Source organism: Canis lupus, chromosome 36 (genome assembly GCF_011100685.1).
Source record: "Canis lupus familiaris isolate Mischka breed German Shepherd chromosome 36, alternate assembly UU_Cfam_GSD_1.0, whole genome shotgun sequence".
Taxonomy (NCBI): Eukaryota; Metazoa; Chordata; class Mammalia; order Carnivora; family Canidae; genus Canis; species Canis lupus.
The window spans coordinates 9494466-9566554 of NC_049257.1; positions in this window are offsets into that span (position 1 = coordinate 9494466).

Here is a 72089-nt window from a genome sequence, read left to right on the forward strand (position 1 = left end):
AAAATGTGGCACCCAGTTCTCCTGTAATGGTGTGGACATTGATGAATAAAGATAATTACATCATGTGATTAATACGAAATATTTCCTTAAATTCATTGTAAAGATTTGTTGTTGGATTAATTAAATTTGTGGTAAATGAAATGAATACTTTTAAAAATAAACTCAGTTTTCTTAGCTCTAAAATAAGGATGCTGAAGAAATAGTATATAAGATCCTTTCTAATTCTAAAATTTTTGGAGCCAATTTGCTAGCAATCACCTCTGTTGTCTATACACTTCCTAACCAAAATTTCTGCGTTTTCAACCTAAATGACAATAAAAATGTAGAACAAAATAAACCCGTATGTGGCAAATATTAGAGACTTTATTAGCGTGAAGCCAATTCGTTAGTAAATGATCTGAGATATAATCCAACCAACCACTGAAACACCTCTCATCCAATCCTCATGCTCCCTAAGTGCATTCATTTGGAGTCATCACAGTAACACTATAAAACAGACAATATTTTTCCACTTTAAAAGTTAGGAAACTGAAACAGAAATAGTTACTTTCTCAAATCATATGACCTGTAAAGTGTAAAAACAGAGTTAAAATCTGGGTCTGCAGCAATTGGACTACTGGGGATTTACCCCAAAGATGCAGATGCAGTGAAACGCCGGGACACCTGCACCCCCATGTTTATAGCAGCAATGGCCACGATAGCCAAACTGTGGAAGGAGCCTCGGTGTCCAACGAAAGATGAATGGATAAAGAAGCTGTGATCTATGTATACAATGGAATATTAATCAGCCATTAGAAACTACAAATACCCACCATTTGCTTCAACATGGATGGAACTGGAGGGTATTATGCTCAGTGAAGTATGTCAATCGGAGAAGGACAAACATTATATGGTTTTATTCATTCAGGGAATATAAAAAAATAGTGAAAGGGATTAAAGGAGAAAAGAGAGAAAATGAGTGGGAAATATCAGTGAGGGAGACAGAACATGAGAGACTCCTAACTCTGGGAAATGAACAAGGGGTAGTGGAAGGGGAGGTGGACGGGGGACTGGGTGATGGGCACTGAGGGGGACACTTGATGGGATGAGCACTGGGTGTTATACTATATGTTGGCAAACCGAACTCCAATAAAAATAAATAAATAAATAAAGTAAAATAAAATCTGGCTCTAGTATCACTACACAAAATTAAGATGTATTTTGTCTATGGCTTTCAAATTTAGTAACCCCAAATCAAAATCAAAATAATAAACTGAATCTTCTTTGATCTGTCTTGCTCTTAGGAATTTATTATAGCTTCTCCTTTTAAAGTCATTCCTCTGATTATCTATGATATATTATTTTTGCACTTTATACTATAGATTTTGTACTTTATACTATAGATGTGTGTATACTTGTCTAAATATCCTTACTGTAATGTATACCCCTCAAGGGCAGAGACTATATTTTAATTATCATGATGTCCATAAAAAGATCTAACTCAGCTTTTGCACAGACATTTCATAAATATTTCTTGAAATGAATTGAATTGAATTAAGATGAATTGAGCACCATTCACACATTTTACAGCCTTTAAGCTTTAAGTCTGAGTGATGCATTGAATTGTTAGAGGTGTCTTTAGGAGATTAAGCAGAAATTAACTTCTTAATTTTTGAGCATGGACAAAATACCTGTATCATAATAATTATAGGACATCGTTTGGAAATCACTGCAGTATGTAATTTTTCTAATTTATTTGTATAAACATGTGCTTATTAAGCATACATAATTTCTATTATTATTATTATTATTATTATATTTGCCATCTGTCTTTTAAGTTTCTGAGAATATTGATGGACAACTTAAGAGATCAACTTCTGAAAGCTTGAAACTATCTTTTTCCTTAATCTAGTTATGTTTTATAGATCAAGGGGGACTACTGGGCACTTTAGGATCCATTTTGCATTAATTTCATTAACACCACCAAAAACATTTATTGAGCATCCCATATATACCATGTACTGCACCACTAACTCGTGCAATGTACTGTAATGAGAATGAGTTCTTTCCCCCAAACAGCTGCTAGTTTAGTGGATGTTATGGACTGAATGTGTCCCCACCCCAAGTTCATATATTGAAATCCTAACCCACAATGTCATATTAGGATGTAGGGCCTATGGAGGTAAGTAGATCGATCATAAGGGTGGAACTGCCATGAATGGGATTTGTGTTTGTGTAAGAAGAGACATGAGAGTTTGCTCTGGCTCTCTTTGTTCTCCATGTAAGGATACAATAAAAAGTTGACAAGCTATAACTAGGAAGAGGGCTCTCACCAGACACCATATTAACCAGCACCTCAGTCTTAGACTTGTCAGCTTCCAGAACTATAAGAAATAAATTTTTCACTGATAGCTACTGAGCTTATTGTATTTTGTTATAGCAGCCTGAGTTAATTAAGACAATGGGGGAAACAGATGCAATAACGACTAAAAGTGCTTATTAGCCCTCAAAAAGTGCACCTCCACCAGCCTGGATGGATCTGGAAAATCTTTCTGAAGGATGACTTAGCTCTCCTAAAATTTGATGGGAGTTAGTCAAGTCAAGGTCATGTCAGAGAAGGGAACCTTTTGGGCAGAAAGAATAAGAGGAGCAAATACTTGGTGGAATAATAAAATGGAAAGAAAGTAAAAGCTGATGAAATGTCTGGGATGGGGTACTTGGAAAAGAGGCTGGAGAGGTGGGCAGAAGTCATACTAAAGGGAAACCTACACATCAGGTAGAAGAGCTTTGATGCTGTCATTGAGGGATGTCAAGGAAAAGTAGGCCATGTTTAAGTTTTCCCTGTAAAGGGTTGCTATCTTGCCCCAGTAAAGAGAAGATAAGGGCTTGAATTTAGATAGCTAAAGCAATGGTAGAGAGGATGGTACAGATTGAAAAAAAAAAAAAATTAACAAGACCTGGTGGGTAATTGGCAAGGGGGAATAGGGATATATAAAAGAATTAAGGTTTAAGCCGACAATAACTTTGAGTTCACTTTTCGTTATGCTGAAGGAATGAGTCTTGGCTGGGAACACTGGCCAGGAATCTCAGTACATAAGTAGTACTTAAAACCAGGAGCTTTAAGAGCTCACCTAGAGGGAGAGTGTACAGAGTAGATTCATCGGTGGGCTAAGAGTAGGATCTCAAGGAATATTATCAACTGAAGGACAGTGTCAAGAAGAGAAGTCCTAAAGAGGCAGAGAAAGAAATGTCAGGCCTATAAAAGAACATTGATCAGAATGTGATAGATGTTTCTAATTGTCCCCAGCTAGACTCTAAGACCTGACCTTTTCTGCTCACCTGCCTGTAGCCACCAACCTTTGCTCTACATTTTCCCTTAAGCTCTTCTTTCCAGCTTATCTCTTAACTCAGGCAAAAGATCCGAAGGGCATAATATCCTGTGATGAAAACCAAAACTACCCCTCAAGCAACAGTGACTGCTTGGACAGAGAACTGGAGACCCAGACCACCCAGACAAGTTCAAACTTAACCCCTGACCTCATGCCTGTGCAAATGGACCATAAAGTGACCCACAGAGTAACCCACGAGGAGCTCAAGCCTCCTTTATATAATATACAATGTATGTCTAGGCATGTTTCCTTAAGGCGCATGCGCCACCTTATGCCCGCCTCTCATTACAATGACAAAGTTCTCCTACCTATTCATTCTAATCCTAGATAAAAGGAGCCCACCCCCTTTTGCTCAGAAAGTCAGGGCTTTAGAAGGTATTCCCCTGTGATCTTATTTCCTGCAAGTAAAGTTACCTTTGTCCTACAACTCACCCCACGTAGTCTCTGACACACCAAGGAGCAAACTCATCTAAGTTTGGTTATAGAATGACTGAATGATCCAGAATATTGGATGCTTGTTCATTTTTCTTTTTAAAGACTTTATTCATTTATTTCAGAGAGAGAGTGAACATGAGCCGGGAGGAGGGGAAGCAGAGGGAGAGGGAGGAGCAGACTCCCAGCTGAGCAGGGAACCCGATGTGGGGCTCAATCCCAGGAGCCTGGGATCATGACCTGAGCCAAAGGCTTAACTGACTGAACCACCCAGGTGCCTACCCAGGTTTGTTCATGTTGTGTAGAAGAAGAAGAAGAATCAGAAGATAAGTAGGAGCAGGAGAAGGAAAAGAGGAGACAAAGGACAAATTACAATTCGTGTTAATAATTTTGATCTGTGCAGTCAATTCTGTGAAGTGCTTTATATGCATCATGTCATCCAGTCTTCCAAACAACTACATGAGACAATTACTTTTATAGTAAAATTCCACAGTACCACAAATTCTTAATAATATCACTGGCAGTTGCTTCTCAGACCTCAGGTATTCCCGGCCAGTTAGTGGCTTTGGCTCAGCAGCCACTTTATAAACTTTGTAAGAGGATATCCCTGAAGTATACACGACTGATTTTTTGGATCCCACTTACAGAATTATGACAGGGTTAGCTATGTTATCCCCATTTACCAATGAGAGGACTATGGTTGAAGGAGATTAGATGATTCATTTATTACAGTCATGAGAACACCAAGGGGACATTATTTTCATGAGATCCCACTATTATGGTTAATTTGATGTGTCAGCTTAACTAGGCCACAGGGCACCCAGATACTTGATTACACACTATTCTGAGTGTGTCTGTGAGGGTGTTTCTGGCTGTGATTAACCTTTCTATTGGTAGCCTAAGTAAAGCAGATTGTCCTCTCCAGTGTGGGTAGACCAAACCCTATCCACTACAGGCCTACACTGAGCAAAAAGGCTGAGGAAGGGAGAATTTACCCCCTGCCTGAGTGTCTTCAAGTTGAGACAATGGTCTGCTGCCTTTGGGCTCAGACTCAGACTGGAACTTCAACGATTACTCTCCCGTTTCTCAGGCCTTTTCAACCTGGTCTTGAACTATACCTTCAGCTCTCCTCAGTCTATAGCCTGTAGATCTTGGGACTGCCTGGCTTCTGTAATCACAAAAGCCAATTCTTTAGAATAAATCTCTCTCTCTACACACGCACAGATGTATATTGAATCTGTTTCTCTGGAGAACCCTGATTAATATACCCACCCACCTCCACTTACCAGCCAAACTCCAAATTAGCCTACTAAAAGGCACACTGCTTGCTATTTAAATGCAGCTTCAAAAGCCCTTCTGCACAAAAATTCTGGAGTTGTCACTGGTCACAAGAACTGTGTTAATTAGCGTATAACAGTATCATGAACTTGAGAATACTTTATATTCCTTAAATACAGAATTAATTATTCTTTAAATATCCTACTTAATCTGATTCTGCTTCTAGTGCTGTGTATTCCCTAAATGCAAAATGGGAAAGTTTCTCTTTTTGATTCCTCTTAGATATTGCACTGACAAATAGGGGAACTTCACAACATCAGCCTCAGAATTCCCCAGAAACTCTTTATCAGCTCATCTTTACTCAGAGGCAGAAAAAAGTGACCTATTTGTTAAGTCTATTGTTCATTTTCATACATGTAGCACTAATTAACATTAAAAAAGCTCCACCTCCCTCCTTATAACCTTGATAAAAAACTGGATATTAAATTAACATAGCTTGGCTCCAGCTTCAGGACAGAAATTATGCCATCAATGCTCAAGACATTTCGACAGGGAAGATATGCTAAAGTATCTGTAAGTCATCCATCATTTGAAGTTAACAGTATAATGTTGAGTTTTTATAAGGTAACTTATAAATAAGCACATTAAAAGGAGATATTCACAAACCAAATTGCCCTTCATGAGATCACATGTCGTGTCTTATATATTATATATCCCTCCATATGCCAAAAGACCTTGGTTGGAGATATCCTAACTAGAAGACTGATTTGGGGGGGCCATTTATCATATGATAATTTTTCCTTCACCAGGAAGAGATGAGGTAGATAAACTGATTGTGGGGCTTCTACAGTATAGTTCTTTGAGAACCTGATGATTCATTAAAAATGTACCAAAGGAAGGTATGCATATAAGGAGTGTTTTACAAAATGCACATATTTTAAATTTTAGCATGGAGAAATTATGCATGCAATATACTTGCTGGTAATTCTATTAGAAGATGAATGAAGCATGCTTCTTAGTCCTCTAAATAAGGGAAAAAGTTATAATTAGATGTCATCACTATCAATTTAATTAGGTTTTCAAAGAGGGGGTCAGTCCACCTTGCCTCTTGGAAGCAGACATCAGGTCATGCCATGGAACTTGGCCATGCCTGAACCTTTGATTGTGCATGTTCCTACCATAAAGGGAGATTTCAGCTGCCTAGTTGTTAAAAACAAAAGAAACTTCATCAAAGAGAAATCTGAAGAGTAATATCTGATTTTTATTTAAAAATTTTTTTCAGAAAAGATAAAAAGTTCTGTGTTGAAAACCTTCTGAATGATTTCTAACACTTGGATTTCTGAATTTTTCATTTCATAGCTTATAACTAAGGAATTCATAAATTTAGGTACAGAGAGTAAAAGGTAATATCTATTTGTTGATGGAGGTACCTGAAATACCATGATGATCAAACCAAGCTTTGCACAAAGTGACTTCTTCAGATTTGATGAACAAAACTTCCTCTTATGATGGAAAAACAAATTTTTTAATGAAAGTCAATGATGAGTGACCTTAATATCTACTGATATGTGGCTCAAGAAATAGGTGCTCATACCACCTAAATATAAATCAAGAAATAGTTTATTGCAGGGTGGGTGCAACTGTCTGGGTGGCTCAGTGATTGAGCATCTGCCTTTGGCTCAGGTCATGATCCCAGGGATCCCTGGGATCAAGTCCCACATTGGGCTCCCCAACGGGAGTCTGCTTTTCCCTCTGCTTATGTCTCTGTCTCTCTCTCTATGTCTCTCATTAATGAATAAAAATCTTTTTTTAAAAAAGAAGTAGTTCATTGCAAACTAATACTTAATAGGAATATAAATTAGAGAATCTGGGATTTTTCTACAACATGTCCAAGATTTCATTTGACATTTAATGTAACCATTAAATGGCTTTCAATACTATTAGGAAATTTCATCTATACCTGGAAGATTTCTCTTTGTTTTCAACCAGCAGTTATCCATTATTTTAGGATTAAGAACCTGCTATACGATAGTTCCCCCTTATTCATGGGAGTTGTGTTCCAAGATCTCCAGTGGATGCCTGACACCTCACAGAATACCAAACCCTCTATGTACTATGGTTTTCTATACTTACATGCCCATTATGAAGTTTATTTTGTAAATTAAACACAGTAAGAGATTAACGACAATAGTAATAAAATAGAATAGTTGTAACAATATACTGTAATACAAATTATGTGAATGTAGTCTTTCTCTCCCAAAATATCTTACCGTACTGTAATCATTCTTCTTTTGATGCTGTGAGAAAATACGTGATGAGATGAAGTGAGGTGAAGGGCAGAGGCATCGTGACCTAGCTTTAGGCTGCTATTGACCTTCTGATGGTACGGTAGAAGGAAGATCATTTGCTCTCATGGTAGACAACAGGTAACTGAAACATGGGAAGTTAAGACCACGGATCAGGGGTAAATACTGTATTCAAGAAATTCAGACTGAAGTGGATCATCGTCTTCATTTGGTTCACTTTGATTCAGCGAATGCTGACCGAACATCAGCTGTGCCATGGGATCTGTGTGGAAACAAGGGCATTGAGCTGTTGTCCAGGCTTTCCTCAGCTTAGTGCAAGAGAGATAAACCTATGTTCCGCCATCACGAATGTGCATTTAAGAAAAACACTCTGGGCACAAAGAAAGAACAAATGTCTCTGCTTCTGTCTGACCTGGATTTAAAATAATGAGTAGGATTTTACCAATTCTTCTCCCACAAGCCTTCTTCCTGCCCATTCTCTTCACAGTCAGGTTCCATTTTATGAGCACATATCAGATTATGCTTTTCCCTTCTTTACAGGCTGGCACTGACTAATGGCTTCCCACTGCACTTAGCATAAGGTCCAGGGTCTTCTTCATGGGAAGCGAGTCCCTCCATGATCTGGCTTTGGCCCCTCCAGCCTCATCTCCCTTCACTATTTGTCCACTTCAGCCAGGCTCGACTTTCTGCTCTTCATATTTGAAGCCCAAACCCACAGCAGACGCTGACATCTGCTGTTCCCACTAGATGGAAACCCTGCCTCCATATCTTTTAATAGATGAGCTCTTCTCATTCAGGTCACAGCATAAATGCCACCTGCTCAGACAGGCCCTTCTGGTCTTTGCTGTTTAAACTCTCTAAAGTACCACCCTGTTGTTTTATTTTTTTTTTTCATTCTAGCATTATCTGAAAATATTGTACTTATTTATTTTATGGTCGATCCTGCTTCAACCACTCCTTTGCCCATGAAATGTAACCTTCAGCAGAGAAGGAGCCCCATTTGTCATGTTTGCTACGTATTCCCATTTCTAGGACAGGGCCTCATATACCCCAGGAGCTCAAAAATCATTGTGGAACAAGTGAATTGCAATCACTACATTTTCAGATTCTTTCTCCATTTTAAATAGTAGGGAAGAATTCGGTAGAGTTTTCTCTTTGTACAAATAGATATGCCAATTTATATTTCGGTGCAATTTTACCAACTTAATGATCAGTTTTTAAAAGAAGGCCAAGTTTAACATAATAAAGAAAAGATATGGAAAGTGTTCATGACATCTATTCCTCAGAGTCCTTGGCCAGTGCTGTTAGCCTCTCATGACACTAAATTCACAAATGTAAGAAAAATTAAAAATAAATTACCTCCTCCTCTTTTTATGTTTTCAACAGTACCATTGTCTTTGAGTGTTCCCCAAAGGGGGTACATGGGGTCAGTTTGCACATAACTAGCAAGGTTGAAACACTATTTCAGTTTTGTTGCAATGTTCCCTTTATGGGAAGGCTAACATTCCAATATTATTAAAAATGCAAACCAATAAGACGTGAAATGGCTTGCTTATTGCTAACATTTATGCAAAACCACTTAAAATGTTAAAAATATTAATCTCCTACCCTATGTAGCAATTAATGCTACACAAATGACGACAATTGTTTTTTCCACTGGAAAATCACCAGCAATCCACATTCTCTTCTTCTACTTAATTAACACAACTATATATATCCTTCAAAGTCACAGGAAACTGGTGTAATTGCTTTTGTAAATTCAACTACTCTCCAATGAAGAACAGATTGCTAAATTAAATGCAAGTAATTTGAAGCTTTAAAAAAATCAGGAATAGAGACATTCTTGCCCCTGTATAGTATAAGGTAATATAAAGGTCAGGGACAAAAAAGAAAAAGTAAGAATTCTTAGATCGGTATTTGATTCTCTGTTGAGACATTAGGTGTATCTTAAAGACAATTTGACAAGCAAACATTATGTGATATATAGTAATTATACTTCATAATCAGCCTCAACACTATTAACATAGGTATGTGCTGAACTGATTTGGAATAAAAGATGTGTGTGTGTATGTGTGTGTGTGCAGAACAGCCCTGAAGTTTCTGAAAAGCTGAAGAAAATAAAGACTGGAGAAACAAAGTGGAAAATAATATTTGATTTTTTTCTACTTACTTGTTTTTATCTAGAGAAGATAAAAGAGAGGATAATGGGAAAATGGGAAAGGAGAAAGGCAGAAAAGTGGGAACTGAGATGGGGATACAATAACACACACACACCATCCTCATTATTTGTGGATTCTGCATTTGTGAATTCGCAAATCCAGTAACATTTATTTATACTTTAGGCACTTTCATGTTAATTCGTGGGCATGCACATGTGCAGAGCAGTGAAATGCTTACGTTACTAGACACTCACATTCCCAGATGAGGCTCAATAAGGTGAAGCTCTGCTTTCTTGCTTCAGCTCTCATTCTGTAAACAAGTGTCTTGTTTGTGATATATTTAGTGCTGTGTTTTTGCATCTTTGTGCTTTTTGTTGGAGACTCTTTATGATGGTCCCAAAGCATAATATTGAAATGCCCCAAGAGCATGAAGGCTATGATGTGCCTTACATAGAAAATATATGTATTAGATAAACTTCATCCAAGCATGAGTTATAATACTGTTGGTTGCTCGTTCAATGTTAATAAATCAACAATCTACATTAAATAAGGTGTCTTTAAGAGTAAAACTTATAAAACAAGGTTATGTATTGATCTCTTGGCAAAAATGTAACCAGAGGCTCACAGGAACCTAGCTCCATATTTCCCTTAGGAGCAATGATTCAGCAATGATTCAATTTGCTATTCAGTTTTGCAGTGGCTTTATAAACATGACTACTGAGAATGATCAGAATCATTGTGATTGTGTGGGCGCTCATACACTTGTGTATGTGTACAGTTGATTTTAATTATTTGCAGTAGCTGTGTTATATATGTATATAGAGAGAGACAAAGTGATGGGGAAAAGAGATAGAACAAGAACATTATCTTATGTCTTGACTGAATGTTGATTGCTTATCTGGAGGATGATTAAAGTGAATAGATAAGAATATGATCAGATAAATCAGATGAACAGGTAAAAGTTTATTTTTTTTAAAGATTTTATTTATTTTTTCATGAGAGACGGGGGGTGGGGAGGGTGGTCAGAGACATAGGCAGAAGGCGAAGCAGGCTCCATGCAGGAAGCCCCATATGGGACTCAATCCCAGGACTCTGGGATCACTTCCTGAGTCAAAGGCAGACACTCAACCACTGAGCCACCCAGGCACCCCAAACAGATAGTTTAATTCAGAATGAAAAAAGATTCTGAAGTAATCACAGAAGGGAAGAAGAAGAAGGAGAAGAAGAAGAAGGAGAAGAAGAAGAAGAAGAAGAAGAAGAAGAAGAAGAAGAAGAAGAAGAAGAAGAAGAAGAAGAAGAAGAAGAAGAAGAAGAAGAAGAAGAAGAAGAAGAAGAAGAAGAAGGAGGAGGAGGAGGAGGAGGAGGAGGAGGAGGAGGAGGAGGAGGAGGAGGAGGAGGAACTTCAAGAGTATGCCCATCTAATTTCTTCATTATGCAGATGTAGGGATGTGGGAATAGGCATAATGGTCAATGGTAAGTCTCTGAAGCCTAATTTAAGTCTTTGCTTTCTTTCTTTTTTTTAAAATAACTATTGTCATTTTATTTTATTTTATTTTTTAAAGATTTTACTAATTTATGCATGAAAGACACACACAGAGAGAGAGACAGAGAGGGGCAGAGACACAGGCAGAGGGAGAAGCGGGCTCCATGCAGGGAGCCCGATGTGGGACTCGATCCCGGGACTCCAGGATCACTCCCTGGGCCAAAGGCAGGCCCTAAACTGCTGAGCCACCCAGGGATTCCCCTCAGTCTTTGCTTTCACTCTCTTAACTTCTGTGGACCTCATTTTCTCATCCATAAGATGGGGATGATAATACATCTCACAGGCTTATAGTGAGAATTAAATAAGATAAGAAATAAAAAACTGTGGAACATATATGTCATATATTTAAGCATACAATTTATAATGTGATTAGGAATAAGTAGACCCTCAGGCATACATTTACTTAGAAACTTCCAGTGGAAACCAGTCTCTATGTCCTCCTATCCTGTTTAGTGTTTTTCCATTGCACCTTTCTAGGGCCATTGATGTACCAGTTGGGATGACTTACCTCTAGATGCTATAGTAATAGTTGGCATGGAGAGGTTTGTATTACCAAAATTCACTTTCATAGCATACAGAGTCAAAGGGAAAGAAATGTAAGCAGGTGGTTGAAAGAAAGAGTAACATCTGTCTCTGTTTTCTTCTAAAAGAACATCATTACTAAAGAACAGAAGAAAACATGCTAGTTCTTACCCAGCCATCACTCTATCCTCTGTATTCATAAAATGAAATAATCTTTGATTCCCACCAGGAGAATAAAGCAAACTAGTGTAAAAAGGAAGAGGTTTGTCTTTTTTTTTCTTTTTTAATTAAAAAAAGAGAAAGAAATAACTGTATCCTAAATCCTCAGTTTCTTCATATAAAGCGGGAATAATAATACCTTCTTTATCAAACAATGTTAAAAATCCCTAGAAACTGTTTATGATAGGGTATCCCATCAAAACGGAGATGGACGCCTATCTAAGGTAAAGTAAGTTAGGATTCAAGACAACTTATTTGGTCTCATTCTTCACTACTAAGGAAGCCATAGAATAAAATAAAATTGTAGTGCATTACCTTTTATATCATATGTACCTGCATCGAAATTCTGCTCAAGATGTTATTAATAATAATAAAAGAATCTATTACTTCATATGTCAGAGGGAACAATTCAGGATACAACTGCTATTTTAATATATTTATCCAATCCTTTTTATCAACATAAGAGACTGGTACAGAGCTGGTGAATGAAATCTACAGATTTTATAACTTTGCAGTTTGGATTAGACCAGATAACATTGAAGAGTACTTCAAAGAATGTTGCTTTCATTTTTTTCCCACTCTCTCTCAAAGGAATTCTGGCAAAAGTTCATATTTTCATCTAGAGAAACTTACCATTTTTAAAAAAAAATATTCTCTTTAAACCCGTTCAGTTATGTGCCCACATTGGTATTAAATATAAACTGTTTCATACGATTCTTGCTAGAAGCAAACGTGCCTGTAATATAACTCCCCATAAAGGATTCATTGAAAAAAAATGTAACTTATTGTATATTCTAAATCAAATAATGGTACATTTTAGCCATTTTTATTGCTTTTGACATCAGTATATTATCACAAGTAGGATATACTTATTCCTCAGAAGTTGACTAACAAATACCATTTGTTGGCGTTAATTTTTTAAAGTATTCCATCAAATAAAATAGCCTTGTTTTCCTTGTTGTTGCTATTGTTGCTGTTTTGTTTTTGTGTTTTAATTTCATAGTCCTGGAGACTGGGGCCCTGCGTGAAAGAGACAGGATTGCACCTCAGTCAGTTGCCCCACGTGCGTGCTATTATATATTTGAAGGTTCCATTGTAGCTAATGAACTCTGGGCCATAAAAATTCACCTCATTAAATTTCAAAAATATTACAAACAGGTAAAGAGATGCTAAATAAATCATCAGATTTACAAAATCTAAATGTTTATTTTTATCCATTTCTAGAGTAAGAGGAGGCATTCCTCACCATCAGAGTGTAGGGTTAATGTATGAGAAGACCATTAAACTCCCATCATTTAAACATGATAACTGCCTCATGTGACTACATAATGTTTCAAAGCTATTTTTAAGCCATTTAAGCTTTTCAATTTACACTAAACATCCACCAAGAGATTTTTCTATTAAATTTAGTGCAATATTTTAAATGATCGGCACAACTCAATTTTAAATAAATTCTAGAGTAAAAGTAATTTCTAAAGACATAACTTACATAATTTTCCTCAATGCACCACTGGTTCTGAATAGTGGCTTTCAACTTCAAATCATTAAAAATCCTCTAGGATCCCCAGGCAGTTACACTTTGTATAAATCTAATGTATATTTTAAGGAGTTCATTTGTGCTAAAATGACAAAATAAGTCCCGTACGCTTACATATTTCGGGCTGCCCAAAATAATTTAAAATAGCAAGTATTTCACAAAGTGTTATGTAAACAACATGGAAAGCACCAGGCCACTTTCAAGTGAGTGTTAAAAATATTTCTGGTTCCCGATAACATTTTTTGATCCACTAAGAATAATCTACCGGCCAGGTTATTATTATGTGAACTAGTCAGCATCCTGGGACTTGGGAGTCTGTGGCTGGGAACTGGGGAATTTCACCTGGAAAGAGGGATGACAATTGGGAATGATTGGCTGGCTCATCCTCCAAGACAGAAAACTGAGATAGATTACAATGAATCTATTGATAGCTTTTGTCTGTGGCAGACAGAAGCCTAAGGGAAGGGTGACTGCTCTCTCCTAGTGTCATGGGTGTCACATGATGGAAAGTTTTATGTTTGTTTCTGACATTAGGCAAACAAAAACCTTTTGAATGCTGAATTAGGCTCTTGTTTTGAGCCTGCAAGCTGCTACTCATTCCTATTGATGAGTACTGATCTGATTGCAGCCCTTTCATTTTTTCCGGTGTTAACTGTGTGGGGAATGTGGGTAGAAGGTCTGAGACAGGCCCACCGACCTTCTCCCCGCAGAGTTCACACAGCTTTTGGAGTTTCCTTTTTTGGTTGGGGGGTGGGGGGAGGAGGAGGGTACGGGGTGTCTCAGGAGCGTACCAATCTCTTTGCTTAAATGAACAATATGAGTTAGGCCTTCTGAAACCAGTTTAGCAAAAGACCCTTTTTTCTTTTCCCTCTGGAGAAGGATATAACACTATCACCACGATTCAGCTTTGCTTGTCTGGGTCTGTGCAAATTGTGAGGGAAAGAGAGCTTTGAGGGAGCCCTTCCTGTTCCCTTTGGTCCCTGTGATCTGTACTCACTTGAGGTTCTGAGGTTCAAAATTCGATGACTTGGCAGGAAAAGATAAATTCGTTTTTTTAAAGGCCTGGTGAGGATTGTCTTGTTGAGGGAGTCATAGATTGGGAAAAACCGAAGCCATTTTTAAAGCCCTTGATTATGGGAGACTTTTAAATGTATACATTCACTTTGAATTAAAAGAATCCAGAGAAATGAGAATAATTTCTGCTTTCTGTGGCCGGACTTTGAAGTGGAGAAATGTAGAACTAAAAGCAAATAGCATAACCTGTTTTAATCAAAAGGAGTCTAGCAAGAAACAATCAATTAAAGAACAGTCTGATTCTCTGCGACATCAATGTATGAAAATCTGTTAGACGCCAGATTGTGTCTCAAGACACATATGATGAACTGAACAAAATGACCTGCTAATAGCTTTTACGGGTAATAAATGCATCATGTTATTGGTAATTCTGCAGATGGTAAATCAAGCTAATATCGAAGCTGAAACAAGCTACTTGTTAAATATAGTTCAAAATGATCTTCTCAAAAACTGTTATTCAAAAACTGTATTGCACAGAAAAGAGAGATGATTACTTCTTATATTTCTAAGCATCTTAAATGGATAAACATCCCCATTCTGCCATGGAGGCATTTTAATTTTTAAATCCTTTGGAGAGAGCATGCCTGAAATATATTTAAGCTGAGAAACGCTATGTTTATTTAGATTATGAGCAGGAACTAAAATGTTAAAACCTGTGCTGAAATTGAAGTGTGACTTTACTGCATACAATGCACATTAGATGCTAGTTCCAGTCAGCATTTGGAACACTGACCTGCAAATCTGAACATTTGAGCACAATGCATATTAACAGATTATGGAGGGATGGACATGCCATTCCTATTATTGACTATCTCAAATAGTTTCATTAGCCTAAAGAACACTTCAGCTTCAATGTTGTTGTTGTTGTTGTTGTTGTTGTTGTTGTTGTTGTTACAAGATCTAAAGTAGACAGCAGCACAATTCTAGGAAAAGAGGAGACAGGACAGTGGTCCAAGGAATCACTCTTCTAAGAGAAAAAAAAAGAAAAAGAAAAAAGACCGTGACTGCCCATGATCTACAAAGGGAAACTCAGTCAAATGAAAGGGAAAGTTGACCTCGTGGATGGTCAGGTCAGATCACAGAATCCCCAAATGGGTCCTACCTACCGTTAAACAGGTTACAGATAACCTAAAATCATTTCATTTGCCTATGTCATGGAAGTAAACTCACCTATTTTTATTCACTTGGGATAAGATCAGTTTTAAATATGTATTTATTTGAAAGAAATGTCATTTCAGATATATAGATAGAAAATTTATAATAAGGTTTATTTTTAAATAAATGTAATTTAAGATATATTGGTGTTTTTTTCAGACATGTTTTCATATATATATGTTTGCATGTATAAAAATATACATGTATACATTTTATCAATTTATGTTGTATTTTAGTTCTAGATTTACCTCTTACCTGGAACATCTTAAGGAAAAGTGATTAATGCATTAAATTTCCAACTTTTTAACAGTAGCAAAATGTTAGCTAGTTATTAATTCTCTATGATATGACTTTGAGGACAGTGACAGTGACAACAATCCTATCTTTTAACAGTGAAAAAAAAAGACAAAATATCACCTTGTTGGAGGAACAGATGTTTGCAATCCATTAACGTCCATTTATTCACTGCAGAATCAGAAATTTATAATAAGACTAATCCTAGGCCAAATTGTGAAGCTGGGACCATTACAATCAGCAGTCTCCTGAATTCCCCGAACTAGTCCTCTTTGCAAAGATTCCTAATGTCTTCCCTGGCTCCCCACCTCTGCATCCCCGTTTATTTAATTTACTCAAGCACTGTAATAAAGGCATGAATGAGATAATATTTCTGCATTTTTCTAGAATGTTTCCAGTGTAAAGTAACAGCAAATACAACTGAATGTAGCCTAACCCATAAAGACATGTATTATTTCCTGTAACAAAATGTTCAAATGTAGGTCACCTCTGAGATTCATTGGTCATAGGAACACTAGAAAGCCAGGATCTGTCTTGTGCTGTTCACCAAAACAATGCTAATGTGACAGATTATAAAATATATTTATTTATACATATTTTTATCTTTCTATACAGTTAAGAAATAATATTTCACTTATTTATCTTTTCATGACTAAACAGAATTTATTCCAGGAATATGCCTTTTTTCAATTTATTTTTAATTTTTATTATTGAAATATAGTTGACATAAAATGTTCTATTCATTTCAGGTGTACAACATCGTGATTAGACAATTCATATATTACTTAGTGCTCACCATGGTATGTGTAGTTACTATCTGTTGCCATACAATGTTGTTACAATATTATTGAGTATATTCCCTGTTCTGTACTTGTCATCTCATGACTTACTTATTTTACAACTGGAGGACTGTACCTCTCAATCTCGTTCACCTATTTCACCCATCCTCCTAACTCCCACAGTTTGTGCTCTGTATTTATGAACCTGTTTTTGTTTTTTAGATTCCACAAATAAGTGAAATCATGTGATATTTTTCCTTCTGTGTCTAACTTACTTTACTTAGTATAATCCCTTACAGGTCCATCCATGTTGTCACTAACAGCAAGATCTCATCCTTTTTTGTGGCTAAGTGTGTGTGTGTGTGTGTGTGAGAGAGAGGGGGGTGTGCATACACAAGTGCTTACATATGTGTGCACTACATCTTATCCATTCATCCATCTATCAGTAGATGCCTGGGCCACTTCCATATCCTAGTTATTGTAAATAATGCTACAGACAATATAGGGGTGCATATATCTTTTCCAATTTAGCGTTTTCATTTTTGGGGGTAAATACCCAGTAGTGGAATTACTAGATTGTACAATAAAAGAAACCCTATATTAGTCAAATGTACAAGGATGTAATTCTTTCTCACCTTTCTTAGGTCTAAGTGCTTTTCACCGTCTGGAAATATTCTAAGATAGAAGATCTGAGGCCACATATTTAATACATGTTAGTCTTTGGCTCTGTAATGCTAAATAGTTACCCTACTTTATTTCTGCTGTGTTGAGGCAGAGTAGAGGTGCTGACAGAGTTGAGAAATTGTGGAATGGGAGGCAACACCCAAAACTGTAGGAACTCCGACATTTCTTCCTACACAGTATATCTAGTAAAGAGTATTTTGAGAGGATCGCTCTGCAGTCAACTCTAACAAGAAAGAGTAAACCAAGAAGCAGTGAGAGCATGGTCATCACATGGGGTTCTTATTTCTTAGGAAGGTTGGGTACCTGTAAATATTTGGCAGTCTTGGTTAGAAAAATACATTAAAAATGTCATGCAATTTATGTTGGACTCCTCACATGAACAACTGACTTTCTGGGATCATGAAGCATAATTAAATACTCCAGAGTATAAAATGCATACAGCATCAAAAAAGACTTCCAATAGCCAATGCAATCTTAAGAAAAAAATGACATAGTTGGAGGGATCATATTTCCGACGTTGAAACTATATTACAAAGCTATCATAAATGAAACAGTATGGTACTGGCATAAAAACAGACACATGGATCAATGGGACAAAATAGAAAGTAAGAAATAAACCCATGCTTACACGGTCAAATTGTTTTCTACAGAGGAATCAAGAATATACAATAGAATTGTCTCTTCAAAAAATAATGTTGAGAAAACTGGATATTCACATGCAAAAGAATAAAACTAGACCCCCATCTTATACCATATACAGAAATCAAATCAAAATGGATTAAAGACTCAATGTAAGACCTAAACTGTGAACTCTTAGAAGAAAACATAAGGAAAAAACTCCGTAACATTGACCTTGGCAATGAGTTTTTGGTTCTGATATGAAAAGTAAAGGCACAAAGAGGAAAAAATAAACAAGAGGTACCACAGCAAACTAAAAGTTTCTGTTTAACAAAGGAAACTATCAAAAAAAAAAAAAAAAGAAAGAAAAGAAAAGACAACTTACAGAATGGGAGAAAATATTTACAAACCTCATATCTGATAAGGGGTTAATATTCAAAATATACAAGGAAGTCCTATAACTCAATAGTGAAAAACCAAGTAACTCAGTTGAAAATAGGCAAATGACCTAAATAGATATTTTTCCAAAGAAAACATACCAATGGCCAGCAGAGATTTGGGTAATGGTGCAGCTGGGGAGACCCTGGCCAGGCCAAGGCTTAGGACACTGGATCCTATTGTCCTTCCAGTCTTTTGACCCCTCCCCCCAAGGCCATTAATAAAATGGTCTGATCTTATCCAAATGAACAAACAGACAACCCACACATTGACTGAAAAGTACATGGCAAGGTTCTCAACCTCACTATCATCAGTGAAATGCAAATCAAAACTATAAAATAGTACCTCATACCTGTTAGGATGTCTAGAATCAAAAAGACAAGAGCTAACAAATGCTGATAAGGAGGTGGAGAAAAAGGAGCCCTTGTGTACTTTTATGGGAGTGTAGATTGGTGCAGCCACTATAGAAAACAGTGTGGAAAGGCTCCTCAAGAAATTAAAAATAGAACTTTCATGTGATCCAGCAATCCACTTATGGGCATATAACTAAAGGAAATGAAATCTGCACTCCCATATTCATTGCAGCATTATTTACAATAGCCAAGGTATGGAAACTATCTAAGGGTTCATTGACAATTAGATAGATAAAGAAAGTAAGAAATGGACACACACACATACATATTTACACACACAATAGAATATGATTCAGCCTCAAAAAAAAAAAAAAAAAAAGGAAATCCTGCCACTTGTGATAACATGGATGAAGCTAGTGGGCATTATGTTAAGTAAAATAAGCCAGGCGGAGAAAGACAGACATACTTCATGCTATCATTTATATGAAGAATCTGAAAAGCAAGCAAGGAAGCAAGCAAAAGGCAAACTCATAGAAACAAAAAAATAGAATTAAATTTGCCAGGGGCAGGTGGGGTGGAGGAAATGGGGAAGCTGGTAAAAGGGTACAAACTTTCAGTTATAAGATGACTAAGGTCTGGGGATCTAATGTATAACATAATGATTATTATTGATAACACTGTCTTATGTAACTGAAATTTGATGAGAGAAGAATTTAAATGTTTTCACTAAAAAGAAAAAGATAAATATGGGAGGTGATAGATGTGTTAATTAACCTGACATGGGAATCTTTCACATGTCTACACATATCAAACCATCACATTGTACATTTTAAATATATTACATTTGTCAATTTTACCTTGATATAAAGCTGTAGAAAGCATAGTCCAAACCAAGCTTGATCTATCTTGACAAGCTCTGTCAAAAAATGTAGGTGTCTCACTAATTATTCTCTGGTTGATAAAATAATAGAAATATTTCTTTTTATTTGTGTTTCTAATAGTCAGCTCTTTACTTTGGTGTACCAGTTATATAGTTCTATCTGCTTGAGGTTAGTCATTCCTTTACCAGACACAAAAAGATATTCTGTATTGAAAAATTATATCATCAGCTAAAAGCACTTCTTTTGGACACATTGGGAAGATTTAAAAGATGAGTTGAAAAACAGTAGTAAACTTTAAAGACAATAACTTAATGTTCTGAATCCATTGATAAACCATTGGAATGTGTGTGAAGTCAACAGGTGGAGAAAAGTAAATACGATGAACAAAGAAAGAAAGGTTTGCTGTAGAGAATTTGGGGAGCATGCTCTCCTTTTAAGACTTCTGTAAGGCTTAGTGGCCTTGACCTACAATACTTTGGCTCCTCTTTCCTATCATTCCTTTCTCAGATCTGTGCACAATCCATGCTTTTTTCTCCTATTTACATTTTCTAGTGCTATGGCATGGAAAGGAATACTATCCAAGGGCCAAAGACTGCAGTAGTTCACAGTTCTGCTTCCAGTTCTTCTATTCGTCCTGGAGATATTATTCCAATTATGATTCAGATTTCTGTTAAAAATGCAATGGAATTTTTATAATGTTTTTACAATCACCCTTCCATGTAAATTCAAGCACCACAGGGCTGTTGATGTTTTTGGTAACAGCGCTAATACTTGTACAGGGGTGCTGCTGTATTTGGTGACATCATTTTATGAGGTGGTTTGCTCAAAGTCAGAATTCAGCCTGAGATATGTGCAGGGCTTTACTTTTTTCAGTAAGGTTTTATTACTGTCACAGAGAAGGCCTTCATTATAAACCACTCTCATTTATAAGATAAACTCACATCGGAGTCCGAGGGCTGTATTACAGGGGAGGCCTCATATTTTTAGTAAATCACTCATCACTAGAGTAAAAGTAATTATGAGACATCTTACTAATCCTTCCAACGTTTATGAGATATTGTTTATGAGTCATTAGTAACGAACAATGAATAAATGAGCTCTTGACAAATAACATGAAAAATTTTCCAACTTTTGTCTCTTTCTTCTAACATCTTGAGATTTTTCTGTCACTGACTGATGTGGAGGTAACCTATTTACACTGAATCAAACTTGTTGACATTTAAGTGTTAAAAAAAATCCCACTATCTAAGCAGTAAAAGGAATATAGGAATGACATTCACGGATATTTCCAGCTGTCAACAAGTCAGGTTTCTTACTAACTGTGAGCCCTTGAAGTATTGTGTTCTTTGGATAGAGTGAGAAATACTGTTACCCCAGGTTTTTTTTTAATCCATATACTTGTCTGTACTAATTAGCAAAATATCGTGAGTCTCTCTACTCCTCCCAACTCTAATGTGCATGATTCTTCCTTTAAACAATAGCAGAAACATTTTTCATGCATTTGCCAGACAGATAGAATAGGTGATCACTCACACAAAACCAAGGACACCACCATCCCATAAGAAAGAATTTAATTAAAGACCTATTTTTAGTAACTAGGTAAGTAGTAGCACAAACTGTAAAATATTCCTAAATATACTCGTAGGAAAAAGATTAAACAGGAACCATCCATTCCTCCCTGAAGAAAATATAACTCCTCATGTGGCTACTGAATGAAGAAACCGTCACTGATGCCTCAGTAGGGCATCTACCCCTACAAGCGACCACTCTGTTACTGAGGAGAATGGGATGAGCTCCATCTGCTTGCTAAAATGATATAAAGGGGTGGTGGAAGGGGGAGGTGGGTGGGGGGTGGGGGTGACTGGGTGACGGGCACTGAGGTGGGCACTTGACGGGATGAGCACTGGGTGTTATTCTATATGTTGGCAAATTGAACACCAATAAAAAATAAATTTATAAAAAAATAATAAAATGATATAAAGGCAGAAATGGCAAAAGTGCAGCAAAGTTAATACCACACCCCTCCTCCTTCTAGGTATTAATCTCCCTGAGAGAGGAGTTCTCACTTATTTCATGGCATTCTAGAAAAGGATGCAAATCCTTACTAAAAAGAAAATTGCATAATAGTAATGACACATGTTAAGCCAGTCAGCCTCATCTCTGGTCTTAGCTCCACCACTTACTAATTGTATAATCTTGGCAAATTACTTGTGTGTGTGTGTGTGTGTGTGTGTGTGTGCTTCAGTTTTCTCATCTGTAAAATGAGGATTGTAATAGCACCTACTCTATGGTTGTTGTGGGGCTTACGTGCATTAGTATGTACAGCACTTGAAACAATGTCTGGCACATACTAATCACTATTTTGCTTACTCCCCCTGCCCTTCTCTGTCTTACTTTTTCAAATAATTTTATAAAATAGCAACTTCCAAATTTTTGAAGATGTTAATCAGTTGTGCGGATCAGGTCACCCTGGAAACCTGAAAGAGATTGGTTTAAGACCAGTGGTATGATATATTGTTTTATGGTTTTTGTAGGATTTAGCACTTTGAGTGTATATGTAATCTCAGATTACATATTTTTTTACAATCAGAATATGAGGTACCTATGTGCTTACTAATACGTGCATTGTACAATAAATTGCTCTAAAACTTAGTGACTTACAACAGCAACTTTTTTTTTTTTTTTTGCCATGTATGAGGACATAGCTTAGCCTTGTGCTTCTGACCCAAGCTCTCTGATGAATCTGTAGTCTGTTAGCTAAGCCTGTGATCTGAGCACAGGACCAGGGAGGGATCTGCTTCCTAATTCAATTACATGGCTAACTACAACTTCTCAAGGCAGTCTGGTGGGGAGGCCCATTTGGTAAGCACCCAAGACTTCCTCACAACCACATTCACTTTATAGGTCATTTTGCCACCAAGAACGTTGTTCCTCACTTTGTTAAACCAAACCTTTTTTTTATTTTCCACAAAGTCACACCCAAAGGGTATTCATGTGACATCGGACTTTACTAATGTTGTGGGGAGAATAAGAAATGTTTACATCACAGAAAGTAAAGAACTTGCAATTGCATTTGAGGCTTTTATGTTCTTCAGGCTATTCCACGACTGAAGTTTGTTCTGTGATAATTCACATGGACTGGTACTCACGAGAACTAGCTGGTTGATCTGCCTCCATTCTCCCTCTCATTTTTCCTCCTCAGCTGCCTCCCCGTGAGCACCAAATTTATCTCACTTATGCACAGCAACTAAACAATTTCCAGTAGCTATTCCCAGTCTGATCATTGCCTAACTCAATCCATTAATATGCTCTGCAGGATCAGAAGACCTTCCATTTTATAGAACTCTACCCCCTAGAAAACCATCATTGTTTTAAATAGCAATTATTCTTCTTTTCATTATGCTCACATTTACTTAAGGTTTTTCAGTTCTTGTTAGTTTTTACCTTTGGGATTTCTTTAGTTCTAGAGTAGAGAAAGTAGAGAAAGTTTATTTTTTAAATGTTATGAAGAGTTTTAATTAAACTGTCTATCCCCCCAAAAAAAATAAAAAAAAATAAAAAATAAACTGTCTATCCCCTGCCTATTTATAATGTTGGGAAGCTGCAAAAAAGAGTTTTCTTACGTTTTTATTTTTGCAAAATATGCCTGTCAGTTTCATGTCTGTCTCCAAAACACTTGAAATGTGAACAACTGAATTTATTTCAGATATATGATGTAGAAGACAAGTTGACTGAACAAGGATTGGAGAGGATGTGCTGATATTTTGTTATATCCTCTGGTGTCATTCAATTATTTCTATAGGTACTCTCAGTTTTCGCTCTGGTATTTATTCTGACTTTTGTTCCCTGTGGCTGAAGTTGTATTCTTTATACATTTAATATATAACTTATAATACATTTGTTGTTTCATCAAATTTAAAATATATACTAATTCTTTGGGTCCTGTAATTGCAAATTGAAAATTATGGTAAGAGAGTTTAACTCTTTCTGCTCAAGATTTACACAGTGCCACCCTAAATTTAAATGTTTTGAAGGCAGTATTTCTTTGTTTCGATGATTCTAAACTATGGTAATCATGGAACAAAAAAGGCAAATAAAAATATTTTAAAATAACCATATACTTGAGAATATAAAAAACAACAAAGCAAATGTATTATTTACTAATAGAAAAATTAGTATTAACAGGTGAGATAGGAATAAAACACTCTATGAAAATTAAACATATCACTGAGAATATGCTAAAACTTTCAGAATGCTAAAAACTTTCTGGTTCTTAACCATATTTTCAAAATGAAAGAAGATTTAAAACCCTAGGTATTGAAAATAACATTAATCATTACACTGCTTTTCTAAGTACTTTTACGAGCATAGATCAATATAAAGTTTTATTTTCACCTTTTCTGGTTTTTCATACTGCTTTCTAAGTGTATAAAGTCATATGGGTTTTATAATTCTAACCTTTGAAAATAGCAACAATTATCTAGCTTCAACTTCCCTTGTTGTCATTACACTTAATTCGAATACCAAGAAATATTTTTAAATTCAAAAGAAAAAAATAACAACAAAGGGCATGTTAATGTATTAAATCATCTAAGATTAAAAAGATTTTTTTTGGAATTCATGATTATACTAACTTTTGAAATTCAGGGCAAAAGTGATGGCATTATCTCTTTGCTGGTCACTGTTCTCTTCAGAAAATGTTAGCAACATTTCATTCTTAAAATAACTTCTTCCTTTGATAAGCACTGAGCTGTACACTTAGATGGCAACCATTTAGACAGCATCAAGGAAAGGTTGAGAAAATCTAGGTTTAATAAAAAAATCTTACTATTGCCACTCTTCATTCTATTTGTGTGTGTGTGTGTGTGTGTGTGTGTAGAATGACCTCATTTTAATTTTAATTTTAATTAAAAATTTTTTATAGAAGTTCGATTTGCCAACATATAGTATAACACCCAGTGCTCATCCCATCAAGTGCCCTCCTCAGTGCCCATTACCCCATTCCCTTGTCCACCTCCCCTTCCGCAACCCTTTGTTCATTCTATTTCAACCCAAAACATGGAGTGAGATTTTTGTTTTTTCCATTTAGTGAAGTTTTTTTTTTCTTTATTCATTTTTTGCCCCCACCCAAAACCCCTCACTCAATGTCCCCAAGCTTATATTCTCTGGACACTTTCTGGGAATGGTGGGTGGATGTTGGCTATCAATAGGATAATATTTCTCAAGATGAATCTTATATTTTATTTTTATATTTCCTACTTATGGCCAGAGAAAAACTGAGAATAAATATGCTGCCTTATACAAACAAAACAAAACAAAACAAAACTGATCTTTGCAGTCATAGAGCAACCTGTCAAAATTCACCCTCCCAGAAAGTAGTGTATCAGAATTTCAACTCCTCTGTGACTTTGGTATCATGAGCTGATTACATGTATAAGCCTATTTTCCCCGTTCTTAGCATACAGTTAAATAAACTTTTTCATTAGCACCGTTTTCACCAAATCAGGATAGGGCGGAACCTACAAAAGGTTGGCTCAGGAACAAGGACCACTCGACAGTCAATCACCTTATATGAGATCATCACAAATAGCTTTTATCATTGTGAGACATTCTTGCCTTTTTGTATTTCACGATTCATTTTCCCAAAATATTTTTACATATATTTACTTTTTTTCTGAGTAACTCTAAGTAGCAGTGAAATTAATAATTATTATCAGTTGCTTGTTGTGTGTCAGACATTGTGCTAAGAACTTTATTTTTTGGGATGCCTGGGTGGCTCAGTAGTTGAGCATCTGCCTTCCGCCCAGGGCATGATCCTGGGGTCCTGGGATCAAGTCCCACATCCGGCTCCCTGTAAGGAGCCTGCTTCTCCCCCCCCCCCCTCATGAATAAATAAATAAATAAAAACTTTAAAAAAAGAACTTTATTTCTTATTGTCATCATAACCCAGTGAAGTGGCCACTATTACTGACCATATTTTATTGATGAGGAAATAGACTGAGAGAGATTAAGTTATGTGTGAATCACAGAAACTCAACTGCTATTCACTTAAATGGGGAAAGGAGAGTTATTGGCAGACACCAGAAAGCTCACAGATGGAAACAAGAGGACCTTCGGGACTGGAATGGAGGACGGGCTTGGCCAAAACCTCTCAACTCTCTTCTGCTCTTTTTTACTTCTGCTTCTCTCTAGGTACTGGCATAGTGATTGGTGGTATCTCTGGAAGCACGTACTGAGACGTATTCAGGTACTACTATCCCCATTGTTTGGGAACCCCTACTTTTTTTTTTAATGAGGAAAGGAAACAGGCTAAGAGAGGTCAGGGGATTTGCCCAACATCCAACAGTCAGAAGATATTTGTGCTGGTTTTCCCAGTTAAGCTCTTGTGAGAAAAGACTCTATCTCCAGAATGATTCCTCCGTCCACACTGTTGCCTCTTAACTTGGCTTAGGTCTCTTGCCCACCAATAAACCAATTGCTATGGTTAAGAGGATTTTGTCCTAATGGTTCATCTGAAGCCTAGTGCCCATACCTGTGGTGGGAGATTTAATTGTTACAGAAAGAAGTAGCCACCTCAAAACTTCCCTGAGATTATACCTGCAGTGAATAGGGAGGCTGACTAGGAACCTAGCTCTACCTGATTCAAGACCCCAGACTCTTCACCTTACCTATACTATTTTACAGTAATACTGTGTGTTGCTATCTCATTTTACAGATGAGAAAGCCAACATGATGAAATCAAAACATCTTCAAATTAACATGGCAAGAAATAGGGAGAAAGAAAACTTGACACTAGGTTTCTCCATCTTTGACCTAGTTTTTTGTTCACTCTACTATTCAGCTTCCTTGTAGTAGGTGATGGAGTATTATCATTATACTTATTTCTAAGGAGAATTGGTTCAAAGCCTTCCATCATGTATAGAGGTAAGAAGTACAAGGATATAGTAAAGTCAGCTATGTGTGTAGTTTCTAAATCAATTTGCTAAGGTTACCATAATAAGGTACCACAAAGTGAGTATCTTAAACAACAGGAATTTATTGCCTCATAGGCCCAGAGGCTGGAAGTCTGAGATCAAGATGTCAGCAAGTTTGGTTTCTTCTGAAGGCTGCAAGGGAGAGTTTCTCCTCTGCCTCTTTCCTAGCTTCTGATGATTTGTTAGCAGTCGTTGGCATTCTTTGGTCTGTAGATGCCTTGCCCTGGTCTCTGCTTTTATATTTACATGGTGTTCTCCTTGTGTATGTTTACACATTCCAGTTTCCCCTTTTTATAAGTGCGTCAGTCTTATTGGATTGGGGGTCCACCCTATTCCAATATGGCTTCAACTTGACTACAACTATGACAGCCCTACTTCTAAAACTGTCACATTCTGACATGCTGAGGTAAGGTTAGAACTTCAACATATAAATTTGGGCAGGTGGCGGGGGCGGGGCGGGGACTGGGAGACAGAATTCAACCCATGGTAGCTTTCCTAGTAAGAAAGAAGCCAACAGAAACGGACATAGCTTTTCTACTAAACAAGACTTTCATTGGCCCTTTTAAAGAGGGAAGTAATTAGAAATCTAGCCTCAAAAAAAAAAATCTAGCCTCAATAGGGAGTCTGGAGGAAAATTAAGTGGAATGATGGGAGAAAGAGGTAGTCAATAGGTGAGCTTGAAAGAACTGGAGTGTGGGAAAGTGGGTGCGAGGTAGCAAAAGCATGTTGAGTTGACCAGAGCACCCTTTAGAAAAACTTCGGATCAATGTGTTGGTGGTTGGGTGTGATAAAAAATGCCATTGAGATTGTAGAAAGTAGGTAGGATAGCTAAAGCAACAGGTGCAAGGAGTCAACTTTGGCCTCATTATTTAAGATTAATCATTGGAGGGGTTGGTAAAAAACATAAGGAGAAAGAAAAAGTGAGAGATCAAAGATTAGAATGCAGAGTCATTCTTGAATTCATCAAGAGGTTTAGCACATTATGAATAACATCTTTGAATCTCCTTTTCTTCAACAAACCATTTCTGCATATTTAAAATGCAATTAGTGATTTAGTTTTCTGATATACATTTCCTGGAAGACAATTGGATCTAATCAACTCTGCCTAAAAACACTTTTTTAGAATTTATAAATAATGATGATCCATATAATGTAAACTGAAGCTTCATTATTAATGGGGTTTGTGGGCGAGCTAATATATGTTACATGCTTAGAATAGTGCCTGGCACATAGCAGTAATACGTAAGAGTTTGCTAGTATTATCATGCGACTGTTAAGCCCTCATAAGGCAAGTTAAATAGAACAAAATATAGATGCACTGGGTTTGCTCCAAGTCTCTGCCACCTTAATGAATTCATTTTCAGATGCTCCCATAGCCACCCCTAATTTTTTTTGAGATAATGCAATTTTGAAAAAAATCCCAATATTCATATATGAAACATAAGAAGCAGAGGTGTTATGCTTTTTCATTTATTCATTCAACGTATTATTGACAAATTGAATGCCTAGTATTTTCAACTTCCTAAAATCCTTTATTAGTGAATTGCTAAAAATTATAATAAAACATCTAGTAGCATAAAACATTAGTTTGAAATAAATGTTTCAGAAAGTGGAAAGATAAAATATTGACAATTTTAATTCATATTAATTTTGAAGTGATAATGTTGCATTTTGATGAATTGCCATGAGAAAGCATATTAAATAATTCTGTGATATCTAAGATTAAGCCAATGTAATATTGTAATGTAATGTGTATTGCGTATAGATATGTTATTCACATAAGTACGTAAGTTCTTATGCCTGTACTGAAAACTGTTAAGGAGGGAGGTTACAAAGGAAGTATAAGCCATGTTTCCTGTTACTGATATTAATCACTTTAGCATCCTTGTATAATGATTTTACTGGAAGGTTTATACCAAGCATCACTCACCCATTTGTATAATTTTAGTATAATCTGTTTTTGTGTTCTTTGTCCATCTTAGGTGCTCAGTTAATATTGTTAATATTATTATTGTTGTTTTATGTGGTCATAAGTATGATCTCTACAATATAACCACTTAATGAGTTTTTTAAGACCATCTTTAAAGGCTCATATACCATAATGTCCAACATTTATAATTATAAAGTCATACTCATAATAATCATTACTAAATCTATGTTTCTCTGCCTCTTCACACTTGATTTCATATGCCACATCTATAAATGTTCAAAATTAATAATGGCATACTACAGTAGTTTTCTACCTGGCTGTACATTAAAATCACATTGGATGCTTTTTTCCCCCCAATACCTAGAGACCATCTCAAACCAAATTAAATCAGAATCTCTAGAAAATAGTCTTATGCACTAGCATATTTAGAAGTTTCTTGGGTGATTCTAATATGTACCTAGGTTGAAAATCAGATCAACAATATGCTGCTTTAAGAATAAATATATGTAATATGAAAGACTTGAACACTCAAATATAAGGTGACTTGCTTCTGTGAAGGATATCTTTTGACAAAAAATTTAACATTCCATTTAAGCGTGCGTGGCAACAAAGCAGTGTTCTTTGGTACAATGGGGAATATAGGAATCCTAAATCAGTGAGCTTATAATCAAACCAAAGAAAAATATATCAGCTGACATAAAAGCATGAATTCTTAAGTCAATTTGCTCGTCTCCTCTTACTTTGTGCTCTCTCTCTCTCTTTCTCTCTTGTCTTTCTCTTTTTCTCTGACTTTTGCTATTAGAGCAAGAAAAACTGAATCTCACACTGTTTCTTTCAACAGTATTAACACGGCTATTGTGAGCTGATGATGGAGCATGTTACTTCCCTGCCACTAGAAGAAATTCATGTGAGAACACATTAAAGTAGTGTACATTCCTGTATCACTTTTATATGTTCATTGAAACTTGCATAGCTTTATGTCTTAACAGTTAGCTATAAAATACTATTTTGTTTTTTATTTATTTAGGCTTGTAATTTCTTTGCTTGTAATATAAATGATCAACAGATAAGTTTAGAAGCCCAGCAGAGTAGACTTTTATTTTAACTGGCAACTTAAAGAAAATTCTGACTTAAAAATTCTGACTTGGAATGGCTAAAATCAACAACACAAAAAACAACAGGTGTTGGTGAGGTTGTGGAAAAAGGGGAACCCTCTTGTACTGTTGGTGGAAATGCAAGCTGGTACAGCCACTCTGGAAAGTATGGAGTTTCCTCAAAATGTTAAAAATAGAACAACCCTATAATCCAGCAATTGTACTACTAGGTATTTGCCCAAAAATGTTAATTAAAGGAAATACATGCACTCTGATCTGTATAGGATTATGATCTACAATAGCCAAATTATGGAAGCAGCCCAAGTGTCCATCAACTGATGACTGAATAAAGAAGATGTGGTATATATATATATATATATATATATATAACAGAATATTACTCAGCCATAAAAAAGAATGAAATTGTGCCATTTGCAATGATGTGAATGGAGCTAGTGAGTATTATGCTAAGCAAAATAAGCCTGTCAGAGAAAGAATTCACTCATATGTGGAATTTAAGAACAGAGCAAAGGGACAAAGAAAGAGAGAGAAAGGCAAACTGAGAAACAGACTCTTAACTGTAAGAACAAACTGATGGTTACCAGAGGGGAGGTAATGGGGACATGGATTAAATACGCGATGTGAATTAAGGAGAGCACTTGTGATGAGCACCAGGAATTGTATGGAAATGTTGAATCACTATACTGTACACCTGTAACTAAAATGACACTATATGTTAAATAACTGGAATTTAAATAAAAACTTCAAAAAATTCTGACTTGAATACTATGCCTTTAAGCAAGCTTTTTGTTCAGGGATTTAAAAAGTTAGCCCCTAAGCAAAAATGAGTTGAAGTTGTTTTGAAGATACCTTTATTTACCTATTAAATAGACTATACATGTCTTTATGTATATATAAAAGAGCTGTGACTTGGGGATAGTTTCTATGGAACATATGTATATATGTCAGCATTATTTTAAATATTCTCAAGACTAAGGGGCATAAACCTTTAGAGTGAAATAGCAGGTGGAATTCCCTACATATTTAAACTTTGTTTTCTTTTCTCTCTTTCCTAGCATCTATTGCTGAATTAATGTGAACTACATGAATTTATGAGAAAAATTCACAATATTCTAATTTCCTTAACTGCATTGTATGGACACAGAAACAAAGTAGACCAAAAACTAGCCAAAATACTCTTATTGCAAAATACTCTCTCTCTCTCTGATCTTATTTTCCTTGCTTTCACAAGTTAGTACCTTCAGGTACACAAAACCTGTGTCATTAAAGTATATACTTAGAATATTAAATGGCTAAAAAGAAGGCTAGTACTTAGTTCAAATTTTGGATATTTTTAGTCATTTTTTTCCTGACATCTTGAAAACAAAGCTTTTTTTCTGCTGCCAAAGTCCATCTGCTTCTCAGTTCATTAATAGAAATTGTTCCTATTAGGATAAAGCTAATAAGACCATGAAGTAGAAATGCAAACAGCCCCTTTAATTCTAACTTAGAACTACACTGTACTCTCTGACTAGATAGGAAGAACTCTATTAAATGTCTCTTAACAGCTAAGGAGTGAATACATTCAATCTTCCTTAGGTTTGCAGCAGCTTTACTCAAAGAAATTTGACCTTCCACATTGGTTCCTAGGGGCAAACAAACCCAAAATTCCACTTGTAACTCTTTAAGAATGTTTAGAATTTAATAGTAGGCAAATAATTTACTTAAAAAAATATAAATAGGTTTTAAATATTATAATTTCAGGGAAGCTAACCTTTCTTTGTAAATTAGTAGTTGGATCACATTTTGAGATGGGGGAGTAGGGAGCCATGAATTTCCATTTCCCTACTTAATTTGGTGAATCGGATTAAAGAAAAACTAGGGTAAAGCATTTATAAAAGAACTGGAGGCTCTCTTTCATCATTTTTGAGGCTTTTTCTCTTTTCTTTCAAGTTCTGAAAACTTGATATCACTGAGACGTACCTTGATATTTCCTCCATTCCTTTCATTGAAAGTCCTAACCACCTCCAAACATCTAGGGAAAAGGCTCTATTGGCTCCCTCTTTCTCAATTCTGGGAATATTATTCTTTTCCCTGCAGTCAGGCCAACCTTGCAGAGACAAGTCCCAAACTTTACTGTTCAATCAATTTTGCATTCCTATGGGGGGTTTTTACTTTCACTACCCATCCTTCCTTTCACCATATTCAATTGGCTTTTAAAGCAAATCCTTGGGAAGAGTGAGGATGGGAGTGGATAGAAGAAGGAATGTGCTAGGGAAAGAGTCTGAGATTTGGAATCAAACTGTCCTAGGTTTGAATCCCTGTTCTTAAAACACTACTTACCCTAGGAGACTTTGAACAAATTACTTATCTAGTCTGAATGTCTCAATTCTCTGGACAGTAAAACTGAACTAGTAATGATCTCATTGCTTCTCACAGAGGAGGCGAGGAGGGAACAATAAAAACAAAATTGGTAGGCTTCTGTCTTTTCCATTTCATCTCTAATAACATTGAGGTCCTTTCCCCCCTAGCACCTTCCCTCATTTTAGCTGAAAATGTATTTAAATTTTGCCCCCATCAAGTCTTAGCCCAACATTCTTTCCAACATTTTATTTCCTACAAATATTTTCCATTTGGAAGCCATGCTTTAAGGATGAACTCTTAAAGAGCTATTCTCATTAGAAAGGATTTATGCTTTACTATTGGAAATTTCACAAAAACACACCAAAAGTTGTTCTAGTTTCAACTCAAGAGTAAAGTTTTATATGCTTTTCAAGAAGCATTGTGTAAAATTGGTTGAGAATGTTCTTTGAAAATTATTTGATTAGTAAATGTGATCTAGTTACTTAATTATAGTCTTTAGCTTCTGTAAAATGGGAATTACAACAGTACCTAAAACATAAAGTTAATGCAAGACTAAGAAAAATTTATATGTAAAGTACTTTCATAGTCCCTGGTGGTCTAGCTTTCACTGTTTTTACTTAGCATAATTTAAAATGAGGTATAGTCACTTGAGTCAAGAATCAGATTTGATCCACAAGTTAGAAATGTACCTAGTTGAATAAAAAAGTCGCCTTATCCATAGATTATGTGTCTAGGTGAGCTTCTAGTTACTTACTGATTCTACTTGGCTCTAGCACTTAAGTTGGAAAGAGGGACAAAAGTCAGCTATCAAATTTTTTAAATATTAGAAACAAACAATTAAGAAAATAATTTTAACAATAAGATTTCATTTTAAATAGTGCCAAACTACACAAACTACATTGGAATAAATCTAACAAAAATGCACAAGACTGCTATAACGAAAACTTTAAATTATTGCAGGCAGGGATTAAAAAGGACCAAACAAATGGAGATATATAACATGTTAATGGATTGGAGGGATGAATATTCTAAAGATTGATTCAACAAAATCCCAATAAAAAATGTAAAATGATAAATTGACAAATGATTTTGAAAGTTATATGGAAATGCAAATGATCTAAAACAGCCAATAATGTTTAAAAGAAGAATAAGATTGGAGGACTAACACTACTTGATTTTAAGACTTTTGAAGCTATAATGATCAAGGTGCTTTCTTATTATCTAACACATCAGCATATAGATCAATGGAATTCAGTTAGTAGTCTAAAAATTAACCCACACATACATATTTAATTGATTGTCAATAAAGTTGACCAGGTGAGGCGATTTCTTGGAGAAAGAAAAATTATGGTTCTTGTAAACTGGATATTCATAAGGAAAAAGAATCAACTTTTACCTCATATTATACATGAAAAAATTAATTTGTTATGGATCATAGACCTAAAAATAAAACAGAAAACCATAAAATTATCTAGAAGAAAATGTAAGAGAAGAACTTTGTGATCTCGGATTAGGCAAGGATTTCTTGTTTAGGGCACAGAAAGAGGAAATCAATAAATTAGATTTTATCAGTGTTTAAAAACTTTTTTTTTCCACAGAGAAAATAGAAAAAGAAGCCAAAACTGGGATAAAATATTTGCAACAAAAAATCAGAGCAAGGATTTTTGTCCAAGATATAAAAAGTACTCTTACAACTCAATAATAGACACTGGTGGGGTTTTGTGTGTGTGTGTGTTGTGGGGGAGGGGTAGAGGGAAAGAGAGTTTTAAATATTCTGAAGGGTATAAACTGAGCTTCTAGAAGCATACTAGCTTTTAGTAAAAATAATGATAAGTTAGCCCAAGAAAGTTCAGGGACACAGATAAATATCTGCACACAAAGGGTGAGTGAGAGTGTGGGAAGGAAAAGAGGTCTCACAGGCTCTTTTAGAGAAGATAGTCTTAGAAGATCTTTTTAAGTCCTAAATTTTAGCTTTTTAAGAAGCCCAAATGGTTTCTGCAAAGATTCCTTTGGCAAATAATAAAATACGTGAGCATATAGAGGCGTTTATAGACAGAGAATAAGCTTGGAGAGCAATCTCATCAAATCCAAAAATGATAAAATCTGACCCTGCCATTTCCTTGGAGAGTTCTTACTCATTACCTGGCCTGGTCTCTCCTACCTCAGGTCTCCAGCTTGAGAATGTAGTGTCTCCCTCGGGGCAGGATTATTGCAGAAGTTCCTCATCAGCATCAACCTTCAGGTTTCTTTACACAGACCTTCTATCCTAGGCAGTTACTTTAGTTTACTTCTCCCCACAAATTCTTACTGACCAGATCACATGCTGTGATGATCCATCTGACCAGCTAAAGCCCACTGCCTTTTGAAGCTTCATGGCTCCCTACATTCCTGACCCACTTCTCTGGAAGTACACACATTCTGCAGTAGCTACTGCCTGTGCCAGTCTGTTCATATGGCAATATTGCCTTGACTGATGAATCATTTTAGTTTCCCTGGCTAGACTGTAATCACCTTGAGAACAGAAAGCATGTCATAATTATCTGGATCTATCTCAATATCTGGCCTAATATCTAACACATAGTATGTGCTCAATGAATATTTATTGATTTAGGTGTTGGAGACAATAACAGAATAATAGTAAAGGAACTGTATATGAGTGAATTTTCAGACATGGTAATGATGATTTTTTACATCAGTAGAGCGTGGCAGTTGAGCACATGACTTTTGGGGTCATACAGGCACAAGTTTGGTTCAAATCCCAGCTTTGCCGCTTACTGGGACAATTCACTTAAACTCTGAGTCTCACTTTCTTCATCTTTAAGATAGGAATAATAATACTGTGTCCTCATAAAATTATTGTAATGGTCATATGAAATGTTTGTTAAAGTTATTAACATAGAATCTGCCTAAAATTCTCAATAATTGTAACTTTGGATAGACTTTGAGTCATGAAACCAATAGGCCTCAATAATATATAGGGACTCAATAATCTCCAATTTGTTAATGCAAACATTGAGACTCACAGACAGTAATTTGTCTAATATTAAACACATTGAAAGTGGAAGATATGACTGAGACTCAAATTTGCTGACTCTACTTGTCCTTGAATTATCTACTAATGAAGAGGCATTGGGGTAGAAAGCAAGAGGTGACAATAAGTAGTTTTAAATTTGTGATTCTCATTGCATTTAAATTAATGAACATACAACTTAATAAAACCTTGCATTTGATGCTGTGACCTGAAATAGGTACATTCTAATTCATTAAATTAATTTTACCCTAATTCTAATTTTAAACTAATTTATTAAGCTAATAATGCAGGAATGCCAAATTTGAAAAAAAAATTAAGTGACCAGTCAGAAACAAGTGAAAGACAAAGAAGAGAACAGTGTGGTTGACCCCTCACCATCCACTTGATCCCAAATTTTTAATATTATGTAATCACATTTGTCTACAATTGATTAAAAAAGGAACATGTGATATAAGATACAATGTGAAGAGAAATTGGCTGTAGAGACTTTGGGAAATTTTGTTTTGCCTCTGGGAGTGCATAAGAAGAAAGCATCCTTTCTCTTCCTCTGATTTTGGTCATGTCCAGATGCTCCTCCTGGCATTTCTGCAGCTATCTTACCACTGATAAGATGAAGGTGATACCTCCAAAAATGGAAAAGCAGAGACATAATGATGTCTTTGAGCATGACTTAACTTTCTTGAGATCCACTGGGTTTCTAGCAAAGTGAAAATACTAATTTCCATAGTGTGTAAGCCAATTTTAATTGGGGTTTCTAGTGCTTGTTGTTGAGAGTATCCTCACTGTTAAATGGATCTCAGAAAACTTTGGGAGATGAGAATCAGAGAAGAGAGTGTTGTTTCTACATTAAAGACTGAAAAAAAAGTCATAAAGATTGGACCTAATAACAGTTTTTAATCCAAAGATCCATTTATCCTTGCAGACTGCATTTTGTAGCATCTCCGAATGTGACAAGCATTTCAAACTTGCTTGTCAATGTGCTTAAAATGTGCATGACATTTTCAAAGAGAGGAAATCAAGTAATTACCTGAGCCAATGAGCTTTTTGGAGTCATCTTGAACTGATGGCTCCCCTTCACTAGGTGAAAATAAAATGCATGGTTGGAGGCAAGGAGAGGGACTTCAAAATGCTTTGAGAAAGCGCCAAATGTAATCTGTCTTGTTTGATGTAATAAACACGGGAATTCCTAGGTAGGTGCTTGATTAGACAAAAGACAAGAAACTTCATCAAAGCCAAATTCCCAGAGGAATTTGGGTTTTGTCAGTTGGGAAGATTTGCCACAGAGGGATTTTCTAGCTAATGGTTTCATTTTACCTAAATCACATAATCTCTTTGTTTCAATTCTCTCCGGTTGCCAAACAAAAGTACTAATTCCTGTCCTGGATATTTCACAGTGACAGTGTAGCATTAATAATGATATTATATATTTTCCCAGCACTCAAAAATGCTTTGCACACAGTGAGCACCTGATAAACATTTGTAAAGTGGTACAAAGTAGTTCGAATTTAGAGTCTAGACAGAAAGAGTCTAAACAAAACAACTGGATCACTGATCAGCAAATCTGCATAGAAATCATTAATTATGATGCCAAATGTCTGATAAACAATTCATTGGTCTGATTTCTAAAAAAATACCAGAATATAATCATCATAGTTCTTGGTATTTTAAGGCTTAAAATAGATTTGGTTGGAAATATTTCTTGTGATGCCAGATTTCAGGAAAAATTTTTTGTTACAGTGTTCTTACAAAGTTATATTATTTTCTTAAAGAAATATATAAATGTTCTTTACTCCATTGTTGGCAGGTAAGGTCTTTCAAATTAGGTGTTTTCTCGAAGATGATCCCTTCATGTTTTAGGATTAGGTTCTAAAAGCTTATTAGCTGTCTAGTGTAAACGAGCAGCTTCACACTGTCTAGTAAGAGGTGATTTGGCTGGATTGTTTCTTTGGTGCATCTTCAACTCTTTGTATCAGTAAATATTTTCTTTTGGGCTTGTCAGTTTCTCCAGGAAGCAATCTTGCAAGTTTCCACCCCTGATTCATGAGCTTGAATGTCAATCTTCTTGGAGTCAAATAACACAAGAGAATTTGGGATCTCCCTGTGCAATTAGCAAATTTTATGTGATATGCCTGAAATCATTCTCTGACCCTTAGAACCTCCTAAAGACCCTTTCCAGAGAGTAAACCTATAGTCTTTTTCCGGGGGGAGGGGGGCCTGTGTGTGGAGGAGGGCCAGGTGTCCAATAACAATTTTATAACTTTTTAAGCATTTTCCCATCTCAGTCCCAAATGTTTCCTATTTTTGGACTTTCTGCTATTCAGGACTTCTTTAGTATTTCCAGGGTTCTCTGGTAGAGATTAAGATTCTCCAATCAATACAACAAATTCATCCAACAAATATTTATTATCATGTGCCAGGCAGGGATCAGACACTTGGGATATAAAAGTAAACAAAACAAAATTCCCTCTCCTCAAGGGGTTTATAGAGTGTAAGAAATAGTCAATAAACAAGACACATAATAATTAAATACATTATTTAATAATTTAGAAACTGACAAATGCCATAAAAAATATAACCACAGGGTAAGGGGATTAGGAATGCCAGAAGATGAAAGGCAGATGGAATTTTTAAGAGTGGTTTTGATAGGTCTTAGACTGCGAATTTTGACTGAGATCTGATGGAAGTGAGAGAGTTATCCAAGGGAGTATCTAGGGCAAGAGTGTGCAGGCAGAGGGAACCTCTCATGCCAAAGTCTGAGGTTGAAAACCTACCTTAATGTGTTTGATAACAGCAAGGAGGCCGGTGTGTCTGGGGTAGAATGAGTGAAGAAGAAAACCCTGTGGGAGGTGGTGAGGAAGGTGGAGTGGGGACAGAGCTAGGTGGTGGAAATATGCTCTGATTATGTGGGGCCTTGTTTGCCATTGCACAAACATGGGCTTTTACTCTGAAAGAGATAGCATGCCAAGACAGGGTGTTAGGCACAGAAGTGACACGATCTGATTTATATTTTAGGAGGATAACTGGTGCTGTGTTGAGGATAGACTGATTGATGGGCCAGAGTAGAAGCAGGATAATCAGTTAGGAATGACTCCATCAGTCCGGGCAAGAAGTAACGGTAACCCTATTTGTTCCTTGCAACTGCGGTAACAAAGTACCACTAACTGGGTGTCTTACACAACAAAAAACGTATTCTCTCCCAGTCTTGAGGCCAGAAGTGCAAAGTCAAGGTGTTGGCAGGGCCTTGCTCCCTCTGAAGGCTCTAGGGAAGAATCACTTCTTGCCTCTTCCAGCATCTGGTGTTTGCCATCAATCCTTGGCGTGTCTTGTTGTGTGGTAGCATAATTCCAACCTCTGCCTTCATTCTTTCTTGGCCATCTTCTGTCCGTGTGTGTCTGTATCTCCAAATCCCTCTCTTGTTAAAAAGACACCATGAACCAGTATCACCTCATCTTAACTTTATTACATCTACAAATACTCTGCTTCTAAATAAAGTCACATTCTAGGCGCCAGAGGTTAGGGCTTCAACATATCTTTTGGTGGGGGGGACACACAATTTAACCCAAAACAGTAGGGAGTACTAGTAATGATGGTGGAAAATGATGAGATCCGTATGTATATTGAAGATAGAGCCAGCAGGATGTTCTGAGAGGCTGGATGTTGGATGTGAAAAGGGCCCCAAGTTTTCATTTTTCCTCGTCTGCTAATTCAGTTACCATTCACACATCTGCTTTTTAGCTTTCTCAATTCTGTTGTTGTTGGATCATTTTCTGTATTTTCTCTTGAGGGTTTATAACTTAAAAAAAATCACTAGTGAGGCATTTGAGTAGGGTTTGGAAAGATGCTGTAGCAAACACATGTGTGTATTATCTGCAATGCTTATTCAGAAGCTCTCTCCGGGAGTAAATCTAAGCTTTGTGGAGGCTGAATATTAGATATTTCGAAGGCCCATTTTAAGAAAAAAAATAATCCAACATTAGATACAATAGCAGTATTGTCCTTAAACCTGACAAGAGGGGGCCCCGTTCTGGACACATGTGCACACACACACACAGTTTATTGAGGAACCCCAGCTCCTCTATCACTTGGGATCTGACACTTAGCATCACACAGAGCAACCTGTAAACCCAGACACATGTGCCCTCATGACAAACAGCTTCAGTCCACAGGGAAAGTCTTTTTCACATCTCACGTTGTATGCTCTCACAAAAAAAAGAAAAAAAAAGAAAAAAAAAAGAGGTTACCTTTTTTTCTTAAAATGGGCCTTCAAAATATCTAAAAAAAAGAGTCTAAACACTGAAGATTTCGGGGCTTTGGTGATCTCAACATCTGACGTGGACATTGCTTTGGAGAGTGAAGAGGATCTGAGCAGCAAAAGTGTTATGTTGTCAACTCCTTTCTCTGAGTAAGCATGCCAGTAAGAGGGTCTGCTTTCTTCAAGTATCATTTCCCGGTGGTGCCAGGGATTCATTCATTGATTCATTCATTCGCTTTGCTTCTACTGCTGTTCCAACGTGTGATTGCAGAGGGAATCATCATATCAGGGCAGTGTTCACAATACGTGTAATAATGGCAGCAGCTGAAAAACATTTTCAATAGCAAACAATTCATATTATTGCTAAATTTGTGCATATATAGATAGACACAGATTTAGTTAGGTAGGGACGCCAGGGTTGCTCAGTGGTTAAGCATCTGCCTTCAACTCAGGGCGTGATCCTGGAGTCCCCGGATAGAGTACCACATAGGGCTCCCTGTGGGGAACCTGCTTCTCCCTCCGCCTGTGTCTCTGCCTCTCTCTGTGTGTTTCTCAAGAATTAATAAATAAAATCTTTTTTTATTTTTATTTACTTTTTAAAAATTTATTTATTTATTTATTTATTTATTTATTTATTATTGGAGTTCAATTTGTCAACATATAGCATATCACCCAGTGAATATAATCTTTTTTAAAAAAGACACAGATATGGATAAGTACTTGAAGTACACAAAGATTATTAACCCTACTATATGGTTCTAGATATTGCTAAGATTTGATGAAATTATAAGTATGAAATGGGTTTATGCTAAAACCAAAATGTTTTGTACTATCTTCTGTGATAACAATGATATATCATATATGTCACCTTGTAATGTTTGAACATGATATTCAAACTCAAGGTTTATTTCTGAATCTAAGTATTTTTTTTAAAGAAATTTACTGACAATTTCAGTTGCTACCAACCCAATAAAGCATAGTTTCTCCAACTTGAATTTGATAAACAAATTTAAATTACTGAAAAAGAGTTGATATGTGACATCATCATCAATGAAACAAATAAAAGCCTTGATTATTACAATATGCAAGATGTTTTTGATAAAAGTAAAAAAATATATACGGGAATAAATATCTTTAACCTATGAGCATACATCTGTATGTTATTATCACCCCCAAATTATCATACCATTAATAGGATGCTCACTTATGTATAATAATTAATTTCTGTAATCTTGACATTTGATCAATATCCAGTTACCTAAAAAAATAAAAAAAAAAGCCTTTCTCTAATTATGGAGTTATAGCTGTGAAGATTACAGAACATAGTTTATTTACAGCTATTAGTATACTTAAAACTGAGGTATTTAGAAATGTGATGTGGGTGCACTTTGGTGTACTCTTTCCTCAGCCCCCAAAACTGTCACGGGTGATTAGTCTGTTCAAATGTCAAAATTTGCTTAAAACAAGAAAAAGTAACCCAGGACAATTTACAAATGCAAAAAAAGTGGTCAAATGCACCATATCCACAATTTTAGGAAAGAGTCACAATTTTCTTAACTAGTCAACAGACTGACCCAGTTACATCTTTTTTTCCTTCACTGTTGTTTGGATGAATACTCTTCAGCTCTTCAGATGACAACAACTTTTATGTTTTAATAAAGAGACTCAGTATAATTCAGTGTTTTTTATATATGGCAATTCAAACTTTTCCCACAAAATTACTGGTTTAGAAGAGTTTTTCACCTTCACAAATCATTGTTGGTAACGATGGAACAAAATTTGTGGAAACACGAATATTGTTATTACATTCCAGAAAACCTTTATCAAGTTTCTTTCATATGTGAATTGTTACCAATGATCTCTCTGTCGTCACTGCTACGGGTGGGGCCCTGTAAATACGGGGATTCTGATAAACTATTTCGTGCAATTCCCATTAAAAAGAAATTGGAAGAGCTATATAGACGGTGTGTTTGAAACCTAATATGCCACCTTTTTAAGTATATTCCTGACAGGAGACAACTTTCATATTTACTGGGTGTTGATGAGATTCTCACTCTTGGCTGACAAATGTACAAGTCTTATGATTAGAACGATTTTCCCACAGACACTTCCCTGTCATGATGCGACCTCTGGTGTTGCATTTGTTGTCACAATGCTAGGGCCATGGGGGGCACGCCTGGGAGCCGTTCCTACCAACAACAGGCTAGTGACACTCATCTCCACACAGACACACACACACGCCTGATAATCGCATAAATATGTTCCAGTAAAGGCCACACTAAGCGTTTGTCCAAGTGAGCCTCGCTTAACTCAGATCCCCCAAATGCATGGCTTTTCCAACACCCAGGGGCCTGTGAAGGGCTGTCACTAAGTGCCTCAGTTTCGTGAGTTCTACAGGAACACGTGACCACAGAGACACACTGCTGGACCCTCCCTCAGGGTCTTGAAAAGCAGGTGTGCAAAGGAAGGGCCCAGCAGCTGCACTTGAGCTCTTCCTGCCTGTGGCTCCCCGCTTCCTGGGTGGTGGCGCTGGGCATCACCGCCACTGCTCTGAAGGCTTGGCCGACTAACGCCTGGGTAGGGGAGGGGCTGGGGTTGGGGGAGGGGGTTGGTGGTCCAGGGGTGGGAAGGTAGGTGTGGGGGGGTGGGAAGGTGTGTGGGGGGCGGTGCAGCTTCACCTTCTGCTGGCCTGGGCAGCTCTCTGCAGGATGGTGACCACACCATAGGCTGCAGTGACTAACACCTGAGGGGCTGGGGTGGGGGTGTGGTGGGAAGGTGTGTGGGGTGGGGAGGGTGCAGCTTCACCCTCTGCTGGCCTGAGCAGCTCTCTGCAGGATGTTGACCACAGGGTAGGCCGCAGTGACTAACACCTGGGGGACTGGGGTGGGGGGTGGGAAGGTGTGCGGGGTGGGGGGGTGCAGCTTCACCCTCTGCTGGCCTGGGCAGCTCTCTGCAGGATAGTGACCACAGGGTAGGCCGCAGTGACTAACACCTGGGGGACTGGGGTAGGGGGTGGGAAGGTGTGCGGGGTGGGGGGGTGCAGCTTCACCCTCTGCTGGCCTGGGCAGCTCTGTGCAGGATGGTGACCACAGGGTAGGCCACAGCGATTCTAGTTTTGTGGGCAAAAATCAGCCCTGGGCCTTCTGTAGTAAAACCAAAGTCAGTTAGTAGACAACCAATTTTTGGTTTTGGGAGGCTAAAAAAAGCAAGTTTGGAGTGGAGCTGGGCACGCGGCAGCACAGGGAGACGGAGAATGAACTGAAATGAGAGCAGCATCTGGAAGAACGACTTCAAAACAGCGCAGCAGGAGGAGGCCCCGGCTCCCATGTCCAGTCCCTCCCAGCGGGCCTGGGTGGTGGCCCCTGAGGCCGCCCCCTCTGGATCCTCGCCCTGCAACGTGGAGAAAATCAATTCCAATCCTCCAAGGATGATACACGGCAGCTGGAGGTCACTAAACACCATCAGTTCTCCGAGACCCTTGAGACTGGAGAGGAGATTTCCCAAAATTACCGCACCTCAAATTTGGGCCCTTTGCTTGAAAGCATAGACTGCATTTTCTATTTCTGCCCACCCCCTTTTTTTTTTAACCTAGGCAGGTGGGGGAGGGGGGAGGCAGGTACCAACACGGATAACTATTTGAACATTCTAGTTCAAAACCGTCTGTTTCCACAGTAGGCCCCAGGAGCGGGAGATCACATGGATGAAGGGACTGGCTGCTGTACTCGTCCACATAAGCATTTGCATTTTTTTGGGGGGGGGGGGTGGATCTATTATTTTACCGCTGGTTGCAGGCAATATTGTTTTGATTAGTGCCCGGGCAAGTAATTTTTTTTTAAGTTAAGTAATTTTAGGAAGATTTACAATGACGAGTGAAGGAGTAGTAAACTAAGAAGCGTAAAACCTACAGGTGTGTCCCCGAGCACACCGCCTCCTCCTTGGCTAGTACCTGGCCTGGCTTAATTCGTTTATTCCTGCAAACCTAATTTCTCATCTCTAAGAGGGGATAATCATGTCCGGCCTACCAATATTGAAAACATGGTCATGAGGATCAAATAAGGAAACTGTATGTATGAATGCTTTTTAGGTGGAAAATGTTCTAGCCATAAGATTCTTATTAGATTTATTTTTTGAACATCTGAAATTAATGTCTTAAAGGAACAGGCTTTCTGATTGAGGTGGGGGTGGGAGGGGGATGTGCAAACAGGAGAGAAGTCAAGGGACGACATGAGAAAGGAAGCTTGGACTGGATGGATGGCGGAGAGTCTGGGCATCACAAACATCCTGGGGCTTTTGAATTAAGACAGCGGGACATCCAGAGACAGTGAGATAGGGGGATCGCAAAGAGGAAACTCTATGCACCGTAAAGAAAAATTTTACAAATTCCAGGTGGAAAACATACAGGGTTATTATCCTCTGAAGCAACACAAAGGATACAATACAGAGTTCCCCTTACAAGTTAAGCATGATCAGAAGACCCATGGACTTTTTCAAGTTGCACAAAGTTGCAATGACTATTTCAGTTCTTTCAAAGTCATTAAGACAAACTGCCAAATCGTCACCCCCCCCCCCATAAGTATTTAGTAAGCACTCATTTGTCTATGAGCTAATGGTGACGTCCCAAGGGCTGGGAGACTAATTTCAATCTTCTGTCTAGGCCCAGCTCTTTATATGCTAGAGGAACTAGAAGGAGGATGTTATGAGATTTGTAGATACAGTAAAATGAGTGCTCAAACTCTGCCTCTTTGCTTCTACCCTGAACTCAGTATGTTTGGAAATTCACTATTAAAAACACCAGTTTGACAATAGTGGAGAACATTCAAAAAGGCTTGTCAAAGGGGCATGTGGGCGGCCCAGTAGGTTAAATGACTGACTCTGGATTTCTTTTTTTTTTTTTAAAGATTTTTTAAATTTATTTATTCAGAGAGGGAGAGAGAGGCAGAGACACAGGCAAAGGAGAAGCAGGCTCCATGGAGGGAGCCCGACGTGGGACTTGATCCTGGGTCCCCAGGATCACACCCCGGGCTGCAGGTGGTACTAAACCGCTGAGCCACCAGGGATGCCCTGACTCTGGATTTCAGCTTAGGTCATGATCTCAGCGTTGTGAGATCAATCCCCAAGTCAGGCTTTGTGCTCAGCATGGAGTCTGCTTGAGATTCGCTCTCTCTCTCCTCTCTCTCCCTTTTGCCACAACCCCCCTCCCTCAATGCTCATGCACTCTCTCTCTCTCTCAATAAATAAATAAAATCTTAAAAAAAAAAAAGTTTCGTGTGAAACCAAATTCAGTCCAAACTTTGAGAATGATCTGCCCTTAAAATGCCCCCAACTACTTTCACACTGAATAGTGAGATGTCAACAATTTTAATCTGGGGCCTCTTATTATGAGAGAATTTAACTCTGATTGAAAGCAAACAATACTAAAATCCCTACACAGGAGATTATTTTGTTCCTGACTTCTGGTCCCTTAATAGACATGTTAAGGTCTCTCACCATCCTTGCCTTACCAAGCCGTGGCTGTTTGGCGACATTATCACATTATTAAGACAGGACTTCTTTCCTGCACCATGCTCGGGACTCTCAGTTTCACAAATGAAGTAGACAGCACGTAAGAGCTTGGCTCCCCTTGGGCGTGCTGTCCTGCAGGGACGCGCGTAGACCTGGCAAGTGGCCCTCTAGTGATGGGGAGTAACCAATGAAGGTCACAAAGAGAGACATCCTAATAGCAGGTGGATCACAAAGATTTCTGGCTGAGATGTTTACCACCAAGAGGTAAAAAAAATAACAGAAAACTGGGAGAATGGCCCATGTGAAGTAGAGAGGAGAGTGCTGAGGCATCTAGGATGAAGAAATTGTACGAGTCTGTAGACACATAGAAGACATGCCAGAGAGTTTGGAGGCTAAGAGGAACAATTGGATGGACACTAACTCAAATAGGAACCAAAATCTGAGACTGTTCGGATTGTGAGTGAGGAGCAACAGGTGGCTAATTGTGGCCTGTAGACAGTTCTGTCTGCCAGATACTCACCTTTTTCAAAACCCGAGTTTAGTTCTGTTGTTTGGAGGTTTTTTGGCATCATTTAAAGCCCTGTTTCTTAGGATTTACTCTTTTCTACTTGTCCAAAGCGTTAATAATGATAATAAAAACCCTCCCTAATAAAACACCAAATAATATTCATAAAATGGTACTTTAGCTGATATATATTGAATATTTATTGTGTGCCAAGCCATATTCTAGGTATCTTTTTAAGGTTTATTTATTTATTTGAGAGAGGAGAGAGCAGGGAGAGGGATAGAGGCAGAGGGAGAAGAGGAGAAGCAGATTCCCTGCAGAGCATGGAGCCCTACTTGGTGGGGCTCGATCCCAGGACTCTGAGATCATGACCCCAGCCAAAATCTAGTGACCTATGCTTAACTGACTGAGCCACCCAGGTGCCCCCTATTCTAGGTATTTTAAACACATTACTTCATGTTACAGATTGAAGGCAATTGAATGTTTAGAGTTCTTTGTTATTGTGATTTTTGCTTAGGTTAAATTTTAAAAGCTCAGCAATGGGTCCTACTGGTTGCCTATGGAGTATTCATTCACCCTTCCTCCTTCTTAAGAGAACCTTGTTTTTTTCCTATTTGTTTTTTCTTATTTTTAGTTATCTATACCTCTCTTATGGCTTGTGGATCAGTTTTTCCCAGCTCCAGAAGTGAGCCCTGATTCATCTGATGAACTAGATTTCAGATTGGTTCAGGGTTTGACATGGTGTGTAATTCCAGCCAATGAGAATAAAGAGAAATTTTCTTCTTTACAAGTTCCAACTAACTCCTACATGAGCTCCATGGAGTAACCTTCACAGATGACATAGTCTGGTTGTGAGGAGTTGAGATTTGACCCTAGAGCTGTCCAACTGTGACAGAGCCCAGGTTCCTTCCACTATAACCTTCAACTGCACCCTTATTTTTGTCACCACGTGTGATAGTGTGATAGTCAGGATAACACTCTCCCTCCCCTAAAGATGTATACCTCCTAAACCCAAGAACCTGTACATATGTTACCTAATGGGTATAAAGTAAATGTTACCTTATTTGCAAATGTGACTGAGTTAAAAATCTTGAGATAAGGAGATTATCCTGGTGATCCAGGTGGGCCCAACACGGGACCTAATTTGAGGGAGAAAATAAGAGAGGATAAGATGATGGAAGCAGATCAAAGTGATGCAACCATGACCAAGGAACACAGTCATCTCTTGGGAGTAGCTGTAAAAGTTTCTGTCAGGCACGGATCTTCCTCTAGAGCCTCTAGAATTAATTTAGCTCTGCTGATACTTGACTTTAACCATATTCATGATATGTCTTGGATTCCTGACCTCCAGAATGGTAAAATGGCAAATTTGTGTTGTTTCAAGCCATCAAGTTTGTGGTAACTTTTTATAACAGCAATGGGAAACGATTGGGTCACATAAGCACAGTTTAATATATGTAAGTCTCAGAAATATTATCAAATTTTTAAAGCAACAAAAGTAACTGTAAAATCTGAAATTTAATAAACTTTAACCTTGCTTGTTCTGCCACAGTACAAACATTACAAATTTTTCAAGAGAAAACAGAAACTACTTCTACCATTTTTAGATAATTTGACTTCCAGTCTAGTTATGTTAGTAATGCAAGCTGTACGACATATAATATTTTTGTTAAGTGTTTATGACCATCTACTTATCTTCATTTTGGCTTATATATCATATAATTTCCTGAATGATAGTCCGTAACAGATCTCAGAATAGATATGCCACTACTACGAAAAGTGTTGATGTTGGAGGAACATGTTAGTTTACTTCTTAGGTAAATTTAGTCTACCTTGTTTTAAAGTCTAAATAGAAGTAAGAGAGCTTCCTGAGGAATTTGACCATTTTACAAAACAGTAACATAAGTTATCTGACACAAATGATATTTTTTTCTGTGGAGACTATATTGCTCTTTCAAAAGACAGCCATCCTGTTATCTTGGCTAAGCTTTGTGCAATGGATTTTGGAATCGTTTTCATGGAGATGGTTACTAAGAGTTGTGTCTAGTGACCTTGAATTGATTTGGATATTGAAAAGACCATAAGTTTACTATGCATAATCTGCCAAAGGCACCCGCTTTTCCATGGAAATGGGAATGGTCAAAAAGCCTGCATATATCATGGATATTGATTTTTGCAGGACCACAGAAGGAAGAGAAATGTCTGCATTTTGGTGGAATCCCTTTTTTAAAGCAGTCTACTTCATCTATAGCCACAAGTACAGCCCAGAGGTGGCACTTAATTTCAACTCAAGAGTCACTATTCATTATTGATTCTGATGCAAATTCACCATTAATCGTCAATTAAGTTTACGGAATTTGTTGATAAGAATTACATAGAAGTCGTTATGTCTTATATGGGAAGATTATGACAAACAAAAATCACTGGATTTTTCTACCTCCTGTTACTTCGTCATCTATCATAGAAATCAACCTTGAATAAACAGTACTGGGAATATTTCTCCAACCTCTCTGCAAAGGTGGTAGTGACAAATAGAGAAACTTTGGAGCACGAATCCCTCTTCCCTTACTATCTGCCTATATAAGTTTAGTTAACACAATTTGTTTTCTCTACACTTCGATTCTTTGTTTTGTAAAATGAAGCTAATAGCAGGACCTATCTCATAGGATTGAGATCAGCATGAAATAATCCATTTATATAATCTGATGTATATTCAATATTGAAGAAGTATTGGTGGTTATTATTTTCTTTACCTAGATTTAGTTCTTAATTTACACATCAAACAAAAATATGTTCTGGCTATCACATGCTTTATGTTTACCATTTTATTACTTATACAGCAAGACTTAGTCCTTTTTAGATGCCGTGGAACTGGATTAGGGTGAGTGTCTATTAATCTAATTGAGATCGTGAGGCCCTTTCCATCATGTAATGCTGTCTTCCTCTTTTGAACTCATTTGAACCACAAGGTGAAAGACGCAGTAATTCTTTTGGGGCCACCAATAATGATGAAGTGGGGATACCTGTTAATTCTATATCTACTTCAAAAACACATAATTCAAAAGAGCTTTAACATTGAGATGCCTACTCTGGTGTGCTTAAGAGTTTATATTAGCAAGTACGGGAAGGAATGTGATATAAGCCAGGAGAAATGCTGCCAAAAAGTCTTCGAGAACTAATGTTCATTCTGGCTTCCTTAGTATGTACCCCATAGAGAAACATGTATTTGTCAGCTGTAAGAAGTAAGGTACGATTGACTGGGGAATTTTACTTGTAACTAAGTTCTGTCCTAGAGACAATTAGACTTCTGTCAGTTTACAATTGTTCAAGCACAATACATGTGCAGAGAAACACTCTAGTACAACTTATGCCCTTAAGGGAGTTAAAAAGGGAAAGAGACAATTTGGACATAAATATGCACGTAAAGAGCAGATAGGTGATAAAATGCCAATAGAGCATTATGCTTTCCTGGAGAATAATAATCTAATGTTTTATAGCATGCATTCATGTAAGAAACCTTCGTAGGAACCCTGAAGGTACCCCCTTTGAAGTACAGAGTTGAGAATTTTGGGATCACTGAGCAAGTATCTTTCATGTAAGCAGAGCAACTTCAAATATCTGAATATAGCACCTCCCCAAAGAGTGCAATTGTCAGGAGCCCTGGAAACAATGACAGTTTATTCCTCTTGGTAGAATGGATCCTCTATTGTCAAACAAGGAAAATATAATCAGAACTATTTGGTGTGGTTCTAAAGGGAGAAGCAGCCTCCATTCACAGGAGGATTTTAGATCCAGACTTGAGGCCCCAGGGGACAGAAACAACTGTAAGAAATATCTTGAGGTGGCAAGAGTACGGAATATTGCCTGCTACCATGCTCTGAACCCCACTTCTAATCCAGATCCTTCCAAATTTCCAGAAATTTCCTCTGAGCTCCCTACAGGACACCCTGGTCACTACCTAAATTAAAATCATCCTGCATCTGGATTGCCAGCACATCCTGTCCAGACTCTGCTTTATCCAGCCACTCATGCTCCCCTTTAGGTATCTTTCAGAAACAATGCACCTCTGGAACACATTTGGTAACAGGAAGCAGTGTGCTCTAACATTTTTGAACTCTCATAATACCAAGAGGTCTTTGCAAAATATGGTGAGGGGAAGTGGCTACAGAGTTGAAGACTTGAGTCCGTTATTTGGTCACCAATATTTCAGTGTGTCCATCATTCAGGATGCTGGAGAGTGCTCAGGAGCAGAAAAATGATTCTCAATGGTTTGTAATCTAAGAGAGGAGAGGCAAGTCTGCTTAAAGAAATATCATAAATGACAAAAGAAACATAATTTTAATGGATGTTAAAATAGGATTCTTTGTGTCTGAGCTGAGGTCTCAAAGGCCAACTATACAATTAGTGCTAAGAAGCCCCACATCCAGAGGTAGAATTAGCATGAAACTAATGAAATTTAAATTTCAGGGTCCCTCAAGTGCATGAGCCCCTACCAAGGCTCTGTTTTAAACACATACTAAATTTTTGTATTTGTTTTCTCCAAGAGGGTTCCTAGAATTGTTTAAGCTTTGAGCACTGCAAGATCTGAATCTTCTACTGAGGACTAGGGGTTTTTACACAGGGGTAAATGTACTTCTAGGGTACCAACACTTACTAAGAAGTGTGCAGCATAGATAGTTTTAAGAGGATCAGTCTTTATATCTTCAACTTCTGTGTGTATTTTTTACTGAATTGATTTATCTAAAAATATGTCTATGATCCGTGTGTCATGCTGGTTTTCCTTCCCCATTTTCCCCTTTACAATTCTCTTTCTCCTACTTTACAAAAGAAGCTCATAACTTGCATTTGTCCTGAATCTTAATATGGTGACTTTTTTTTTCCTTCTGGGTTTAAAAATATTCAGGTACCAAACAAAGAGATTTTATAAAATATTGCTTTTTTTCAGACATTTAAAAAAATCATTATCTGACTTAGTTTCTATTAAGAGTGACACAGGACATTAGAAGTGGGATATTTTGGCAATGTTGGAAGACTCCAAATTCCAAATTAGATAATTATTTTTGTTTAGATTTGTTGCCTCTTCCATCCACTGATTAATGATAAGGAATAGGAAGACCCTGAGGAGTCCAATAATGACAAAATAAAGAAAGGTAGAAGTGCTTTTTTCATTCATGCAGCAAATTCCTCAACCTGTCTATCCTATCTTATCTATCTATCATCTATCTCTCATCTGTCTATCTATCTACATCTATCTGATTATTTATCTCTATTAGTTTCCTATGGCTGCTATTAACAAATTGCAATAAACTTGGTGGCTTAAAATAATAGAAATTTATTGTCTCCCTGTTCTGAAGGAAGAAGACCAAATTCAGGGTGTTGGCAAGGCCCTTTAGAGATTCTGGGAGAGAATCTAATTCCCTGTCTCTTTCAGCTTCTGGTGGCCATCTGCATTCCTGAGCTTGTGGCTGTGTCACTCCAGTCCCTGTCACCATGGTCACATTGCCTTCTCTTCCTCTTCTCTATATATCTCTCTTTTGTGTATCTCTTATGAGGACACTTGTCACTGGATTTAGGATCTACCTGGACAATCTAGGATAATTTCTTCATCTCAAAACTCCTAATTGAGTTATTCCTTCAAAGACTCTTTATCCAAATAAAGCCATATTTACAAATTTCAGAGTTTTAACATGGATATATTTTGGAGGCTACCATTCCACTTGCTATTCTATCTATCTATCTATCTATCTATCTATCTATCTATCTATCTATCATCTATCTATTTATCTATCTATATCTATCTATCATCTTAGAATTAGAATTCAAAAGAAAGTTAGTTTTCATGGGTCACAAATTAGCACATTTATCTGCAATGAAAAATGAAGTCTTTTTTAATAAAAAGTCAGTCTGTATGATTTAAAAATAATAACTCGCTTTGCCATTAAGTTTATAACACATATTTTCCAAAAGTAGAATAAGTAAAACCAATAGGTCCATTGTTTTCATAAAAATATATGAAAATATAAAAACTTTTTCCACCCAAAACAATTATTTTGGGAAAGAGTGTTGAAATAAACTGTATTTTCATTTTTCCTAACCATTTCTGAGTATGCAAAGTTAAACCTCTAAGTGAAGGAAAAATGGGATGACTGTCATTTGATAAATCTTGGTTTAATGACCAGAAATAAGGAAATGAATTACTCCAACAAAGGAATAACCCAACCTTTTTAGAAACTGATGATTTCCTTTTATTTATTTTTTAATAAAATTGAAACAGGAACTAATCAAACTGTAATTAAAAGTAGATTTTTTAATAATCATGTGACTTTTGGCTTATACTTTGAGTTATAAATACTGAAAAACATTGCTATAATAAAAGCCTTTGCATCACTACTATCTTATTTATGTGAATAGCTTTTATTATTCATATATCTATAAAATATATGAATAGATTATTGATGCTGAATCCTGTGTTATTTCAGCAAAAAATAATATTTAGTCAGGGAAACATGAATTATGTAAAAATAAAAAGCCCATTCTTCTCATTAAAGTATTTCTTCCAATAGAATTATAATTTTATCTTTGAGAATTATTTATCAAAATTAGTAATATAGCCAGGTTATTTTAATCAATCACATAGTAACAACAATTGTAAAGAGGGCTCAATGCAAAATAATTTTTTTTAAAACACCAAGAAATTTGTGGTCACAAAAAGTGTTTAATTCTATTTTGGCTTGTATGCATATTTTAGTCCCAGAGAACTCTAACAAGGCTCAGGAAAGTCATTTCAAGCATAACAATGTAATACATTAGGCAAAACTCCTGAGAAGGGAATTGGGATGAGACTTTAAATTCAAGGAGTAAAAGGATGATGTAAACTTCTAACTGTGAGAGAAGAACTTGTTCATGTGTTTTAAAACTATAGTGATGGGTATCAAATTATTGTCATAGATTTCATTGGATACATAAAAAAATGACAAAAACAGGTTTCATTCTAATATCAGTAATTACTGCCTTTGAGATTATTTTTAAATATAGGATGAGAATTGAGGTTATCAACCAAAAAATATGCATGAGGGCACCTAATTTAAAAAATTAGCGTTACATGAAAGAAAACAAAAGGTAGTGTTTCAGACCACCTAAACACATCTTGTCATGCTAAGAGATTGGAAAACCATTCCTCCCAGGATCAGAGATCATCTTCCCTCACCAGGAAAGAGTGAACACTCCAGAGCTGAGAAAGGAAATTTCTCTGGAGACAGTTGTCTGTAGGTGGAACTCTCATTCCTATCCAAGGATGAGGAATGGAAGGGGTTTTCTCCTCACCTCACGCAAAATGAGAGTGGCTTCAAAGACACAACTCAGTGAGATGAATATGGGAACCCAGGACCTAATGTTTGAGCACACTGGGATTAAACCTGATAGTGTGAGGCTAACCCTGGAGCTGCTCTACTTGGTGGGAAAAGCAAATGGGAAGGCTGAGTTGAGAGTGAGCCACATTTTCATTCTCATTTTTCTGGGCAGTTCATGTGAACCTTGGTCTTAACTACTCCCAACAAAATGGTAGATCCAAAAAGATAGGGATTTCTACTCCTCTTGTTTCATTTTTGTATCCCTCGCATTTTCAGTAGGCCTTTACACATAGTAGTTGCTCAATAAGCATGATAATAAATTAATGGAATCTACCCATTTCTGTTCAGCCCATTCTTTCAGAACTAGGTCAACCCCCAAATCTTCCCAGGCTGCTCCTGTTAGATATGTCTTGGTCTCCAGGATGATGACTCCCCCAGGCAGAAATCATGAGGCCCTGACCCTCAGCCCTGGTCTTTTGGCCAGGAGTACTTTCACTCAGAGGCTGCCCAACTCCTGTGCTGGCTCTCTCGATTGGAATTTTTGAACTCCCTGAGCTCAAATTCCCACCACACAGGTGCTACTCAGTTCTGAAGAGGAAGTAGTACTTGGTTTAGAATTAAGAAGATGGGTAGCACCTCTCTAGACTACATCTTTTATAAGAAGAGTATCCGGATAAAGTAATGGTGATCTTCCCTACCTTTCAAAGGGAATGATTGAACTAATTTATTAATAGGTAATAAAAAAATAAAAATGTAGTTGATGGATATGTGTGGTTAGAAAAATCTATAATTGGGAAAAAAACATGGCTTCAGAAAAGAAAACTGGGGGAGCATAAGCAGCTTCAGGTATGTTAAAGGTCTAACTGAAACAGGTATAGCATATGTAGAAACATTTCTAGTAACTCAATATTGTGTGGTTCCTGCCTTTTAAAAAAAATGTCTAACCATTTGTATGTGGTAAAGGCTAATACTTAGAAATTAGAAATTCCTAAGATTGAGAAATTTTGCCTGGTCTTCATGGAATGACGATTTCATCAAAAAATAGTATTAACTTTTCCGAAAGGTACTTATTATTGCAAGCCTGAAATGTTAATTCAAAATACTTAGCTTTTAAAATATTATTTAGATTTAGTATGTTTGAGGTCAAAATATATGCACTATATTTTTTAATGTAAAATACAAAGTGGCTAAATCTAGAATGTAGGCCCCAAAGGACAATGTTTTAGCACATTCTAATTGGACGAAAAAGAGAGAAAGCAGTGTGACTTTATGGTAAATACTATTAGTGTGTATATTTGATGATTTTTAAATTTAATTGAGGTCATTAAATATTTTAGGTTTTAATGAAGAACAGCTAAATTTGTCCAAGGTAGTTGTGCATATTTTACTTACTACCTTGCCTTCAAGATAACATTTTAGTGCATTTGTCCATCATACAAAGCTACAAAACCCTTCTGGTGATGGTTTCTATGGCAGAGGTGGAAACTTTTTCTCCTAGAAGTTTTAAGGGCCTGGAATAGTACATTCTTGGAGTTGACTGGTTTGGGGTAAAGAGGAGGGTAGGGAGGAAGGCAGATGACAGAAAAATCTGCTCTGGAAGTGAGGCATCCATTTTTCAAATTCAGAGACCATATATCTGACTTGTCTGCCTAACTTTTCAGTGGATGTTCTGTGTTCAAACCCAATAGTTCTTCCTGTCCCCCAGTAAACACAACTTCTGTACCCTCATATCCCCTTCTAGCTGTTTGCTACTATTTGTCATTTTTAGATTCCTCTTTAGATGAGACAACCAATGCTGACGAATCTGATAGTTTTCCTATTAAAAGTGAAAGAGTTATGGGATCCCTGGGTGGCGCAGCGGTTTAGTGCCTGCCCTTTGGCCCAGGGCGCGATCCTGGAGACCCGGGATCGAATCCCATGTCAGGCTCCCGGTGCATGGAGCCTGCTTCTCCCTCTGCCTGTGTCTCTGCCTCTCTCTCTCTCTCTCTGTGTGACTATCATAAATAAATTTAAAAAAATTTAAAAGTGAAAGAGTTATAGACTTCACGTGTTAAGACTCAGAAGCTTAACAGGTGCCTCAAAATGCCAAGAAAGAGACTTGGAGAGACATGTAAAGCTGGCATTGTCATGGCATCTGGGATGGGAGAAACTGGAGCGTTTGCCTGAATTTCATGCTTTTCCAAAGCTTTCATTTGGTGGGAAGTTATCTAGAAGTTTTCATTTCATAATAAAAAAATGTTTTCGTGTCTGCCTACTTTTTGTGACAAATATACTAAACCCCTTCTTCAGTCTTTGCTTAGATTTCTGGTTGTAATTCTCACTGTCTGCAAAAGCAGGCAGTCTTCTGAAGCTGCTTCTTGCAGCTGATCTGCTCTTCCCTGTGCGGTCCCTTAGAATCCCCTTCCCAAGAGGATCCTGGCTTTGCATCTAAGGGCAAATCAGCTCAGCTCCGACCAACACAAGGACACCCGTCATGAAAAGGGCCAATCAAAGCACTGAGCAAGACTCCTAAAATGGAAATTGGGTATGCCTTAAAGAAGAAAAAAAAAAGGATTTGATTAACCCCTCCCTCTCTCCCTCTCCCCTCCTTCTATGCCATAGACAACATACTACACACACACACAATATATATATATATATATATATATATATATTTTTTTTTTGCTTTCTGTACTACAGTTTAAAAGAAATGCTGTGTCAGTGTTTTGATGCATCCAGGGATTGAATGTAAACAACATGGTACAACTCTAGAAACTGCCATCATAAAATATTTTAAGAGGCAGAATAGAGTAAAATAAAATAAAAATGTCTCTTTATGTGATATCTCAGAGTAATTCAGGATTTATGGTACCTTAACCTTTAGAATCCAAAATATTAAGCTATGTTTCTTAGAGATAATAACTCGGTTGTCCCTCACTTATGTGTCTTAGATAAAAGCCTACTGCCACAGAATCCATGAATGCTCAAATACCCTTGCGGGCCTTTAGTAGTAAATCTTATGGAATAGCTTATGGCCAATGTAATGGCCCACAGTAGCCTGCGAATATCATGAATTCTAATAATACTTACATCAGTAGAAACATGAAGTAATGTCTCCATTGTAATTAAATGATGTATTTAGAGCAGTGGACTAAATGGTCCCCTAGTGTGTTGGTGATATATTCTAATAGTCTTCTCTTTACAGCCCCACACGGTAATATTCATGCTTTATTCTGGAGGGCTTTGCTTCTGACTGAACATTTGAATTGCAACATTAAGTGGTAAAGTGGATTACAGCGAGACCCCATGAATATGGATCCTGATCAAGAAACTAAGTGCTTAAAAAAATAAAATGTTACTATTTAAATAGAGTGATTACAAAAACATTTTTATATGGAGGAATGTCGGGCGTCTTTGCCCCCCTTCTTATTCTACATCCCAGAAGCAGAACATATCTGCCACAATTAAAAATTTAGTAGGGTGAAGCATCACAACTTAAAACATGGTAATTTCTACTGTGCTTATTGAATTTAAATTTGGGCCGTTTGAGGTACCAATTAGTTTTGATAATAATTACATTATCCCATTTTTAAAACATGTCCATTCCGAAGACTGTGGTCAACTATAGAATGCGTATGTAGGAAGAAGCTATCTGTTACCAATGCTGAAAGGAAAGTATCTTGCACTTGATTAGTTAAAAGTGTCACATTTTGAATTTTCATTCTTTATTTTTTTTTTCCCCCTTGAATCAGCCACTAAAGCAGTAGCTTGAGGCATTAAGAGCCTAGGGCAAAGCTGAGGGCACTTCAGTCTATCTGGTGAAACGGTTAGGAGTAAGTCAAAGAACAGTCTATCGTTGTATTTCATAATCGAATTAGACAGTTTGCTAGTATATTACATAAAATGATACAAGAAAAAAGTTTACATATTTATTTGATGAACTAAGATATTTTCAGTTACTTTTTAAATACTATATTTCTTAAAGCCTTCCAACACATTTTCCACAAACAAGGAGAATTCTCCACCTTTGTTGATAATTCTTACTGTGTATTTGTTCAATGAACGTGAATTTCTGATAATGAAGCACTGAGTACAGTACAGCTGCCTTTTCTACTTGACTGAGTTAACGTTGGGTTTGCATGCTGCATGTGTGTAGTGTGTGTGTGTGGTATGTATTTGGGTGTACATTTGTCTCCTCAAGGCATTATGGATTTAAATTTACTGAGCACTTGCAAAAGCTCCATGCATGTCACTGAAATTACGTATGTGATGGCATTTGTATTGCTCTGTTGTTTGATATTTTAAAGGTGATATGGGATGCTTTATTTCCTAAATTTGCCTCCACTGAATGTTAGAAACTGGGATGTGTTCAATAAATCCAATAGCTTAAACAATATGTCATTGTTTTCACCACAGAACTTTCCCCTAGTAGGGTTAATTGGTGATTTGGCGTAAGCTTACATGAACTCTTCTCATTTCGTGTTGCTTTAAAAAATACCACATATTTGATATGCTCTCAAAGTTTTGCAAAAAGTTAGCTGTCCATTTAGGTTGCGGTAAAAAACTTAATGCTCTAGAAGAAAAGAAAAATGCATAAGAACATGGAGACACTGGTCAAATACAGCACTCTGGCTAAATGAAGAGCTCATTATTTGACCAGTTTAGACATGGCTTTGGTTGGCAAGCTAATTCTTTGAGCACCACCCTTGAAAATCATGCTAATGAGCCTCTTCACTTCATCAAGTAGGATTGTGGACCTTTTTGTCTGCATCATTAAGGCCCCAAATTGCCCCATTAGCAAGGCCTCAAATTGCCCCTCAGGGTCAATATTTAATGCAGGTGAGCTTAGGTTAACTACCCTCAGAACCCTCTGGACAACAAACAACGTGGAGTACCTGTTACAGGGAAATTCATTTTCTCCCCAAGTTCTCTTTGTGAAACACAATCTTCCATATCAGAATTATGTTTTAAATTCATTAGGCTTATTTTATACCACCAATTTCAAAAGAGTAAGTTTTGAAACGGAAGACAGAAATTCTTCCATCAGGCACTCCTATCACTGTCTCATAAGCTTTAATTTTTCCATCTGTAAAATGGGGGTAATCACACCTTCCCCTGGTACCTTCTGAAGATGATACTTCCTTTAAACAAAGATTGGAGAGTCCATAGAAAATAATAACGGTCACATCAACACTTAGCAAGTTCACACAGTTTTTTTCTGCAAGACTTTAGCAATTTAATGGCTGTCCTTATTAATTATTGAGTTAAAAACTTGCAAGAAGTTAGAGCAGCGAGGAGTAGTAATCAGAATGTGTGCAAGATTAAAATTCAGAAAGGGATTCTGTACTATTAACATTGAGATAATTTGTAGAACCGGTACGTTGCACACATTTTAAAACCTAAATATAAAATGTTTCTTACTCATTAAAATTTTCAGTAGGAGGGAAAAGCAAAATGATTCTTCCTGTATCTCTATTGTCCATTTGGCTTTCTGAATGCTGGTTAAAACTCAATTGCTACTAGTTATCTCTAGAGACTCTTAGCGTTTGGGGGGGAATAGCAATTATCTCCCTGAGCATGCTCAGCAGAATCTACTGGTGATGTCTGGACATGAAACCTTTCATATGTAGCAACTGAAAGATGAGAGCCATGGTTACAGTTTCCAGCAAGTATGTGAAACAGAAGCCTCGAGATTACATTCCACATCTAAGTAGAGATAACGTTTATATCTCCTGTGTTAAGGTTAATTTCCATGCATTTAGGGCTCCTGAAATCCTCATCACCTCTGCGCTGGTACCTGCAAAGTCAGTTTTGCTACTGAATGGGGCCCCAATTAAGAAGTGCTTGCTGGTGTCCTTCCAGCAATATCTTGTGAGTTTGAACAATTTTAGTGAAATAAATGTAACAAGGAAAAATGAATTCTCTTTAGCCTCTATTCAGCCAAAATTAGCCTCCGTGGATTCTGGCTCACAAAAGCACCACGGGCCTCTGGCTGTGCTCTGTAGCTGTGAAATAGAATCAAGATTCCATTAGGCATCCCAAGCTGCCTCCTTCTCCAGGGCAGACAATAAAAATGACAACAGGGGATTGTCCCTCAGCTAGTCTAACAAGGGGGTGGGTTCTTTTCTAAATGACTAGATGTCTGTTTAGCTGAAGAAAAAATTTAAAGGGGCCATGGGCCAAATTTTCTTCAGTTCTTTGGGCCCCATATTTTTTCTTAGGTCATTTTCAGAGAGACCTCGAATCCTACCTCTGTTGACACTTAGGCCGTGGTTTTCTGTGTGTGCTGAGACAAAAATAAGAGATCATACGTAGGCCAGACAGTCTCATTTCTGTTAGAGATATCAGAAGTTTTGGCAATTGCACATTGGATTATTGGTTTTGTCATAATTTTTTTTCCTCTTAACTCAAAGACAGAGACTTCCTCCTCTAACCTAGACAAATTCTAGATTAGAGACAGATTCTTCTGCTTTCAGAATTTATTTATAAACAAGAGTCCCTAAATGGACAAATTTATCTAGACAGCTATGTCTTTATGTGAAAAGAATGAGGCTGTATAACCTTGTCTTTATAATACCATTGTATGTGCCTACAGTCTTCGTGGAGAGCTTGGCCATTCTTCTTTTGCTGAAGCTCAGGTCTTCCATTGTCTCCATCATGGGGACCCCGATAGACTATGACCTTGCAAAAATGCCCTTTGTTGTGAACTCCCAATCAATTTATCAATTTCTTTCCTATATCAAAAGTGCAAAAGTCTAAGAACATTTTCTTCCCCTATCCAAGGATAAATGTGATATAACTTATTCAGACCTCACATAAATTTGATTGAACATTCCTTCTCCTTCTAATTGGCCCAGTAAATAGAGTTTTGCATTTTCCTTGACAGATGCCATAGAATGAAATTTAATACAGTTTGTCAATGAGTATCAGAAAGTTAAAGAGTTCATCAACCATTCATAGTAATTGTACTGTATTCATATAGAGTTATAAATGCATATTTCATGGCCACTTCTCCTTCGCTTCAATCAAAATTACTGGCAGGAAGTAATATTATATAATCCATGGTGTCAATTACTAATGGTGGTGGCAAGTAAATCATAATGTTTTCATTATCGAATTGCTAATACTTAGAGGTTGTAATATTCTATATATAAAGTCTTTAATAAGCAATTATTTATGTGCTCACTTACTGGATGTTGCTGAACCAAGGCATTTCTTCTATACTAAGTGGAAATTCTATTCAATAATTCTGTAAAGTCATTCATTGGTATTACAGTTCCAGAAAGTTGCTTAAAGGACATGTTGCATATTTATTATGGCATTGTAGCAAAAAAAAATAAAACAGCAATGGAAATATAAATCTCCACTTGCAGAATATCATGACTGATTCTAAGATAAAAAATGAGATTTATCTTAGTTTTTGGACTTTGAAGCTAAGATCTGAATCTGATAGATTTGTGATCAGAAAACACAAGTTCTAAAATTGGCTTTGCCATTTACAGGTTATTGTATGGCTTCAGGAAATATTCTGAAAACCTTTGAGTATATCTTGTTACTAATATGAGTATATCTGTAAAATGAGTATGTCTTGTTAAAATGAGTATATCTTGTTACTAATATTTTATCAATCATCTTGTGAATTAACGTATTTTGTTAAATGTCATCAGCATAAATAGAACAGACTAACTAAATCACCAACATATTAACACCCTAGATTTCAGAGATGAGGTAAAGAATAGGTTAATGGTAATTTTCAAACAATTGTTAAGTACAGCTCCTAAATATACAGTTGTTACTTTTCCTTTTTCGTCTGATTAAGGTCCTTTATTTTTTGACACAAAACAAATTTGAACATATCTGGGACACATAAGATCAACAGATTTTTTTTTATTGCTTCTCAACTTTACTCTGAACCAAGGTTAAAGGAGAGATAACATATTTTTTAGTGTTTATTTACTTTTTTGTGCTTTTTATTGTACGGTATCTAGTCAGGAATCCTTTACTTTTGACTACAGGAAGTCTGGTAATTTTAAAACTTTGTCAAAAGATCTTTAAAAGTTTCTGTAAATATGTGTTCTGCTGCTATTATGCAAGACTTTATAAAATAAGAGACATTGAGGTTTATGTGCACACTAAATCTAAGCACTCTATTTTAAATGTGTATATTAGTACAGTGACATTTTTAGATTGGCTATACTATATACATCAATTGTGATTAGGCTAAATGACTTACTCAATGGCAAGGTCATTTGGAGCATTAAAAAACAATTGTCTGTCAATCCATAGTGATTTTGGGTTTTTCTGAACTTAAGAAATTACCTTAGATATTTTCATTGGTTTCAAAGTTTCCATGCGAATATCTGTTTTTAGATACCATTGGCCAGCTGGGCATTGACTTTGCAAATAGGCATAGGCACTTGAAGTTAGGATTTTTTCAGGGTAAAAATGAAGAAAAGTGTTCCACACAAGATGGAGCAATAGAGTCAAGTTTACTGTTTAAAACCAGAGATTAGATCAGATGCTCCCATTTGCCATAAGAATTTTAAAATAGAGAAATACGTGTATCTATAAGAACTATGTAGTCAAGGTTTCTATGTTTTGCCAACTGCAGGTTCAGCAAGATACGAGAACACAGACACAGCACATAACTGAGATCTGTAACTCGTTCCCCATTGCTTCTATTAACTCAGTCCCCGATAATTCTCCAACCACCACAGAACAGAAGTACCAAAATACAGTTATAAGACTTGGTTCAGGTCAGGGAGCCAAATGGAGATAGATATAAAACACTGAAGAATGAGGTTGTGAGAGAACAAAGAGAATAGAGGGGAAAAAGCTAAGAAGGAAAAAAAAATCACACAAAATAAGCTCACAGATAAAATTTCCAAACACATTAATAGAATAAGGGCACACAGAGACAGAGACATAGAACCATAGGAGAGTAAAATGGAAAATGAAAAACATAAACAAACAGAAAGTACAAATTGAGTCCAAATGTTAAAATTCCAAAAAAATGACTAAATTAAATACTAAGAAAGGGAGGCAACAAGGTTAATGATCAGGGTATGAATTATCTTCAGATGAAATTAATTATACAGGATAATCAGACAAGATTTTTTAAATAAGCGCATTTAAAGTATACAAAGTTATAAATAGAGTTGGTAATATTTCCTACCTTACAGATTAGGAGGCTTGAGTGAAATTATGTTTCTGGCACATAATAAGTGTTCAATGAATTTTAGATAACTCTTATACAACAAATCTTGTTATCAAAACACCTGGTTCATGGTATTCAGTCAATGCTGCTTCTCCATTCCTTTGTGTGAAATCTTAGCATTCATTTGAATCCTTCTGCTTATCTTTATGTTCCTACTTTAGACTGAAATCTATTTTAATTTCAATACATTAGAGGATACCTTTGTGGATGGGAGCCACCTGTTCTCCTATTACACAGTCAAGAGAAAGTGGACAATATCTAAAGCTCAAGCAAGAGAAAAACAAAGGAACAAGAGTAACAACAACAAAACTCTAAAAACAAGCTTGTGTTTCTTCTGCTTTGGAGCCCATGATGGAGAGTTTAAAACTTTTCATCAGGATTCAGATTAACTTGGAAGACCTTACAAAGGAGATGGTTTGGGTGCAATTCTTCGAAAGATTGAGGAAAAGGGGGAAAAAAAACCACTCCAACTAAGTTAGAGAAGCATATGTGAACAAGGACCAATAAAGGAAATAGGACAGTGAGAAATTTCATAGTTTCAATGAAAGGTCTAAAACTAGATGACTAGAAGATTGCAAAAGGTTTAAGATAGGGGATCATAGGGTCTCCTAATGGGTAAGCTTGATGGAAATTTTTAGATCATATACTCCAGTGATATTCAAAATTACTTTTCTATAGAACCATCTATTCAAATAAAACTTTACAAGTAACGTAATATATAAAACACATCAGAGCCTCACTCTGCTTTGATTAATGGAAAACCTGCCTAACTAACAATTCCATCCTCATGCCTTGATAGTAGCTAATAGAGAACCTTCAAGAAAACCCTGGAAAGCTGGGTAGCATAATTTTTAAAAACTTTGATTTTAATAGTTCCAAGGCTACCGTGAGTTTGTATGATATCTTTTTGCAAATTTGAAGAAAGTATTCTCACTAGGTGGATATAGCCCCATAGATGCATGGTCTGGTAAGAGGGTATACCCTAAACAATGAGAAAAAAACCTGTATTTCTGGGTAGGTCCTCTATTTTTTATGTTCTAACTCTACCCACATTCCACATATTGCAAATCTTTGGCTATTTCTCTGGCCCTAGGGTCCACATGCCTACAGCATAGTCTGAGGTTTGGAGGGTTGACTTGGAGCAAAGGACAACTGTGGCCCCAGGAGTAGTGGCAGGGCAGCCTGGACAGGGTATTCTGTGGTCCTGAGTATGGTCCAAATGGGAAGACAGCAGGCTCTGGGTGGGCAGACTCTTCTCAATGTGGAGAATCAGAGTGAGGCTCTTGAAAGCATTAGGCTCAAGGCAGAAGCCTTTATGCCTCCATCTAAGTATGGCACCTTCATTGACTCTTATCACCTGTAGGTTGAGAAGGCATGAGAAATGAGCAGATAATGAAACCAACTGAGAGGATGCTGTCGACATGAGTGCCTTACAGGAACTGGAAAGTGGGCAACCAGGTTGTGACAGATAGGATAAAAGGATTAATATGCCAAACTTAGCCCTTTTTCCACCTCTCATCTCTTACAGGTGTTCTCCATTGCCAAATCCAGCCAGAAACCAGAGGACAAGGGAGATGGTTGATGTAGTCAATACAGGTCAGACTGAGACAAAGAGCTGGGTAGAAAAGGGTGGATAGGAAATCTGGATGGGGAAATAGGAGAAATCCAAAAGGCCTCAGTAGAGAAGTAATCCAATTTCCAAAGTGTTTTTCCCCTAGAGTGTAGGATGACTGAATACTGGAGAGACTAGGGGCAGAAAAGTCCTCCCAAAGGCTGTGACATTTAAATAGGAGAGATTATTCAAGTCCTAATTTTAAATAATCTATTATGGTACTGTGTAATTACAAATTAACATGGAAAAAAACTACATGTCATATGAAGTTTTAATTTTTTTTCTTTTTCGAAGATTTAAGAGTACACTCCTAATTATTTTATTGAAAATTTGGTCACATTAAAAAGACAGACAGCTGTATAATATGTAAAGACTGGCAAACTCTAGATCACAAATACATGGAAAGTAGTCACCAAATGGTATTACTCTTAGAGAAGAAGATAATAACTATTCTGGGGTTGGAGGCGATTTTTGAAAGTGTTGTTAGTCACGTAGGTTTGGAGGCATTACATGGTACCCCACTGAAGGCTCTGGAAAGTACTTCAGAGACGAGGCTGATTCAACTTGCTCAAGAGATCCACGACTGACCGCTGTTAAAATAGAGAAGACAGTTAGAACTCAGCTCTCCTCGAAACTTTATTTAATATATATTCATCTCCTTACTATTTTGACGATTTAGATCGGAGAAACAGTGATTTGCTTTGAAATGTTCTCTGGAGGTCATAATCTCTTCCCAACTCTGCTGATATGAAATTTTATGTTTGAGGAATATGATGCCAAAAGTCTTTAGTGAGTTAATTTTCTCAGAAGGAGGAATGGAAAGTTTTGTCTTCTAAAATGTCACGGTGCTATAAAACCCTCACCATCACACATTGATTTCACTATTATGTTGAGAATTTGTTCAAGTTTGGCAATTATATTTAAGATGTTTCCTTCATCTAAAGTAATATCTCAGGCTGTGCTGTACTCGATAAGGGTATTATGAATGTTTCAATGATAACTCAAAGCATTTCCTTTACTTATACTGTTCAGCAAAAAATAGTCAGATTATTATGGAAGTTAATGGAATTTCTAAAACGTTCTTTACTAATGAAAATAATTTGCCCTTATACCAAATATCAAGGCTATTAATTCTGTCTTCCCAGAATTCTTTTCTTTCCCACTCTCTGGTCTTGAATGTTTTTGTCTGGCAACTCTCTCTGGTGATGCTGACTGCAGCTGAAACATAAATCCTTTATTTGACTATGTGAACACAAAATGAAAAAGAAGCCACTTGTAATTTCTTAAAGTAAAAATTTATGTTTCTTCTTGTTCTATAAAGCAACTCTGGAGAGTGCCTGAGAAAACATGTTTCTTCCAGCTACCCATCTCTAGCCAGCCAGAGAAAAAGATGTGTTGAAGACTCTTGGTTACTGCCCTGAATTTCAATCTGTTAGAAAAGGATTTTGTGAGTTGTTAGCAAACATGTAGTGAGCGGCTACTAGATGTAGAACATTGGAATGATATTGGGAGATGTAAAATTAGGAAGGAGCCCATGGAGAACCCCAACTGGCCACTGCTGCCAATGATGCTTCGAAGCTCAGCCTTCCTGAAACATCCTGGTCTCGTATTCACCCGGTACTGGATTCTCCACAGCCTATAGGTTATCTCAACAAATGACTGCGTAGCAGTCATGGTTTAAAAGTGAGCACTGGGTGTTATTCTATATGTTGACAAATTGAACACCAATAAAAATATAAAATTTATTTAACAAAAATAAAAAATAAAAAAATAAAAAATAAAAGTGTTTTCATGTGCAGAGCCTTATTTAATCCTTGTAAAATTCTGAGAAAGTTATTGTTATTCCCATTTTATAGATGACAAAACTAAGGCTCATAGATTTTTCTGACGTTCTGACGTTTACTCAGCTAGCCAGTGCCAGCGCTGCAATCTAAACACCTGGCTTTTGCCTCAAAATCTGAAGCTTTGTCCAATATCACCTTCCCAAGCAAAACAGCCAGATATCCATTTCTAGGTAGAGGAGGTCATTTTTATCTATCCCATTAAAATATTATATAAGTCATATAAAATAAATATTATATCTAATGTAAACTCTATAAAATAGATATCATATTTTTTTGAAATTAATTAAATGTCCTTAAAAAGAAACTTTGACTTTTACATTTCACTACCCCATTGTTCATTTCCCTCCCCCAAACCAGGCAAAAAGAAGCCGTGGTTATGGTAGGAGTGAGGAGGGGAGATCCATTTCACACTTTGTTTGCACTACCCTTGGCGTGTGGAGTCAGGCAAACCGGAGGCAACCACAAATCTCCCCATTTGACCACTTGTCCAAAGGTGAGGTGAAAAGGTTTAGTGGGAAAAGTTTGACATTTTATCCCCAAACAAATATTAGAGATTATCCATGGAATTAAATTATCCATGTGTACACAGTCTAGGGAATTAACTCTATCTGAAATGGTGGATTATTGCAGAAATTGAAACTAAGCCCTTAAGGCACTCTTTCTACTTTGTTCTCTGTATTTTTTACAATGAGCTTTTAGATTATTTTGGCTATTTTGACGGCTGCTTTCCAGTATGTTCCTATTCGGTATGTATTTGTGCACTGCTCTAGCTGGTTTGAACAATTTTTTAGAAAGTATTCCCCTGATAGCCCTCGAAGCAGACAAGTATTACTTGAAGGGGAAAAGGAGATTTCTATTAGGTTTGAGAGTCACAAGTGAACAGAAGAAATTTGAGAAGTATAAAATACTCCACAGACTGCAAATCCAAAATCAAAACATGACTAACAAGGTTTTGACAAAATAAAAATCCCACTGGTTTTTCCCGTATCTTTTTGAAAGCAGTACTTTTAGTGAGTTATTCTTTTCTAATATATATTACATTATATATGTTTGTGTGTGTGTCGATGCGTGTGATTTTTACTTTGTAATTTTCTGAGTGACCCCAGATATGAAGAAGAATCAGGAAAATGAAGCCAAATAGAAACAATTGTGACATTGTCCTCGCCGTTTTTTGAGAGCCCAAGAGGTTATTTTAGGGATGGAAGGGATTTATAAAAGCAGAAAGACTGTTGCCCTCTTTAGCTTATTATTTACTATCTAAGTATTTGTTGCCATACCACTAACAATAAATTCCAAGTTAAAGTTCAATAAATTTGACTTCTCTTCCTGATTTCGAATTTGACAATTCAGTACCCCCAAAAGGAGCGACGAATGAGTGATTCACTAGGAGAATGACTTTCTTCCCCTCGTTCCTGAATTTTTTGTCCAGGAGAAATGGCACACGTGAGTGGAAGCACGTTCAAGCAATTACCTACAAATTTTTACACATTTTAAATGTCACAGAAACTAAAAATAAATTGTCTTTACCTTTTTTTAAACTACATCTTGGACAGTTATCCACTGTGAAGGATTTTCAACAGTTATACCAGGCTTTGTTTTGTAGTTTGAGCTAATTTCATGATCTGTGGATATGGTATTTCCCATACTTGTTTTTATTTGCACAGACCAGGGACCTGGATGTCAGGTAACGGTTTCTGGCTCCCCAGAGCGAGCAGGTTAGAATGTCATGGGGTCTGTTTCATTAGGTCCATCCCTGAGCAGCACCCTGGGCCTACTGAAGTAACCAAGACCTGAGACATATAGTTCAGTACCTTATTCTGAAATTGGGGTGTGAAATTCATATGCAAGTCAGTGACTAAGAGTTAATAGCAGGATAATGTGACTAAGTAGTAAGAAAGGAATATCTTGCCTGAGCTTTGTTTAGTAATAACTAGTTTTGTTGTTTCTGGTTGTTGCTGGGTGGGAATCTAAGACTTCTCAAAGACTATCCAGACTGTGACTCACTTGTTCCTTCACTCCTTCCCTCAACAATGTTTTATTGAGAACAGCAACTGCTTTGGGCCTAAGAAATGGGCCTATTCTGGTAAGGTGAATTCCAAAGCAGTTATACAACTTTAAGTTGCATTAAAATTATCTAGGAGACTTGTCAAAATGAATCTCGTTGAGCCCTACCCTGAGATTTTTTTTTTTTTTATTCCAAATGGGTCTGGCCCATGAATTTGCTTTTTAAACAAGTTCCCAGTGATGTTGGTGTTGCTGGTTTAGTGACAACATCTTGAAACCACTACTCTAAGCTACTGCCCACATGTAGCTTAAATAATTACTCCTTTAGCTGGAAATAGGCTATGATTAGAAAGAAAGACAAGTCTCAATGTGTCACATGTTATTTTCATCAATTGCAGGAATTCACTCTTGAGGAATAGCAAGAACAGTAAAAAACCAGTGTTATGAGTGTTTTATATATTCTCAGAGAAAGAGATAGTCAAACGTATTTAGGAGTTGTTTCAGGAGTTAAACATTTTTCAGGGTTTGCTCGGTGCTGATTGATTGCACCGTTAAAAACACATAGGTAAGGACGGTAAGGCCTTTGAAATCTGTTGTAGAATCTTATTTTTGATCATTCTGTGTTCTGTACAAAAAGTTTGTAACAAAAAAATAAAAGTTAAAAGAAATACAGGCTTAGGAGTCATTTCAATCTGATGACCCTCCCAGAGGAGACTATTTTATGAAAGTGAAGAACACTGAGAATCTGCACTAAATTACTCAAGCCATCAAGACAGCTTCTACAGTTCTAAATACGGGTCTGAAAGCCAAACCGGAAGGATGCTTCTACTCCTGAAGACCGAAAGGCAGTTCCCATAGAGTAGCCAATGCAGGCAGGAGCTTCCCAGGTCCACTTAAATATTGCAGTATCCACATAAAAACACAAGCGCGGGTAAGTGTCTCAGTCTCTCATTTCACCGAGAAGCTTTAATATGTATTATATTGGGTTCTTTCCAATTTGGTTGTAGTGGTTATGAGAATTTTACATTAATTTATTTATATATCTCTGTGGTATATGAGCATTCAAGAAAATATGTAAGAAATATAATCATTAGTATAGTTTAAAAACAGTAAAACAGAGTTAATATAAGCCAGTTTTAAAATATGGCACAGCAAAATCGTTCTACATGAGCTATTTGGAATATTCTAGGACGAGAACCATGGCTTCCAAATTAGTTAGCAGATTCCACCCCCCACATATACGAATAATATAACTAAATATTAATTTTTATTGCTATTTCCCATATAAAATATTTATACTATGCAGATTTTCATGTTCAAATATTTCTTTTTAAATTAATTTAATAAAATATTTGTTTTTTTCCTGTAAAGCTCCTGATTGCCTCTTGTAAAATGATACAATTGGTAGAGGTCATTTCACCAGAGGTGAAGAACATAAAAAATAATTGTTGTGGAAAAAAAAAGTGAAGCATTTTGTACACAGTTTCCATTCCAGCCTCACCAGAAATTTAGCAGTGAAAACTAAGGAAGCAATGAACACAGTTTAATATTGTAGACAGGAAAGTAAAAATGTGAAATAACTTTCTAGTTTATTTGTTTTGATTTCATCAGACATTATTCATCGAAAATACAATTCAAGGACCTAGAACATAAAAATTGTGCCACTATCTATTCATTTAGTGATACAAAATTGTGATTCCACAAGAAAAGAGGCAACTATTTAACACTTTGGTGACAAACCTCCCTTAAGTTAGATGGATTTTGGATTCCTGATTTTTTTTAGGATATCAATAATTGTTTGATTTAATATGGAATGTGAGTTCTCAATAAGACACTGGTTAGTAATTCCTTGAGAACAGGGATTATGTATAACTCAATGCTAATCATTGTGCCCTGCATTTAGCAAGTGTTTAACAAATCTTTGGTAAAATCTTAGCTATATTTGGGGTAGGTCACCGGCCAAGTCAGTGTTTCAGTCCTCAGCTCCTCGCTGGCTTGCTGCCTAGTTTCTAAGCCTCACTTATGTCACGTGTAAAGAAAAGGGGACAAGAATAAATGGCCTCTAAAGTCCTTTTTCCCTCTAACATGCATTCTGCATAATAAAATGCTGCACAAGACTACTGCACCATGCACAGAAATATTGTATCAGTTCAAACCATGTAAATCACAGTCCGCTCTCTGACATGACATTCCTTTCTCGGCTTCTTTTCATCTGTACTCCCTCTACATTCAATCTTCTGTCTCATCAAGACCTCCAGTCTCAGCTCTAATCCTCCATGCTTTTTGTCATACCCACCTCAGAAGTTTTGGAATTACATTTCATCTCCCATCCTTCCTCTAATCTGTCCTTTGACAGCTGAGAGTTGGATCTGCACACAGCCTTGCACGTTTGGCCCAGGCACCGAGGTGCTGAAGGTCAGTAAAGAAGAGTTACCTTGACCTACATAATGCTGCGAGGGTAAGGCAAGGACCCTCGGATAGGCCATTATACCAAACAGAGATCTTTTTACAAGCTGCTCTTCATCTCACACAGAGGCCCTGCCAAACTTCCATCACTCCGGGCCATTGTGATCCCTGCGACAGGTGATCTAGCCTCCTCATTCACAGATCAATCCAACATGGTCTTGCACAATTTCCTACCAATAAACCCATCTTTGTTTGCTTTCCTTTCATCCCAGAGAAAAGGCTTCTCACCTCCTGTTCACCAAGAGTTCTCATTTGAAATCTCTCATGAAGTCCAGTGAAGTCTGTCTCCTTAAAATAACTCCTGAGCCATGGCCCCAACCTCTCTCTCCACTCCTGCACTGCTAGTTCGGACTATTGCTTCTCCCCCCTTGACTACTGCTAAGACTTCGTTTTCCTCAATGCTATCCATGATTGCGAATGGAAGCAGTTTGCTGCACAAGTGAGGGTATTAGTTCTAAAAATCCTGATTCTTCAGCTTAAAATCATTCCTTGGCCCTCATTACGCACAAAATTAATTTTTCAGTTCAGACACTGTCCTCTGGGTTATGGTTTCCCTTCCCTTTCCAATCTTTTACTCTCACATAAAGATTTGATACCACAGGCTCCACAAGGAGAAATCAATTTGTTGCTTTACTCTAGACTGCTCTCTCCTGGGATCATCTTCATGGAACTTACCCTTCTTCCTAGATTTAGCTTAAGAGCATATCCTGGAACATTCCATCACTCCAACTCCACAGAGCCCTATGCTTCAGACTGTAGTCATTCTCAGGGCAGGAATCTGGTCAATTTTATCCATATATTCCCATCACATGGTGCCCTTGATCCTTGGGCTTACTAAATTGTTATGGACTGAATGAATGAAAAGAGGAATTAATATTATTTCATACATACCAATTTAAGAATATTTTTTAAAGGGCAGCCCCAGTGGCGCAGTGGTTTGGCGCTGCCTGCAGCCTGGAGTGTGATCCTGGGGTCCCAGGATCAAGTCCCACATCAGGCTCCCTGCATGGAGCCTGCTTCTCCCTCTACCTGTGTCTCTGCCTCTTTCGCTCTGTGTCTATGAATAAATAAATAAAATCTTTAAAAAAAAGAATATTTTTAAAGACTATTTTCAACTCGGCATCATCAGTAGCTGATCACCATGACATAGAAGAGATGTTGCATCAATTATCATAGATTTCAAACTCATATTTCTGTTCTAAACTAGGCATTTGACATCAGTTTCCTCATATGTAAAGTGAGAATTATGATTCGTAACCTAGCTGTTCAAATGGGAAAATGCAAATGAAAACATGATACAAAAGTCAGTTATGGGAGCTCATTTCATTCTCTTCTGTCTTAATCAATTTGTGTGCTAGATGCTTGACATACAGTAACAATTAGTTTTCAGCTTCCTACGTTTTAGTTTAGTTCATTTAATGGTATCTGATCAAGGGTTTTCTAAATTTTTATTTCAAGAGTAGGTTTCTGAGGCGGACTTCCTGTTTATATAGCTGTTATTCCATTCTTCCATTTTCCTTTCTTCTTCACATTACGGAAGCACATTGCATCCCCCTACTTCCCTTCCTCCCTTACACACTCAGGAGAGGAGGACTGTTTTAGGTAATTTGCAATTCCATAAAATTCTTAATCCACATTTTAGATAACTTATATTTTAAATATATACATATTTTTATTAAGACACAATTCTTTTAAAATAACCAATTCTGTTTCTATAGAAAGTAATAAAGCATTTGCAATCTAAGTATATTAATAAATTATGAAAATTTGACATCTCAATTATTAAATTAACCTAAATTAAATCCTTTCACTTCACAGACTTAAGTATTTAGTGTCTTGTGAGCAAATAAGAGGTATTTTCCATCTTGTGAAATATAATCTAGAAAGGAAGGCAAACTTGCAAATATGTAACTACTATGACCCAAATAGCACAGAGTTGCCCATAAAGAGTATTCAAATCATCGTGACTTAACTTCCAACCTCTTGGCTTCAGGATACCTCTTTTTTCTTTTTAACAGGTTTATTTACCTTCAATAATTTTGAAAATGTTTAGAAATACTTATCTGTGAACATGAATGGTTATTGTTGGCACTCACCTTGGCTGTCAATGAGTTTACAAGTTTTGCCAAGCTGCCAGCTACTCTGAGGCTGGATGTAAGTGCCTGTGGTTTTTGATCTGTTTTCATCTGTGATGCTCAAAGTCAATGAGACTGGAGAGGCATTGCTCTACCAGCAGTAGAACTTTACCCTTAACTAGCCTTGACACTTATTTAAGAGGGAGAAAGAGTCTTAGAGCAAAGTTGCTCTTCTCCCAAAAGTTTACAGT